The 60,948-nt window shown below is 50.8% G+C and overlaps 4 protein-coding genes across 8 annotated transcripts; all 4 read left to right on the plus strand.

The window, feature by feature from the left end:
• The first annotated feature begins 5,852 nt into the window (after positions 1–5,852).
• Positions 5,853–12,101, plus strand: LAG3 (lymphocyte activating 3). The gene is made up of 8 exons (XM_009102624.4): positions 5,853–6,150; positions 6,381–6,552; positions 6,764–6,990; positions 7,262–7,519; positions 7,695–7,988; positions 8,310–8,600; positions 8,873–8,988; positions 11,483–12,101. The coding sequence occupies exons 1-8, from the start codon at positions 6,096–6,098 to the stop codon at positions 11,588–11,590; spliced, it is 1,521 nt and encodes a 506-aa protein (XP_009100872.2). The 5' UTR covers positions 5,853–6,095; the 3' UTR covers positions 11,591–12,101.
• An 8,552-nt stretch (positions 12,102–20,653) lies between these two features.
• CD4 (CD4 molecule) lies at positions 20,654–32,533 on the plus strand. Of its 3 annotated transcripts, none has more exons than XM_018908202.3 (10): positions 20,654–20,878; positions 26,653–26,800; positions 28,317–28,496; positions 28,581–28,724; positions 28,957–29,229; positions 29,675–30,037; positions 30,163–30,405; positions 30,496–30,614; positions 30,853–30,920; positions 32,137–32,533. In XM_018908202.3, exons 2-10 carry the CDS (start codon positions 26,740–26,742, stop codon positions 32,150–32,152), a joined length of 1,467 nt encoding a protein of 488 aa, XP_018763747.3. In that variant the 5' UTR covers positions 20,654–20,878; positions 26,653–26,739; the 3' UTR covers positions 32,153–32,533. The 3 variants fall into 3 exon arrangements, with proteins under 3 accessions (XP_018763747.3, XP_018763746.3, XP_050835872.1); XM_018908201.3 differs by having other exon boundaries at positions 26,671–26,800; XM_050979915.1 differs by having other exon boundaries at positions 26,671–26,800; positions 30,853–30,907.
• Positions 32,534–40,372: 7,839 nt separating this feature from the next.
• On the plus strand, positions 40,373–46,750 carry GPR162 (G protein-coupled receptor 162). 3 transcript variants are annotated; one of them, XM_050977519.1, is made up of 6 exons: positions 40,373–40,520; positions 41,519–41,621; positions 42,236–44,005; positions 44,801–44,990; positions 45,550–45,701; positions 45,865–46,750. In XM_050977519.1, the coding sequence occupies exons 3-6, from the start codon at positions 43,166–43,168 to the stop codon at positions 46,390–46,392; spliced, it is 1,710 nt and encodes a 569-aa protein (XP_050833476.1). In that variant the 5' UTR covers positions 40,373–40,520; positions 41,519–41,621; positions 42,236–43,165; the 3' UTR covers positions 46,393–46,750. The 3 variants fall into 3 exon arrangements, with proteins under 3 accessions (XP_050833476.1, XP_050833483.1, XP_009100871.1); XM_050977526.1 differs by lacking the exon at positions 41,519–41,621 and having other exon boundaries at positions 40,429–40,520; XM_009102623.4 differs by lacking the exon at positions 40,373–40,520 and having other exon boundaries at positions 40,855–41,621.
• A 1,001-nt stretch (positions 46,751–47,751) lies between these two features.
• Positions 47,752–58,877, plus strand: P3H3 (prolyl 3-hydroxylase 3). Its single transcript, XM_050977930.1, has 15 exons — positions 47,752–48,185; positions 48,793–48,945; positions 49,640–49,826; positions 49,952–50,083; positions 50,908–51,041; positions 51,322–51,411; positions 51,732–51,784; positions 51,965–52,023; positions 53,184–53,308; positions 53,433–53,528; positions 54,513–54,663; positions 54,832–54,949; positions 57,292–57,367; positions 57,781–57,921; positions 58,184–58,877. Exons 1-15 carry the CDS (start codon positions 47,775–47,777, stop codon positions 58,394–58,396), a joined length of 2,139 nt encoding a protein of 712 aa, XP_050833887.1. The 5' UTR covers positions 47,752–47,774; the 3' UTR covers positions 58,397–58,877.
• The last annotated feature ends 2,071 nt before the right edge of the window (positions 58,878–60,948 follow it).

Genomic DNA, 60,948 nt, shown 5'->3' on the forward strand with positions numbered 1-60,948 from the left:
ATCCAGCTGAAAACTAAACTATAAAGGAATAAATCCATTTTGATTTACAATGAACCCTTTGAGTTTAAAAATGCACCATCTCCTTCCCCAGCAGTTTTTTGTTCGGAGCCAAATGGCTGGGGATCTCCAAATCAGAGACTTTGTTCTCTTCAGGACTATTCTGGAGCCCTGCTGTGCTCTTCCTTGCTGTGCCATCACCCACAGCAACCTTCCCTGTGGCTCTACTCTTCTGCAAATGATTTCTCATAGCATCACATGCTCCTTTAGTTACCCTACATTTTCCATATCTAGCTTTCCCACTAAGAAAGAAACAACACATTCACTATTTACAAAGTGTTTGCCTGCAGCTTCCAGAGATGCAGTGCACCATGAGACATGGGCTCCTGTTCTCCTGCCACCATGCACCAGGAAAACACAGCACATGGATCACATCTACTTTTCACAGCTCCTCTGGACACGTGCAGCTAAGCCTAGAGCCAGACCCCTCTGTGCCCTGACATGACCAAGGTGCCTCTCCCGTGCTGGGGAGACCCATGGTATTGCCCAGAAAGGATTTGGGCCCCAGGAGCTGAAGGCACATCCTTTTGTGGTGATTTTTCTCTGAGGGAAGTCTGTACTCTCAGTTGAGAGAAACAGCAGCAGTGGGGATATGAGCCTGGAATATGTGGATCAAACCTTCTCTCTTGGCATCAGGAGAAATAACATTGATCCCCCAGGTCTGCTGCTGGGTCTTAAGACCAGCAGACACAACCCACATCTGTCCTGGAGGTCGCACAGGCCAAAATATCTCCAGGAAAAGCAGTCGTACAGTCTGCCTGGAAAACTGTGAAGAGACTGAAAACAAAGAAGCCACACCTAAGAAGGGACTCCTTTGCAGTCTCTTGGGGGAATCTGGGTGCCCTGGTTTCACTGCAAGTCCAGCATCAGCCTCAGAGCCTGTCCTGACACCACCTTGCCACCACATGTTGAGCTCCTGGGTGCCTCTTTGCCCTTGAGAAAAGCCCCTGCAGCCCTGGGATGTTTGGGAGGCTATTGCATATTTTCCCATTGCATTAAAAGCATGAATGCTGCAATGAGAGATGAGTCAAAATGTGACCCAGCCTGCTGCATGGATTTTTGTAGTTAATCCACCTCACCCTCTGTGTTGCAAAACACAGGGGCTGTGGCATCAAAGGCATCACTTAACCAGATACTGGCCAAGGTACTGATGAGCCATCACCATCTCCACAGGTAATTTTGGACCACCGAAGGGGATCCTGCAGCATCCCATCTTTCCTGCAGGAAGGGTCTTTTGGAAGAGAGTAGTTTCACACTTCTCCACAGCGAATGCTGCCCAGATACAAGTTGCCAGCTGCCAAACATGCCCATGAATGCTGCAGATTCTCTTTAGTTATTAAATCACCAGGGTTTTTTTTTCAGCAGAAATGCAGCCCATGGCTTCAGCCAGCACCTCCCAGGGCTGTTCCTGACTTTCTAATTCAGATTTCTCTGGGATATTCTGCTGAGGATTGTCATACAAAGGGTGTTTGCCTTATAGCTCTGTAGAAAGAGGTTGCAGATTTGTCCAAAACCCCCATAAAGATATGCTTTCCTAAAGGTGTTCCTGTGGGATTCTGGGAAGCAGGCCACTGCTTGACTCTCTTCAGCACCATATCAGAGACCTGTGTTGACTCAGGCACTGCCCATCCAGCAAACCCTCTAAAAACCTGGAAAAAAAACCCTTTTCAGAAAAGCCTCCCAGTCAGGCATCCAGTCACTCTTCCTACTCCAAGAATTTTTGCAGGGGCACATTTTGGTTTCACCCAGATCTGCTGAGTGACGTGAACTTTCTCCTTTCCAATCCTTTTCTCCTCCCTCCTTTTTGGGACCCTCACCTCAGGCGAATGGGTCCCTCTGACATGTGGCATATCCCTCCCCTAGGGGGGATAACTTGCTGCTTCCAGGCATCACGAGGGACAGAAAGAGGACAGGAGCAGCCACTTCCTCCCTCAAAAAAGGAAGTCTGTGCCCACCCTCAACCTAATTTCATACACAGAATGCATCTTGGGTTGGTGCCTTGGTAGAAACCACCGTGGCTCTCTGTGTGGATAGAGTGGCTTGCATCCCTCTACTCCGGGGTGCTATTTCGATGCCTCTCTACCCCAGGGGTGCTATTTTGATGCCCCCCTACCCCAGGGGTGCCGTTTTGAGGTTCTTCCCCACTCTGCATTTCACACAAAGACGTGGGCACTGCAAAGACTCTTTCTCCTCTTTCTGTTCCCGTGTTCTGCTGCCTGGCCCCCTGCAGCAGCGCGGCGGTGACTTGGGGACCACTGCATCTGTCCCAAGTGCCCAGAGAGGGGCAGCTCCCCTCCTTCCCCTCTGCAGCTGACCTCAGATGTCTTTTAGCTCCCTAAGCTTCCCAGTCGGTGCCAGAAGCCTCGCAGTTAATCCCAGCCTGATCCCTGGAACCCTGCTGCCCGTGCAGGCGCCTGTTGAGTACCAACCTGCCCAGCAGCTCTTGCTCACACCACATCCCTGCCAGACTTTCCCTTCTGTTTCCCCAGGTGTGGCTGCTTTTTGTTTACAGTCCCTTGCCATGGAGTTATTAGTTATCTCTTATTAGTAAGTAACTTGTTTTTGCTTGCTGTGTTTGCTTTTGTGCTGGGCAAACAGCAGTCAGGATGTTTTACACCAGGTCCTTCTGTGGAGTTCCCTATCTCAGGAACACCCAGACCAGCTGATAAGCCGGGCTACGAGCCACAGCGTGGCTCCTTAGAGCAGCTATAATCTGCAAATAAACTCTGCAGCACCTCAGAATGTCAGCATAAAGCAGAAGATTGTGACCAGCTTCCCACTTGATGCTGCAAGGACCAAAACGAGAAAGTGGAATGTCCTAGAGGAGAACATGGTATCACAGCAATCTGGAAACACAACCAAAAATTCCTTCAGCAACACTACCTCGATGATACTGCAGAACAGTGTTTTCTACTCCTATTTTTCTTGGTCAGGGTGGTCTGCATCTGTAAGACATGCCAAGACAGACAAGAAATCCATGTACTAAGGTCGTGCACAAGGTGTCTGCTTGTCGGAATTCCAGAGATCCCTCTGGCTGTCCTGGATTGCCAGGACCCCTGCCAGGGGGCTCAGAGACCCTGGCACAGAGGCCAAGATGCCTTTGTAACTTTGATTATGACCCATGGAGCAAATTACCAACCTTATATAAACATCCACAAGCCACAGAAGTCTAAGTAGAATAATAATTACTTTGTCATGGGGTAAAAAATCGATTTTTTGGGGTTTTTAGAATGGCGGTTCAGGGGGCAAGATGGAGGAATCTGGGCATGTCCAGCCTTTCTCCTTCTTCTTCTTGGCCTCCATCTTCTGCTGTGATGTTGGCACTTTTAGATTGGTTCAGAGTAGAAGCTCACTGTCTAACATAGGTGATAGGCATTGGAAAGTAATTGTAAATATTGTACACGTAGTTTTTAGTATGAAAAGATAACTCCGCCCCGGGGCAGCCAAAGTGCCTCTTGACTGTCTTGCTGAGAGGAACTTGGCTGGACAGGAGAAAGAATTTTATAAATAAGAAACAATAAACAACCTTGAGACCGAGAAATGAAGAGTTCTGACTCCTTCTTTGACCGCTGGGCTGGGAAAAGAGAGATTTTCTACCTCATCTCGGGGACACTCTGGCTAGCTAAAGCTCCAAGATCTGCTGTGCCTGCGCCTGGAACCTGGCTGGAGCTCCTAACGCCTGGCACAGGCAAAGGAGCATTTGCTTAGCTGGGCTCCTGACCCCTTCCCCTGCCACTCCAGTGTGGCCTGCCTGTCATATCCCATGGAGTGCCAGGGGTGCCTGGCAGCCTCTCCGCCCAGGGGACCCACTTGGGCGCTTCTGGGAAGAGGTTCCCATGCTGATCTTGCTCCGGTCACTGTTATCTCTGCGCCGGGGTCCTGTTCTGGGAGATGACGAAAATGCCACTCGAGGAGTCAGCATTTAAAGCGGGTCGTTGGGCAGAAACGTCACCACGGTGCCTTTGCTAAAGATAGCCTGTGCTGAGTAAAACGGCGCCTCCAAAACCTTCATTTCACAACGTGCTCGCTCAGCACAATAAGCCCCGGGCCCCAGATGTCCCCCCAGTGCCAGGCAGTGCCTGTCATTTCCCAGGGCTGCCCATCAGTCCCTCGGGACCCCTCTCGGGGAAGCGGCGGCGGTATGGAAGCACATCCTCTCCTTCGCTGCTCCTTACAAGAGACAAGCTTTTCCCAGATTCCACTAAGGATGGTCTGGGGGGCGAGAGGGGGACACTGCCAGCGTGCCAAGGCTAGGAGTGAAGGGAGGGTCAGAAATGAATGGGGAGAGCAGTGAGCTTGGTGTGTCCCCAAAAAAAAGGAGAAAGGGAGCAGAGGGCGCTGGACTGTGGAGCCCTACGTGTCTCCCCACCACAGTTCCAGCTCCCTCCCCTCTCTCTGTCTCTCTGTCTCTCTCTCAATTTCTCTCTCTCTCTCATCTGCACCCACACACTCACACCATTCTTGCACTGCTGATTCAAGGGAAAGAGAGCTTGATGTTTTCTGCTGGAACTGGTCACCACAAACTGTTTTTCTTGAACAGGAGGAAAAAACACCTCCTGGCAACTGTCACAAGTTCTCCCCCATCTTCACTTGTCTCCTCTTCTCTCATGCAGTCCCCTGGGTTGTGTCCCACAAGAGGGCACGAAGGGCCACTGCAGAGCAGCCCCTCAGGGGCATGGAGGCACACAAGGTTACACCTGAACACCAGTCCCACTACTCAGGAGGCTGAGGAGCCACGTGGGATGAAAGACCTGAGAGCTGTCCCTACAACAGAGCCCTGCTGAGGAGGAGCATAGGACTGGCTCTCTTTAATCCTCCACCTCCACCACACAGCTGAGGAAAACTATAGAGCAAACAAGAATTCCTTCTACAGTCAAGAAGCAACCACTATGAGTCACCTCCCTTCCCTCAGCCTCAGAAAAAGCCCAAGCCCTTGGTGGATGAGCCACCGAGGGGCTTGGGTATCTGACACTCATCACGAAGGGCTGATAATCTGAAAGAGTCAGAGCCAGTGGGTAGCTGGAAACTGTGAACCACAACAGTGGGGGTTCTCTGAGACAAAAAGGGGGCCCAGGATGAGGCACGTGGATGGAAATGCATTGCCCTGTGCAAAGGTCAGCAGCTGCATGGGGGCTAGGATGAGCCCCCTCAGCACATGAGCTCGAGTGGGTTTCCCCCAGAGCTGCTGGAGCAGGAGGTTTCCTTCCTCACACTCCTCAGAGTCCCACAGCACACAGCTCATCTTTTCAGTGCTTATTTTTTCCCTCTGGATGCTACCTTCTGTCTCCTTGCACCACCTCAGGTATGTCCCATACTATTCCTGTACTCTAGATTGATGAGCCACATGTGTCCTGGTTGGAGCTTAGCATGGAGCATCAGTCTTTCCTCATGCTGCCTGTGAGCTGACCAATGAGAAAAAGCCAAGAAGTCAGCACATTTGAAAGATTAAAGAAAGGGGAAAACAATTATAGTAATAAGAAAACCAACAAAAGAAAGAACAGCAGAAAAAAAGACCAACATGTTCTCAAAAGCCCTGAAAGAATTAGAGAGAATCTGTAAGAGACGGGAAGATCAAACCAAAAAAGGCAAGAGATGAAAGAAAAACATGAAGGGTACTTGCTGGGAAGTGTCTTCTGCACTTTTTCCACTGGCTAGATAGAAGCGAAACGTGTAAGAAAAACAACAGCGACCCAAAGAATTTCCACTAAAAGATGCTTAGAGCAGTGTCTCTGGTCCCTCCCTCCTCTGCCCTCACGTGCCTCGGGCTCCTGCTGCTTTCTTGGTCGTGACGCATCCTCTTAGTGAAATGAGGAAACTCGCTGCCCACCTGCACTATAAAGGCACTGAGGGAAATGCTTTGATCCGAGGGGGAGAGAGAGACAGCGTGAGAGCAAGCACATCCCACTGACCCCTCTGGGCTCACCCACCCATTCTGACGACCTTCTTCGCCCATGCCTCGTTTTTGCTGATCTCTTCAAGCTTTGGAGCTCCTTAAGCACAGAGCTGAGTGAGAAGCAGCCCCTCTCCTGGATGCCACCATGAGGCCAGTGTCCCTGGTGCTGTTCCTCATCTTCACTCTGCTGCCTTTCACTGGTAAGAGGGGCTGAACATATTGGGGAGGGCAGAGCAGCTCAGGAATCTGAGTCTGGGTGTCCCTTGGTCCCTGGAAAGGCTGGAAGGGAGAATTTCTGCCCTTCCAACTCCACAGAAGGTGCCCAGATATCATGTTGTATCCTAACCCAGCCTGGCAAAGGTGGCATCCCCACCCCAGAGTGGGGTAACACTGAATCCCACTCTCTGCTCAACTCTCCATCTTGTTACAGCTGGCCACATCCTATCAGGATTATTGGAGAGGAGAAGCAGGGAGCAGAAAGTGTGGGTCAGAGAGGGGAGTTCAGCTGTGCTGCCCTGCCACTTGAGCCCCAGAAAGACACGGGAGAGCTCAAAGCAGCTGCCTGACAAGATATCTGTGTTGTGGAAGAGGCATGGGGGAAGGTATGCCAGGGCCACGAGAGATACGAGTCCTTCTGGGGGAATGGGAGGGTTGGAGGCCCTTTGAGCCCCTTCTCTCCTTCCCCATGTTCCCTCCTTCCCCATATTCCCTCCTTCCCCATATTACTTCCTTCCCTATATTCCCTCCTTCCTGCCCCCTCCCTTGATCTCACGTTGGCCTCTGGCATGAGCTGCTCACTTGTTCGGCTTCCAGTGTGCACCAGGAGCCACAGGTGGTGCTGGAAGTTGGGTACTCGGGCCTGCAGAAGACAGCACAGCTCATGAAGCCCCGGGTGTCACTCCAGGACTCCTCCTTACGCAATGGCAACTTCTCCCTGCGGATCATCCCGGTCCGGAGCGAGGATGTTGGGCTGTACGAGGCACAGGTGAAATACAAGACAGAGGTGCACAGCTGCCACGTGGAGCTGGGGGTGATCACAGGTAGGAGAGGATGGAAAACCTGGGGAATGTTAATTTTAGGACTGGGGAGGTTGTAAAGGTGGCATAGGGTGGGGATGCCGTTTTGGCGGGGCAGGTGAGAGCACACTCTCACCTGCACCCTCTGGAAAGTGCAGTTTCCTGCTGTCTGCCCTCAGCTCTGTAGGGAGAGCTGCCTGGGGGATGAAGTTAGGGCAGTGCAGACACAAAGGGCTGCTTTGGTAGCTCCCCTATGACCTTAGCTCTCCCCCAACCCAAACCCTTCTTTTTGCAGTGACCCTCAGTCCACCCAACCCTGTGATAGAAAGTGAGCTGCTCTCGATGAGCTGCAACTCCAGCCACCGGGCCAGCCTTGTGGAGACATGCTGGTTCCACAACGAGCACCTGGGCCCCACCTCCAGGACCTTCTGCTTCTCATCTGGGACTCTCTCCATCTTCCATCCAGCCATGAGCGACGCGGGCTCCTGGCGCTGCCAGCTTCGGTTCTCTGATAAGGAGATCATTTCTGCCACGTTCAACCTGCAAATTCTAGGTGAGCTCAGCCTCACCTGGTGTTGATACCCCAGCATCTCCAGGCTGATCCCTTTGATGTGACTGACAAACCCCCTGGCCCCAGCTCCCACCTTGTCCTCACTTCCCAGGTCAGTCACCTCCCTGCAGAGCTCTTTCCAGGCACCACCCCACATTGCCTTCTTTCCCTGGCTCAGGTTTTGATGGCCCAACCAGCCCTGTGGTCTATGCAGCAGCTGGCTCTGCAGCCGATCTACCGTGCAGTCTGAGCTACCTTCCCAGAGCCTTTGGCAAGAGGGTGGTGACAGCCCACTGGAGCCACCTTGCAGGAGGACATTTGGAAGAGAGGGGCATCTCCCAGAACCTGAGCAGCAGAAGCTTCCCCCTGCATCTCCCCGTGGTGGGGCCGGGTGATGCAGGGCAGTACCGCTGCGCTGTCTCGGTGGGACACAGGACAATCAGCAGGAACGTGACCTTGGCTGTGGTTACAGGTGAGAGGAGAGACTGGGGTCCCTCACTGCAGATAAACATCCCCCGTGTCTGTGCAATGAGCATGGGCAGCTCCTGGTCATTGGCTCCCACCCTGGGGCAGGAAGCAAGATCTCTGTTCAGGGCATTGCACTGCATTGGACTCTGCTGGATTCAGGGGCTTTCCTGGGTGGCTTGATTATTCCTCTTAAGAATGAGAAAGGCAAAGAAAATAATGTAGAGGAAGTAATAAAGAAAAGATGTAATAGCAGAAGGATGGACAAGGAAGAGATGTGGACATGCCTGGAGGCTTTCCTGAGGTTGCTTTTTTCCCTTTGCCACAGTGACTCCGAGCATCCAAGGACCAGTTTCTGAGGGGAATCGTTTGCTGCTCATCTGCAGACTCTCTCACTCCCAGGGACACGAGCGTTTCCAGTGGACGCGCCTTGACTCAGCCCCCACTAAGAGCAAGCTGGCTGTGGCTGCTCGCCGCAGCTTGGAGGGCCACAGCTCCCGAATGGGACCCACCTTGGAATTACCCCAGGTGTCACAAAAGGACACGGGCACCTGGGAATGCAGCGTGTATGGCCCAGAAGGGAGACTGGGAGCAGTGGAGTATGACCTGCAGATCACAGGTACTGTCCCCCATGGCTCTGCAAACAATCTCTTCTTCTCCTCACCCTGCTTAGCTCTCTGGTGCCCTTCCCTCTCTCAACCTCATCCTGTCCTTCTCTCCTTGGACCACATGGATCCCATCAGCTTAGCTTTCACCAGTTCCTCATGCTGCTCCTTCCAGTTCCCCGCCTACCTCTTTCCTATGTTGCCTGTTGCTGTGCAGTTCCACCCTTTCCTCGGTGCAGAATCCACCATCCCTCCCTTCCTTCCTAACTGTGGTTCCTCCTCACAGGTGCCCAGGTCTCCAGCGCTCCCTCTATCTTAAGTGGGCAGGTTACGTTTGGGCTCACACTCACCCTCTTCTTCCTGCTTGCCGTTTGTGTTGTGGCTCTGGCCCTACAAAAAAGGGTAAGTGTCCATCACCCCACTTCTGTTATCTCTCCTCTACACCCACCCTCACTTGACCTTGCCCAGATTACTCCAGAGACAGCAGTGAAAGGTCCTGGGACACAGTGGCCAGAGAGGTATGGGGCTGGAGCAGCCTGCTGACGGTGTCATGGACACACAGGGAAAGCTGTGGCATTGGCACCTTGTACCTGGCATTGGCAGGACTGGCTAACCACAGCATTCCTCAGGGGCAGGTCAGACACCTCAGAGAAGGAAGAAAACCTCCTAAGGCACAACCACAGCCTTGAAAAGCTTCGTGTTTATTCCCCCAGAGATCAAGCCATGCTGTAGAAGAGGAGGGCTGGTTGCCAGGCTTTTGTAGATGTCCCCGCTCTCATTCCTTAGCTGGATGTTCTCTTGTAACCATCTCCTGTTCTGTACCAATGCCTGCTGGTGCCCAGACACCGATATTGATGCTGGGCTGCTGTTTCTGGCTCAGCCCTCACACCTCAGCTCTCAGCTTCCTGCAACTTAATGCCCTTCATTTGCTCAGCTTCTTCCAGTATCTTGTCCTCCGAAAACTCTGCCTCGTAAAACCTTGCCTTTATGATCTCCCAAGACCAGAGCAGGACTCATGCTTCCCCAGCACGTCAATGGAAAAAACTGTGCAAACAAGTCAGACTGTTCCTCTGAAGTTTTCATATTATTACTCTGCAAATTAATAATGTGGCAAAATCATCCTTCAGGGTTTCCTTTTGCAGACAAGGGCCACTTTTGGGGGTAGCTGTGATGCAGCTGCCTCCTACTTAGCCTCATGGAAAGGGCCCATGATGACAATTCTAGTGGGGAAGGGGCTGGGCGATCAGAGCGAGATGAGTTTGGAAGAGCTTACCCTGGTGAAAGAGCTGGGAGCCTTGAAACTGCCTCGAGTTGAAGATGAGGGATGTGACAAAATTGATGAAAAGTCTTAGCAAGTCCCAGTGGCTGGAGACTGAAGGCAGACAGCATCACAAAAGAAGCAAGGTGGAAATTTTAAAGAAACCACTGTGGGTAGTGCAAGAGCAGCTCGTGACAGGTTCTTCGTCATCCGTCTTTAATCAGCACTGATGGTAAAGGATAATATGAGGCAGAAATTCACACTTTCTGTGAGACTCTCTAAAGTGTGCAAGGCCAGGGCAAGGTGATCAGAACCAGCCTTTCTGGCCCAAATCCTTGGACTGGAACCCCTTGACAGTGTACCTGTAAAGCCTCAGCTAGCAGGAAATGGGTGTCCAGCTGTCTGCTTAAACAGCTCTCATCCCACCAGGATATTCAGCAGCCCAAAGCGTTTGCATATGCCCCCAAGGCCCTGCTGTGCTGAGCAAACCAGGCTCCCGTGTGGCAGCACGCTCCTCTATCCACGGGTATTCCTTGACCAGCTCTGGATGGCCCTGATCTAGCAAGACTGGATCATCTCCAAAGGCCCTTCCAACCCCAGCCACCCTCTGGTTCTGTGATTCACACCCTTCTAGGCTCCCTGCTGGGCTCACCCTCCCTCAGAGTGCAGATGAGGTGGTGCCTGGAGCAGAGATATCAGCTCCTCTCTGGTTCTCTCTCTCTCTCTGCTGGCATCCTCTGAGACTGCATTTGCTGTTCCTGCGCTGGCTGGAAACTGGATGCTCCCCGTGGTGTATCGTGCACACCCAATGGGCTGTTGCCCACACATTAGGAATTCCCAGTCCAATCCCCTGATCCTATCAATGTCTGATTGGTACTGCTGCATTTCATTGATCCTGTCTAACTCAGGTTAGTGCTGCCTTCCCCTAAAATATCTGTGTCTTGCATGATATTTTTATCCTTTCTTCCAAATGAGGCTCCTCAACTTTATCAGCTGCCTAACTCATTAGCACTTTCACACTCTCTGTGCCAATAATGACTGGTCTTTGAAGACTTGTGCTTTTCATTTCCCTTCAGCCTGGCAAAAACCTGTCAGCAAACCCCAGTCCCTTCCTCTTAGCTGAGATCACACCCACCCTGCCATTCTCTAACTAATCTCATCCTTCTTGCTGTACTGTCTGTGTGTAACCCTACACTGCTATCAGGTGCCCTGAGATCTACCTCTTTTTCACTGTCTAGAAAGTCACTTGTGATAGTGGCTCTGTCTTTAATTTGTTCTTATCTCATTTTGCACAAGCTTTCATGCCTTTATTACCTCTCCAAAAAGGTGCTGTACAGTCTGACATACATCAAACCTGACAGTGGCCTGACCATTGCCCAGATCAGTGACTGCTCTCCCTTAGCCAGGTCCTGTCTTTGTAATTCCTTATGCTCATCACACCACAGAGGATTGTGCTGAGCCAGCCTTCCCCAGAAGAAATTGCATGTCTCAGAGAGTGTCTTCTTCCCTGGCTCTGGCAGGGAATGGGAGCCTTCTGGTTGCAAGCAGCAGGACTGTCTTCCACGGCAGGGAGAATCCCAAACTCGTGCCATTCAGCCTCTCTCCCGTGTCTGATGTAGCCTCCTGCTTCCCTTTCAGGCACGGGCTCCTGCCTTCCCAGCACTGGAGGGGATGTTTGCAGCCAATGTGCCATGGAAGTCCATGGAGGAGAAGCAGAAAGGGAAGATCCAGCAAACGGAGTGCTGATGGAAGCGGGGGCGTCGGGGCTGGTCTGCATGGCAGGATGAAACTCTGTGTGCCACAGAGAGAGAGCTGGGCACCGTGCAGACCTCTCTCTGCAGGAGGGGCACGGCATGGCATGAGCAGTGCTGGGGCCTTGGGAGCTCTGTGCCTGCAGAGGGGCTGGAAGCTGCAGCCAGGGCGAGGCAGACTCAGCACTGCAGTCAGGTGGCCAGCAGCAGAGATGCTTTGGGAGTATTTGAGCCAGTAGCTGCTGCCTGCTTCGGTGCCACATCTCTGTCCCACTCTTTGCCCCTCCTTCACGGCCTCTCTCTCAGGCTTTCTCTGGTGGAACACTTGGACGCAGGACATGGCTGGAATTCATCTCCCCTGCAGTCTGACAAGGTTTTTCCCCCCGTGCTCACTCTCTTCTCCTCTCCCTCTCCCTGCGCTGCCCTGCTCACTGCCCTGTTGCACATTTCGAGCATTTTAACTTATTAGAAACTAATTTTAGAACTTAAAATAAATTCATGTGACGAAAAAGCCCATTGACCCCTGTGTGTGCTTGTGGAGAAGCGTGCCTGTTTGACAGAGCTGGGTGTACCTCTGCCTGTGTGAAGCCATTTCTAAGGCTTTTGCTGCCCCCTCTTTCTCTTTCAGTTCTGTTTTACTGAAATTGCCTGTTCATTTCTGACATTTTCACAGCGAGGAAGGGGAAATTAAATGCCACTAGAGAAGGAAGAATCACAGGTTCAGTCTTTCCTTTTTGCTGCATTTCAGAGCCTTCTTTTCTTTTTTTTCCCTCCCATCTGACTGCCCTTGTTCATTCATTCATTTATTCCTTCAGTCCTCACATTTTCCTGAATGATCCACAAGATGCATTGTGGCTCTTTCAAGGATGTACTTAGCAATGTAAGCATGAGTCTGCCAGGCCCCACCTCTCAAGACCTTCAGTGTGTTTGGGTTTCATGCAGTCAGGGAATGCTCTTCATGTCCCCTCTGAGCAGCCATGGAGGACTGTGGTGCTGCTCTTGAGCAGCCACTGAATGCAGAGGAAACACTTGATAATGAGAGCCACACTTGGGATTTCTCCCATTTGGGTCCCCATGCTGAGGCTGCTCCGTTCAGGGTGGAAGATTCTCTTGACTTGAGAGAAGGTCACCACAGCCAGAACAGCTTTTTATTATTTCAGCAGGCACAAGAACAGACCTTCTTACTGTGTGGCTCCCACCTTCCCTCCCCAAAAGGTTCAGGCACCCAAGTAGTGAATGCACTCGGGTATCCTTACACTGTAGGTAGCACAGCAACACCCAAAAGTCACAACTAGCCCACTCCAGGGAGCACCTCTGGGCTCCACAGCTCTTTAGCCACTCAGCTATCCATGTATTTTACTGAAAATGACACCTCTTTCTCCACTGAATCCTAGAGAAATGCAGCAGAGCTGTGAGGTAGACTTGTCTGCTTCAACCACCCCATGCAATTTCAGGCAGACCCTGGAGCAGAACTAAGGCAAGGCAGTCCAGTGTGGTACCAGCATCTTCCTAGGCAAATGATAATGCTGCCTTTTTTTTCAGGTGGGAGGGATCTGTCTAGCTCCATCACCTCCCTCTGCCAGATGCTTTGGAGGTGGAGAAAAGGCTGGTTAACCCCCGTGGGGCTGAGGGGACAATCCAATATCCACCAGGATCACACAATATTCTCTCAGTGCCTGACAGTGGTTTGCTCTCTCTCCTCACACACAATGGGAGGCTCTCTCCTCCTGTGGGTAACACTTGCAGCACTGCCTGTTACCAGCCTGGATGTTCTCATTGCTCAGATGTGTGCCTGGTCTGTCTCTAAACCTCCCTGTTTCCTTGTACTCTCTGACTTCCTCTGGCAATCCGTCCTCGGATCTGCTTATTCACTGGGTGAAAATGGTTCCTCTCTCAGTTTTGAACTAAAAGCTTTCCACTTTCACAATTTTCTTTTCTCCCATCACAAAGACTGGGAAAAGAGGGACTCCCAAATCTATTATACCTTGCATGGCCATTATTTTACCACATTTTATCACATCCCCTTTTTTGTTATTTCCCCATCCCCTCCTGACTCACTGCCTTTCAGGTACAAGTCCCAGATTTTGGGACATTCTCTCTGACAGTTTGGACAGGCCCATCTCTGTGCATGGTCAGCTCTGCCCAGGCCCTTTGCTCTGGAAGAGGAGGCAGCAGCCCAGCAGGGGAGCAGTGCTGGTTTACATGGAGACACAGAGCCCTTCTCTGCATCACTTCCATCCTGCCTTTCCGTGTTTTGTCTGCCTCTCTGAAAGAAGTTCAACAACACTGAGCTTGTACCCAGCTGTTCACTGTGCCTCTCATGACAGGCAGATGCCTGACATGGTGCAGTTACAGTGAGCAAAAGCCTGGAAGTGTTTATGCAGTTTAGATTTTCCTTCCTAGAAACTATTTCTGTATGTAGGAAAATATTTCCAAATCAAGATGGCACAAGGCAAGTCGGTGGAGTTGAGGTGGAAGGACCAAGAGTCTGCACAATAAAGCAAACAAATCTGGAAACCTGTTTCAAGTGCAGTCAATAAACAGAAACAGGAAATAAAGCAAATGACATATGAAGGAAAGAGACCTGATGCTTTTCCATAAGGATACAGCTACAGGTGCAAAACTCAAATAAATATTTTCAACATACCAGAATGTGGTGGTTTGACCCTGGCTGGGTCCATCACTCCTTTCTCTAACTGGATGGGAGACAGAAAGTATAACAAGAGGCTCATTGGTCCAGATAAGGGCAGGGAGAGATCTATCACTGATTATCATCACATCAAAACAGACTTGCCATGGGGAAATTATCTGAATTTATTACCAATCAAATAAAATCAAAGCAGGATATTGAGAAAATAAATCTTAAAATACCTCCATCCCACCACTCCATTCTTCCAAGGGTTAGCTTCACTCCCAATTTTCTGTACCTTCTTCCCCACAGAAGTGCTGATGGGGACAGAGAATGGGGGTTGCTGTGAGTTCATCCTGTGTTATCTCTGCCACTCCTTCTTCCTCAGAGGAAGGATTTCTCACACTCTTCCCTGCTCCAGTGTGGGGTTCCTCCCACAGGAGAGAACCCTCCATTAATTTCTCAAATTTGAGTCCATCCTATAGGCTGCAGTTTTTCACAAACTGCTCCAGCACGGGTTCCCTCTGGGGTCACCAGTCCCACCAGCAAACCTGCTCCAGTGTGGGCTCCTCTCTCCAAGGGGCCACAAGTCCTCCAGGACTCTGCTCCGGCATGGGCTTCCCATGGGGTCACAGATTCCATCAGGCATCCACCTGCTCAGTGTGAGGTTCTCCATGGGCTGCAGAGGCATCTCTGCTACACCACGGACCTCCATGGGCTGCAGGAGAGTGTCCTGCCTCACCCTGGTCTGCAGCACGGGGCTGCAGGGCAATCTGTGCTCTGGCACCTGGAGCACCTCCTGCCCCTTCCTTCTGCACTGACCTTGGTGTCTGCAGGGCTGTTCCTACCACATATCCTCACTCCTCTCTCTGGCTGCACTTGTCCATATTCTTTTCATCCCACTTACCCGTGTGGTCCCAGAGGCTCTACCACCATCACTGGTGGCTCAGCCTTGGCCATCAGTGTCTTGGAGCCAGCTGGCTCTGGCTGTATCCGACATGGGGGAAGCTTCTGGCAGCTTCTCTCAGAAGCCAACTCTGTAGCTGCCCATCCATCTAAGCCTTGCCATGAAAACTCATTGCACAGTGGATGGAAACTTTAAAAAAACCAAGGAAATCCAGTGGATTCCCTTTCAGCAGAGAGGAGGGCTTAAGGAATGCAAAGAAAGTGTTTCTCATGCAAATTCCTTTGCGTAGGACTCCTCCAAAGGGAATAGGAAGACAACCTTTAATCCCAAACTAATCTTTTTCAGTAAGAAAGATCAACATCATTAGAAAAAATCATAACTAGGTCCAGATGTTCTGCAACTCAGACTTCTGAGGGATTTACAGTGAGAGGCTAAATTCTAGCAAATAGCTTAATCTGACAAAAGAACGACAAGAAAAATAGATCTATTGTGGTCTTTGTGCATTCTGCACAGCCTTTTAAAAACAATAAAATGTTAAAAACCAGATATCAAATTATGGAGGCTACTAGGGCACACTGAGTTTTATATTTGCTTGGCAAATTTATGGGAACAATATCAGCACCAATCCTGAAAAAAAAATCCCATTACTTAGTACTCTGCTTCTGTTGTTTGAACACTTTGGTGAATAAACCCAAAATATGTAGGGTTTTACTTTTGCCTTCTGAAGGCAAAACTGTCAAACCAAGCTCCTTCTGGGAATGCTGTTGTTGTGGGTAGTGCACCTAGTGCTTCCCACTAAGTTCCAAAGCATCTGGGACAGTCTTTTCATGGTTCTGGATTCCACCATACCCAAGAGTTTCTCTCCTAGGTTTCCATCCCTCTGGCCTGCCGGTTCAGTGCCACTCCCTCCAAGAGCTGTCACATGAAGTGCTCGCAGAAGGGTGTCGCTCCCACCTGAACGGAGGGGTCTCAGAGGGTCCCCTGGCAGGAGGACACTCCTGGAGCCCAGAAACGCAGGAAGTCACACACAAGGGCAGATTCTGCAAGGATTTGGTAATTCTCATTCTTACTGAGGTTCCTCTTCTTTTACAAGCACTGTGTGTCTTCTTTCTTGTCACCAGCTCAGCATTCCCCCTTTTGTATGTAAAATGACACAGGTTTTGGACCAAGGAGGACACACCAGAAAACTCCCTAAAAAGCTTTGGGGGCTGTCAGGAGCTCAGTTAGGACCCTCTGCTCAGGCACTTCCCAGCTCTTTAAAATCCTAAATTAGCTATTAGGAAGAAATTCTGTCTTGTGAGGGTGGTGAGGCACTGGCACAGGTTTCCCAGAGAAGCTGTGGATGTCCCATCCCTGGCAGTGTCCAAGGCCGGGTTGGATCCTGGTCTGTTGGAAGGTGTCGCTGCCCACGGCAGGATGCCGGAGTGGATGATCTGTCAGGTTCCTTCCAACACGACCCCCCTGTGATGCCGCGGGCTCGCACAGCCCGCAGAGCTCTGCGGGGACACGGCGGCTGCTCCTTGTCCCTCCCAGCTCCTTGTCCCGAGCCAATGCCGCCACCTAGCGCACTGTGCGGCGGCATTCTGCGCTGCTGGAACACCTCCGGCCGCGCATCAAAACAATCTCGTGAAGCAATATGCATCCTATATAGGTTCCTAAAAACTCTCCTAGCCACCTCTCTCCTGCCTGTTGCATTTCTCACATGTCCTTAACGTGGGCTTGGCTTTGGTCAGGCTTGCTTTACCTCCTGTCACTTTTGGTGACACACTCCTGCAGGTAGTGGTCCTTGATTCCTCTGTCCGGTGCCCTCCAAGCAGTCCCTGATTTCCCAGCACACCCGGCTTGTTGTGCTCCATCAGGCTCCACCCATCCTGGCTAAATACAGGGAACCCCTTGCTCAGGAAGGACCTCTCTGGAGGGTTCCTGTTTTTCCACTGTGATCAGCAAATGAGCCTTTGTGATATCTGCTTAGAGAGCCCTTTCTTCCCGGTTCAGGCTTCCAAGTTCCTGCAGAGAGGTCTCTCTCCCCAGTTTTCCCCATTTCTGAGGGACACAGCTGTGCTGGGGTGAATCACCGGGCCCCCTCAGCAGCCAGCTGCTTGTTTCTAGCTCCCACATCAGGCAGCAGAAATGCCCCGAGAGGCTCACCAGGTGTCAGCTATTCTGTTGCAGAGAGAACGCTCCTGGCCTTTGAAGCTGCTGACAGTCAGGTGCCTGAAGAGCTGGTTTTTGTGCTGCATCAAACACTTGTCCTTCCTTCTCTCCAAAGCCACTTGGCAATCACCAATTTTCCAACACATCTGGGTATTTTTCATCTTTCAGTCTGCAGAGGCACACTGAGAGCCCCCACTGATGTGCAGGGAGCTTGGTTTTAAGGAGATGATCTCTGGAGGCATCTTGGCTTTCCAGTGAAGCCAGTTAAAAGGTCTTTCTCAACATCTGATTTCTTTTCTCCCTTTATCTCTCACTTCCTTGGAGACACTCAGTGTCTCTGCAGACTGTGACCATCACCCAGCACAGCCTGGAAGCTTCTTCTCTCCTCTGAGAGGATTCTGTTTCTCTCCAGCACGCAAAAATATTGCTGGTGATGGGATTAGAGCAAAGAGAGACAGCGCAGAGTGTCTCTGCAGGGGATAAAGCAGGGAAACATGACAGCCACTGATTTCTGGGGGCAGAGCTGCGTGCAGTGCCCAGGCTGTTCTCGCTGTGCCGTGGGGTCACTGTGTGATGCTGGATGAGCCCCCTTTCCCCAGGGGTGCAGTACAGCAACTGCCCCAGCGAGGTGAGAACCAGACTTGCCAAGAACCTAAAAACCAGTTAAATATTTATGAGGAATATTACATTCAGAAGAGAGACTGACTGGCTAATATTATTCATCCCTTCTGGATTCTGATGTTTAATTAATGCTTGCAAAGTGCTTTGAGATGCTTGGATGAAAGAGATACAAACACGTCACTGCACGCTGTGACCCTTGGTCCTGGAGGCACCTGTTCCCTGCACAACTGCAGCAGCTCCAAGAGATGGATCCCCACCCTAGGGTGACAGTGGATCCAGAACAGGCATTCTCACAACGTGACAAGCCTGAGGCTTTGGCACCTCAGACCACAGCCCTGCTTCTCCTTGCAACTCTGCAGCAAGTTCAAGTGCATTTTGCAAGCTTTACCCCTTCAGGGAATGCTATTTCTGGTAGATATTTGCAGTGACATAAACCAACTGTTTAAAAACAAGCCAGTGTTTCTGCACTACAGCGTGCTGGGGAGACAAAAGGCGAGCTAGAATCTGTACAAACTGAAGCATCAGCTCAGTGCCACAGATCCCCAAGCACTGAGGCGCCAAAGCCTTACAATCCCAACCCGAGTTTTCTTAACGTTGTTTTTTTTTTTCCCAGGACATCCCCTCTCTGGCAGCTGGGGACCTAAAAGGACATTTCTATTTGACACATGTGAGAGAGTTTTGAAGATGCTGATGGGATATGTCAGGTTCTTGCCAGAGAGCTGTGTCTCAGAGAAGGGCTTTCCCAAGTTCTGGACACTGGCAGAGTGCCCATGCCATCCCATCCCATCCCATCCCATCCCATCCCATCCCATCCCATCCCATCCCATCCCATCCCATCCCATCCCATCCCATCCCATCCCATCCCATCCCATCCCATCCCATCCCATCCCAGTTTGTATCCCACACTGGGAAGTTCCTGTCTCGTGCAGGTGGCTTCCTCTCTGGAGCAGGACATCATCTTTCTCCAAGGTCCCAATCAAGGGAGAAGCCCTTGTGCTGGCGGCCTGATCACGGCTGCTCCTGTCCCAGCTGGTGGCACATTGTGAGCCTTGCTGCTGTGGCTGTCTGTCCCTGCTGCCCCCAAAGCCTGGTTGCACCTCACAGCCCCATCCTCACTGCCAAAAGGAGGAGAGTGGGTGGCGCAGAGATGAAATCTCAGCCTTGTCTGGGGCTCAGTGGGTTTCCGCCACCTTGGCTGAGGCTGGGATTCAGAGAGAGAGAGACCAAATGTGGGTGGGAAACCACAAAAGCCCCCTCCTCCACCCTACAGAGAAGGGAAACAGCTGAGATTCACTAGTGGTGCAGGTTGGTACAGGTTACTGAAGAGAAACCTTAGACTGGCTTTGCAGGGCAAGGTTTTGGTGCTGGAGGGGCTGCATCAGCGGCTGCTGTGAGACGTGAGAAGGAGCTGGCCCCATGCCAGTCAGAGCCACCTCCAGACAGCCCCAGAGCAGACCCACTGCAGACCAAGGCTGAGCTCAAGGCTGGTGGCACCTTTGTGACAGTGTGTTTGACAAAGGGTAAAAAGCTGTGCACAGCAGCTGTGGGAGACAGGAAGGACAATCCGTGGGAGAAACAGCCCTGCAGACACCAAGATCATGGGAGAAGGAGGGTAAGAGGTGCTCCAGGTGCCAAGCCGAGATTCCCCTGCAGCCCATGGAGAGTCTGCTCTGGAGTAGGTTTTCTGGCAGGAGCTGTGGCCTATGGAGGACCCACACTGGGTTCCTGGATGAGATTATCTAGACCCTGCCCAATTACACCTTGAAAGCCTCCAGCAATCGCAACTCTGTCACATCCCTGGGGAGGTTGTTCTGGTGACTGATTGTTTTCACTGTAAAAAAGGTCTTTCTAATGTCAAGGTCAACATGAAGAGCTGCAGTCCATGGGAGGAATCCACATCAGAGCATTTCTTGAAGGACCCGGCGGTGCAGCAGAGGAACAGCACAAGCAGGAAAAAGCAGCAGAGATGAAGTGCTATGAACCAACCACGACTCCTATGACCTGTCCCCTGTGACACTTTGGGGGAGGAAGGGGGTTTGAAGAGTCAGGTGTGAAGTTCAGCCTGAGGAGAAAAGAGAGGTGGGAGAAGCTGTTTAAAGTTGTTGGGGTTTTTTTTAATTTATCACTATGTTATCTATTTGTTTGTTTTTAATTTGCCATAAAATAAATTAACCTTTCCCCAAGTTAAGTCAGTTTTGCCCATGACGGTAGCTGGGGGGAGATCTCCTTGTCCTTATCCTGACCTGAGAGGGTTTTCCACATCTTCTCCCTCTGCCTTGCTGAGGAGGGGGAATGAGCTGGGTGGGTGCTGGCTGACAGCCAAGGAAAAGCCACCACCGCTATAAAGAAAATATTCTCTCATCTCACCTAAATCTCAGACAAACTGCACAGACAGGTGGGGCTGGGGTCAGCCCTCAGAGGTGCCTCCTCTTAGTGGTGGTGCAGGAGACAGGCTGGGAAATGGAGCTCAGATTGCCCTCACAGAGTGCGGGAGGCAAGGGCTGGGTGTGGGTCTGCTCAGCTATCCTGTTGTTGGTCAGCTTTCCTCCTCAGCGGAGCAGAACCAGCTCCCAGCCATCATCCACGTGGAAGTTTCAGCCCCGCCAGGGCCTCCATCAGGGGCCCTGTGGCCAGCAGGCTCTCTCTGTTCCGCACACTCATTCTCCCCAGCGCTGCCATAGCTCGCCTTCCGCTCAGGTCCATTTCTGCCCACACCCAGAGTGGAAATCACGTGCCTTTGGAAAACCACCGCCTGCCCAGAGGAGTCGGCGGGTGTCGGCAGAGCCTGGACGGGCAGCAAGACCTTGCTGCTGTGGCTCTGGCTGGAGAGGAGGAGACATCAAGGCCAGCCCTACATCTGCTTGCTGAACATCAACTTCGCTCCTCTTTTGTTTCAGCTGTAGTTGGGTGAGATCAGCTACGGCAGGTGACAAACACAGGGAGACAGAAACGCAGAGGCTGAGAGAAAAGAGGTAAGGAAACTCTTTCTTCTGCTAAGAGGCCAGCCTGTTTTCGGGTTTTTTAATGCTATGAACTTTCTTACTCTGCTCAAGTTGCTGTTTCGGCACGGATGGACTGGTTTTGCCCCTCTTAAAGGTCTGTTGTAAAACCATCTTAAACCTTTGACTCGGTAATACTTCGGGCTGCGCAATTCTCCAAGGCCTTTTAATTTTAACTTAAAACTGTTTGACTCCCTGGAATTTTCGCTGAAAGGGGCATAAAAAAAGGGAGTTAGGAAAAGCTCAGAGCCTGGGGATCTCATGGATCTTTTAAACCCATATATAGGGAAATATGTCCTATATGAGGGCCTGTCACTGGTGACTGCATATCCCCAAGGGCTGCAAATGCATTGGGAAGCAGCCCTCTACCAGCTGCCACTTGCTATCACCTTCTCCACGTACCCTGCAGGAAGGGGAACTTTATTCTAAAAAAAGCCTGCAAAAATAAGAAGATGCCAGTCTCTAGCTAAGTAAGGATGTCTACTTACATCTGTACGTGCTGAGACTGGAGGGGTCTGTTCTGCTAATCCAGGCTGACTGGCTCACTGCCTGTCACTAGCTGCCAATGCAGCCTGATCCATTAGCTCAGGGCTGAGTGAGCAGGATTTCTTGGAAAAAGAGGAATCTTTGCAATTTCGGGACAACAGAAAAGGGATTTGCTTTCCCCTTACACGGGCTGCTGTGCTGTTGAAAGCAGGAGTTTCATTTCTGGTTGAATTTTTCAACTTTCAGGTGGCATATCCTGCTTAGCCTCCATCAGCCACCTCAGATATTCCTCCTCATGAGGGTTTAGCTCAGGTTACTGCTCAGTGAACTCAACACTCCCTGGTGCAGGTTGGAATCACAGGATGGCTTGGGTTGGAAGGGGCCTTTAGAAAACATCACATTCCAACACCCCTCCACAGGCCTTCCATTAGACCAGGTCACTCTAAGCCCCTTCCAGCCTGGCCTTGAATGCTTCCAGGGATGGAGCAGCCACAGCTTCTCTGGGCAACCTGTGCCAGTGCCTCATCAGTCTCTGAATAATAGATTTCTTCCTAACAGATTTGATCATTTGATCTAAACCAACCCTCTTTCGGTTTAAAACCGTTCCTCCTTCTCTTATCTGACCATCTAAAACGTCTCTCTTCATCTTTTTTATAAGATCCCTTTAAGTACTGGAAGGCTGTGATGAGGTCTCCCTGGCTTTTCCTTTGTCCTCCCCAGTGTCTCACAAACATGTCTGCCTGCAGCACAGCAGGGCTTGGCTCATCCAAAGTGAGCATCCATCCACCTCATCCCCACTAGAGGTTCTTGAGCACCCAGGGACGGTGCCCACCTGATCTGCCACAGCCTCTCGTGGGGACCCTTTATTCACCAGAGCAAAATTAAGGGGGGATGATACCCAAATGTCATCCCAAGCACATACAGGGCTTGGAAGGCTGATGAAGGAGCTGATTTCAGAGTGTATCACAGTGCCTTGATTAGTCAAGGCCTCCGGTGGCTTTAGAAAGGCAGGTCTTGGCTTCTCCTGCGGCCAGAAGGGAGCAGCCTGGGCTGCAGAGCCACTTCTTGCAGCCTCCACATGTTTCCAGGCATGTCACTGGGCATGGGGTACTTCGTGGCTGAGGGGAGCTCAGCTGGTGCTGACACAGTGACACCCTCCTTGTCCTGATGGTGGGACCTCTCCCGAGGAGGATCAGCTGCTTTCACCCGTGTGACCCATGGATCCTGCTCCAGCACCTCCCCCTCCCAGGGGCGCCAATGGGAGGGTGGCATCTGATCTTGGATGAGCAGAGATACTCAGGAGGAAATGGAGGGAGGGTCAAACAGTCCAGGGGGACAGTAGGGACCATGAAATGACCTTCACTGCTGTCATAACTTTGCTCTCTGCTGGCTATTTTCATCCCACTTTGTCTCTTTCCCTGCCTGCTGCTCGCCTGACATTTGCTTTAATATTAAGGAGTAAATTCAAAGAAACCACTACTTGGTAAAAGAGCCAAGTCAGCTTAGTTTCATATTTTCAAACTGAGAAGAAGAGAGGTGAAGCCCTTTAGCCCAGAGCCCCACAGCTGAGCCCAGCTCTGGAGCAGGGCAAGGCGCAGCTGCATCCCCGAGCCGTGGCCCGGCAGCAGCGCAGAGGGAAATGCCGCGACGGAAGCTGAGGTGTGGAGCCCTGGTGGGGAGGGAGGGCTGGGGGCCCCCCACCCTGACAGAACGAGCTGCTGCCAGATCAAAAGCACAGCCACAAACAAGAGCGAGGGGAGAAACCAAAACCACACTGCGAGAGAGAGGCGCAGGAAAACACTGAGAAAAGGAGATGGCCTGCTCTGCATCAGGAGAGTTTTTATTTGTTGGGGTTTTTTAAATTCAAGTTTCCTCCTGTGTCATGCCAGTGTCAGCCTGTGGAGAGGTCTCTGTAGCCATCACCCACTGGGGGTCGGTATTGGAGGGACCGAGGGGCTGCCGGCCCTGCTCTCATGCAAATGTTCTCCAGGCATGACTTGGTCCTGCAGGCATCATTCTCTGAAGCAAGCCCACTCACTACCTCAGCTCTCCTTTTCCTATCCCTCAGAGAGCCAAGGATCATTAAAATAAGTCAAGAAGGAAATTAAACCAGTTTAATAAGAGGGGGAAGTTAAAATGAAAAGGAAATCAATGTTCACTTGGGAGGGAGCCCTGCTCCTCCGTTGCTAGATGTGCTAATAAATCAAGTATGCCTGGACTGTTTCTGGCACAGAGGCCAGCTGGCATGAGATGGTCTGGGCTATTAAACTCACTTAACCTCCAAAATGAACTGGCCACATGCCAGCCACCTAATGGGAGAGGTCCCTGGCCCATGCTAACACCTAAATGCATCCCAAGAGTTGCTCGGGAGAGGGAGAGCTGTCCCCGGCCAAAAATGTGTCAGGAAATGTACTAGCAATTTAACAGGACTGATGAGTATGTTCCAGTGCCTGGGGACATTCTGTGACACCGCTTAATTTATGAGTACCACGGTAAGATGCAGCTGGGTTGCCTGTAAGGAGGCTGTGGGTCTGCTACAAGCATCCGCTAATGAGAGCAGCTTGCTCCGTTAGCACAGCGGAGCCTTGCTCTCTGAGATCTGTGAACTCCCGAGCAGCCTTGCCTGGGATCTGGCCTGGAGGGATGCAGAAGGAGATAGAAAGGCAGGGGGGAATAGGAAGTGGCATGCATGAGAAGTAGAAGTAAGCAGGGAGAGAGGGAAAGTGTGTAAAAGAAATCCTAGCTGAAGGCAACCCATTTTCCCCACTGATTTGTAGCATGTAGGTGGTAACATCACACTGTGGAGATCTGCCACAGAAATACAAAGATTAGTGTGAACAAAGTGGGAATGAAGAAGAGGTGAAACCAAGAGAAGAAACAGAAGAACAAAGATGCATCAATCTGCATCTACCAAGATGCACAAGGTCAGCAGTTCACCGGTCCCACACTGCTCTGGTTGTGTGGTTTTGCTCAATAACGAGGAAGCAAGAAGACAAAGAATAAACTGAAGCCATATGACAGGAGAATAGAGATTCCCAGTCAAAACAAAATTATGAGGTGTGACTCAGCGATTTCATTAATTTTTACTTGTTCCATTACCTTCAGGTTTTATATAAAGTTTAATGACTTAAAAAATTTGAAAGCCATCACTGAACTGTTAATTCACAGATATTACTTTAGAGTGGGGGCTGACTTTTTCATCCCACAGGAACACATGATGAGAGATTTCACAGCAGGGATGAGGTTTCTCCTGTCACCTCAGGAATGGATCTTACTCAGGGCCCCGTGCCAGTTCTCAGTTATCGATGTTCCTTCGGAGTGAGATGCATACAGATGCCTTGTTAGTGCCCCTTTCTTTATTCTGTAGCTTAACCCAGCAAACTGCTTCATCACTGCCTCTGCATCTTGTTAGGAGTGATCTCCAATCATCCGCACTTGCTCCTTTGTTTCACAATTTTCGCAGAAAACAGCTCATGCAAATGTTTCCTGGCCTGGGGTGAGTTTTTTGTTTTGCACGAGGCAAGCCACAAGTCTCCTCTGACTGTGTCTTTGCCACCTGTTTCTCTTCTGATGGTGCATATGGCTGCTGTCTTGTTCTTGCACGCATATTTTTCATCTGTGCATGTCTGTACATCGGTCTGGATGTCAGATGTTGTGCTGACCTGATCTCCATTTAGATGTAGTGCTAATGTTTTCATCTACTCTTTGCTAGCTTCACATGCTCTGATCATTAAATTAATTTCAGTATTAAATTATCCTCTAATAGAATATATTACACTTAATATTGCACATCGTACATATAAATACTGTAGCGAATTATTCATGCGTTTCTTTTGAGTTTAATCCCATTAAGACTCCAGCCTTCAGTCCGTCACACGCCTGACATGGGGACTGCCTGCTTTCAGAGAAGTGAGGTCACCTCACTGGCTGGCTCACTCCCCAGAGCATTTGAGCTTCTTGGCTTCCCTTCTGTGCCTTGGTTTAGGGGTGGAGGGCTCAGTAGTGTCCTTGCACCAGCAGCCATGGTCCCCTTCACCTTGTTCCCCCACCCAGCTGCAGCTGTTACCAGCACTTGGTCTTTGCTACAGTCAGAAACTGCATCTAATTTGCTAAATCACCTTAGCAGGACCATTAGCTTCCAGTTCCCACTTAAGGTTTTGCTACCATTAATGCAACTACTTCTTTTGGACCTCTTTCCTCCCTTCTCCCCATACTTTTCATTGAATAGTCCTAAGAATTCAAGCAGGTCTTTCCAACATCAGACTTGCAGGTTATTGAGATTTTTAAGGTAAGAAGTTAAAAAAAAACAAAACCCAAACCTGAAGAAAAATATTAATAACACATGGCTGTAATCGTAGAATCACAAAATTACATGGAAATATTTAAATGGCAAGGGACGTTGGGAGGTCTCCAGTTAGTTCTCCTACTCAGAGCTGAGCTGACTCTAAAACTACAACATGTTGCTCAGGGCTTGACAAGGCAACTTCTGAGCGTCTCCAATGGTGGAGATTGCCTGGCATCTCTTGGCGTCTGTTCCGTTGCTGAACCACCTTCAGTGGGAAGAAAGTTTTCCCTCTATCTAGTCAACATTTCCCTGCTCAACATATGGCTGCTGCCTCCTGTTCCTCCCCTGTGCACATCTGAGAAGAATGTGGCTTATTCTTCTAGGTAATATCCATTAGATAATGGGAAACTGAACTTAGATCCCACTTTGGCTCCCTTCTCCCTGTCAAGCCCAGTTTTCTGCCTCTCCCTGTATATCAGGTGCTCCAAACTCCTCACCATGTCACTAGCCCTCCACTGAACTCCGTACGGTTTGTTGGCACCCTTCTTGTACTGGGGGCCCAAAACTGTACCCTGTATCCTAGATGAGACCTCAGGTGTGCCAAATAGAGAGAAATAATTACTTCACTCTACTTCCAGCAGAGCTGGCTGCGCTCTTGCTAATGCAGCCCTGTATGTGTTTAGCTTTAATCTCTGCAAGAGTGATGATAACCCACCATAGAGAAGTAAAAAAGCACAGAACTCTTGGCAGTATAAACAGCTGCTGCCTGATGAATGCCAGAAACCTAGGGATGAGTAAAATGAAATGTTTATTACCAAACTCCAGGGGCACGCTGCAGATGGATTCTTTGCTGAAACAAAGGGCTCTGGTGACTTTCCCAATAAGCTTCCATTTTCCTGTGCTGAAGGATGGTGGGAGCTGACTGGGAACACAAGTCCCATCCATCGAGGTCTGAATAATCAAACATTATTCACAGAGCATTTGGGTCTTCCAGGATAAGATCCCTTGGCAGTAGCAGCATTTCCAGCCCCGCTCTCCGGGGAGGGGAGAAGCATTCCCAGCGATGGAGTCGAGTGGTACAGCCCTGAGCTGCATGCCTGCCGCCTTCCTGCTTCTGCATCTGGGTGAGTCCTGGCCCCAGCAAACCCTCATGGTTCTCGCAGCCTTTCCACAAGCCTCACAGCCTTCGATGTATTTCTAGGCTCTTTCTGATGTGTTGTACAAGTTTCCTCACACGGTTTAGCTTTGGGACTCAGGTTGTTCCCAGCCCGCCTGCTGTGCCTGCCAGCCAAAACCAGGGTTTGGGGAGCTGCCCCACAGAGGTGCAGGAGTGGGGGTCCTGTGAGAACCAGGATACACACCAAGCAGAGTGGAAAATATGCCCTCCACATTGCCTCCAGCTGTCTGGGCAAAAACATATCTGTGATGCATAACCATATCTGTGATGTGATCTTCAGAATCTCACCACAGATTTGCCCTTGCAAATGGAATGCTACTGGCTTGCTTAGCTTGACTGCTAATGTTATAAGCTTTGGTGAATTTTTAAGTGCTCATTTTCCAAGAAAGGAAAGACAGTGAATAAGGCCAAGCCTGCATTTCTCAGATACTCAGCTTTGATTCCTCTGGTCACAGAGAAAAGATTGGAAATCTTTTGTGCATCCTAGAACCAAATGAAAAGCAAAAGATAGCAACTCTTATTAATAACATTTCTAATTTCACAATTAAAGACAAAATCATAAACTTCTGTAGTCCAACGTGCAATAATCGAAAACCTGTATGGGTACTGCTGCAGGTGACCTCTTGGAGGGATGTAATTTCTGGCAAACCCTACATTAAACTCATGTAAACTTTAATTTTTACACTTCTATAGCTCTTCAGTACTCAGGTCACCTTGGGGATTTGCAGGTTAAGCATCTCTAAGAGCTTACCAGCAGCGAGGCAGAAGATCGCAATCCTGTTATTCCCAATCTTACCTCTGGCAACTCCATCTCCTTCTTAAGTTCTCCTGCGGAAACCTTCTTTACAGTGAAGGAAAGGAAATAACTCTCCCAAGAAACAACTCCTAATGTTTCTTCAACCTTATACAACCTATTTCTTTTACTGTCACATAGTCCTCCTCCAAAGAACAGGAACCTGACATTAGATCAGCCTTCTTTCTTTTTTTTTTACTTTATTTCTTCATTTTTTTGTATTTTCAGTTTTCATCCGTGCACAAACTGGAAGAAGGTGTGAGCAAATTTGTCAGTGCTGCATCAAGTGTGTGAAGGAGGGCTGACATAGGCTGTCCTTCATTTGCTACCAGTAGAATAACTAAGTCTTATCTAGTGGAAAAGGGTTGTTTCAGTAAAATTGTCAACATTTCAAAATGATGAATGATGGTCAGTCCACCATAACTACTGGTATTTTCCTTTTTTTCTGAATGTATGTGAAAGAGAATAACCACATAATAAAAGATCTCAAATGATTGATTGCTCGACTGATGATATAAAGGAGTGGCAAATTCAGAAATTAGGGATAATTTCAGTGTCTTGGAAAGGAAGCAGAAATATCAACATATTTTTGGAGGGCTGGGAAGTGTTTGCTGAGCCACCCTTCAGAAAGTGAACTTACGCCTCCCTTTGGGTGGGTATTGACTTTCAGGCCTCATCTCCAGTATGGTTCACCAAAATGAATTCCAGACTGGGCTTGTAGGAGGGGACGTGACCCTGAACTGCACAGGCATACTTCCTGACTCACAATTACCTCGGGACTCAGTTGTGAGCTGGAAGTACTCTGATACTCTTCTATGGCGGATGGAAAAGGATCGTAGAGTTTGGAGAAGTAAGGCTTCCAATTCATTACCCCTACTCCCTTCACACAACTGAGAAACCTCTTCCCTCCTAACCAAGGCTATTTTTTCAAAAGGACCAACTTTCATTACTGACCGGTCTGACATCAAGATGCAATACAAACAACTGAAACTGTGGAATTTGAACCTCTCCGACGCCGGCATCTACACCTGTGAATACGGCACTCACAAAGTCCGCACCTCACTGCACATCGTTAAATGTGAGTGGGTGGAGGGCTTTTCGTCATCAGGAGGGGAGGGGACCATAGATCCTGGGGAGACCTCTCTGCTGGGATTCTTTATCCAGCTGCATTTCTTCTGTCCTGGGCTATCACGGTTCATTTCTCCTCCATCTCCAGAGCACAGAGTCTCCATGTTCTCTTTGCTGGAACACGTGTCTCTCTCTTGCAGGAAGAGGAACTGACTTACTGGCTGTGCATTTTTTTTTTACAGTGACAATCTCTTCAGATGGCCATTTTCTGCAGAATGAAGCCCCTGAGCTGAATTTAACCCAAAATTCACCCAGTCCTCTACCCAATCTCAGCATCACATTGTTTGACAATAACAATAAGAGAGTAACACCAGAATTACAAAGCAAGAGCCGTCAAGAATACATAGTGAACTTAAAGAAGCTGGAGACTATGGACAGCGGGACCTGGGTGTGTCAGGTTCATTCAGACTCTCCATTGATTAATCAGGACATCTCCTTTGCTGTGAAGGTATTAGGTATGTGACAACAAAGATGGAACTCACACAAAGGCTTGGGAACCAGTGCTCCCTTCAGCTCATGAGTTTAACTTTTAATCTCCACATCCCAAGCACTGGTTCTTCAGGGTTGACTTCCCAAGGCTTCCAGCCATGCAGCTTGGTGATTATTCTGCTGCCTGAGATCTGTTCCACTCTTGCACTTATTTTTCTCTCCAGGCTTAGTGAGGAGAGGATTCTCCTTTTCTCAGGGTCTGTTCTTCTCAGCTTTGCTGTGCTTGGGAGCTTTGGATCTTTCTGCTGTCTTATTCTTTCTCTGTTTAACCTTCCTGGAGGATGTCGTGGCTTTTCTCCAAGTCCTTTTTAAACTGAGTGCAGCGTGCTTCACTCTGGATCAAGGGCAGACATGGGGAAGCGTAACCATGGCTTTTCCTGCCTCTGTATTCCTTGTCTCTTCTAAATTCAGGTTTTCAGAATCCAGTTTTGGAAAGAAAGTATGCAGCTGTTGATAGTACCGTCATCTTGTCATGGCGTCTGAATTCCCAGAAGATAAAATGGAATAAAGGTTTCACAGGACGGCTGAATTGGAAAAAACAGGAAAGTGCAAAATCTCATGAGCTGCTTGATTTCAACGTCACAGCACAAGGGCAGCTGCATGAGACTAAAAAAAGCAATGACTTGTTCTTTGAGATACCTGAAAGCAAACCTGAAAGTAGCATAGAAGTGAAGCTCCCCAAAGTCCATTTCAACCATTCTGGCCAGTACCAGTGCCAGCTGGAGTACAAAGGAAGACACGCACAGAGCAAGATAGAGCTGGTGGTGATGAAAGGTGAGAGGAAGGAGGAGAAGTGGGTCATGAAAAGGATGAGCTACAGAAACCTGCAAGTCCCAAAATCATGGGATGGACCCATCCTCCCATCCCCTCACTCACACGTCCTTGTCTTGCCTTTACAGTCTCAGCCAACCCTGCTGGGCCACTCTCCAGAGGGGCCAATGTGACCCTGACCTGCCAGGTCTCCGGACCGCTCGCACCCGGTGCCTTCTTGCGCTGGGAACGTGTGAACGGCACCAAGATGGACACTAAGAACTCAAAGCAGCGTGAAGTAAAGTTGGAGGTGAACATCAGCGCTGCAGGGCTGTGGAGCTGTCACCTCATAGAAGACAGTGACAAAAAGATCAGCTTTCACTACCGTGTGGGTATGGAAATTAGCATCACGTCCCTGCCCCAACCCTAAAGCCATAAAATTCTGTTTGTTTCTGTGTCTAAATATTTGTATCCTCCCACAGAGGAAGCTTCTGTTTGGATTAACAATGTGATAATTGGAGCGAGCATTGGAGGCAGTTTATTGGCGTTTGCCCTTGGTTGCCTGTGCATCACCAGTGGTGTAAGCTGGCAGCGGAGAAGGGTGAGTGCCACCATCCCTGTGAAAGGTGCAGAGATTACTGGCTCTCCAGACCACAGGAGGAGTCAGATTTCCTGTCTGGGTGCAGGGCAGGACAGACAAAGGGTCAATCCTTAGACTCAAGGCAAGTTTTTGAGATGAGCAGTCTGCAGATGTCAGACAGCACTTTACTACCGCTTCAGAGGAAAGCACTTGAAGCATAAAAATATCTGATTGTTCTTTGTCCCTTCTCTCCTGGCAGCAACGGGCAAAAAGGATGGCACAAGCAAGACAACACTTGCTGGAAAACAAGACATGTCAGTGTCAACAGTAAGTGGCAATGAGGGCACCCAGAATGGGCAAAGACTGTGTTCAAGAGAGAGGAACTGGATGATTGAGCAGGGAGAAATTGAACTTCGGCCTTTTTGGTGAAACAGTACAGCTGCATTTCAGCATTTTCAGCTCTTGCTCATGTTAAATCCTGCTTAAGAGTTATGAGCTATGCTAAATCCCACACCCATGGCAGCACTGTGCTGGGAAACTTTTGAGCAGAGTTGTTTCACTCAAATTACCTTAGTTTTGAGAGATGTTAGCTGAACCTAAGCAGGAGTTCCAAAGTCCTTTGGTAGGGTCCATAGTGAATCTGACATCGGGATACCAAGGTTGTGGAGGTGGAAGGCACACAACCAAGCACAAGGATGAAACATAAATTTTAAAAATCCATGATGTCCGTAATTTAATTCAAGCTCTACTAGAGCATTGCTGGACTGCATTTGGTGAAAACTGCCAATAACCTCCCAGGAGTAACAAAAGAGGAAAAAAAAATAATCACAGAACAGTCTGATTTGTACCCTTTCCTAAAGGCCTTGGGTGATGTGAAATACACTATTGTGCCATGACCCTTTTCATGGGAGCAAGGATTTCTCAGCAGAGAAACTGCCCTTTTCCATGTTTTTAAGCTTATATGGTATCAGGCATCAGAAGCAGCTGTTGGAAACACTGACAGCCATTCTGTCACTGGAAGTGGAGCATGAAAGGAAGTATAAATGGCTGCATGAACAAGTTCAATGAATGTTTGGGTACAGAACCAGACTTCTGCTTCATTTTCACCAGTGACATTGGCAAATTGTGATAGCTTCACCAAATTTTTTTTCACTGTCACCAAGAATTCAGTGAGAATGTTTATTGGTAAATACTGCATCACAGCTGGGATGCATATGTGGTGAAGAGCATAACATGTGTCAAAGAGTTCACCTTGTTTTCACCTACATTTTATCAAGGTTAAAAAATAATCCCCATAAAGAGAGGACAAAGTCTGTACAGATACATCAAAATCTAGATAAATCTGTGCAGTACAAGTGCTGATACAGTTGTTCTCTAACTCTCTTTGCCAAGTAAGCAGCTCAGTGTAACTGAAACCTAAACTGCAGCCATGTGGGTGCTCAAGTAACTGTTTGCATCCTCAGCCACAGAGGCAGGCAGTCATTCTCTATGCAAAAAAACCCAGGTGGGGGGGTGGTACTCATGTAGTACTTTTCTCTTGCAGCCGGCTGAAAAAGTAATACTGCAGCACTGACATCACAAGGAGTGATGAAGTCTCTGCCTGTACCTAACCACCTGTGCTCTGTGAATCCATCTCCCATTCTCCTGTTCTAATGAAATTCTTTATTCCTTCATCATTCCCCCAGTCTACTGCCATGGAGGGAGGTTGGCTGGCTAGGAGCCAATGGACCAGACAAGAAACCCTGAGGGGTTATGATTGATCCTCAGTCCTATAATGAGAGATGCTGAACAGAAGATATGTGTACATACACACACACACACACACATATAATATGCTTGTATTTTGTTCATGTACTTAATTTGACCTTCTTGTGGAACCAATTTTATGCGCTTCTTTTATCTGCCTGAGCCACAATAAATTACTTTGGGGTTGGGAGTTATTTTTTGCAAGCTGGACTACATTTTTCTCGTAGGCATTCTTGTCTGGTTCAAATTCACATTTCTCTCTTTCCTGCTAGGATGTGAAATGCTGATTTTCACTATCCCTAACCTCCCTGGCTGCCACAAGCCTTCCTTAATGCATCAGCTCTTTGCTGATGTCTGTGAAAACTCTCTGTCCATGCCCATGTGCCTTTCTTGGGCACTCTGTGCCCTACATATCTACCCCTAGACCTACATATCTGATCCCCCATATCTATCTGTCAGCCTGTAGCTTTCACCTCTCCCATAACAAGCTAACAAACAAGTAAAAACAGCACAATCAGTGGGATAATTCAGGACTAATTTTATCAGGAGGGTAGCCCAGGATACCAATAGATTCTGGAAGTCAGAGCCCGAAGGAGTTCTGAATGTTGATCTAGAAGGTAAGTTTGGGAATGTTGTGACAAAGTAATTGCCTAGGAGAACAAATCAGCCTTGAACTGCCTAGTCCCACAGAGTGCAGAAAGCAGATGCTTCTGAGAAAGCCATTGGAACTGTTTCTCACTGAATGACCCCTTTTTTTTGGCTCAAGGAGATGAGAAGAGGGAGTGAAAAGCCCAGGAAATTTCAGATGGAACTAAAAGCATGCTGCAGAGATGACAGATTGTCCTGAAAGAAAAATGCTGTTAAAATATGTACACAGAAGTCTTGTGTTTATAGAAGTTACTCCGCTGTCTGTCTGCTAGTGGCAGGTCAAAAAGGCCTTGAGGTCCTACAGCTGTCACTGGCTGCAGTCCTGGTTTGTTTGTCTGTGCTGGCCTTGCTGGGGACAGGCACAGAGGGGCACTGGGTTCTGGGAAGGGCTCCCTGTGGGGAAGACCCTCAGAGGGATGCCTGCTGCTGCTGGAGGAGGGGTTGTCTGTCTGTCAGTCACACCGGCACCCCGCTGTTACTGACAGACAACGGACAGGTCCACGCAGCACCTGTGAGCCCGGGAATCCTGCAGCCCACAAGCCCTGGAGTGGGGACGCAGCCCCAGGCAGCTGTGGCAGCAGGTGTGGGTCCCACTGCTGTCAGACCTGCTCCTGCACCATCATCCTCACTCAAACAGGAGTGGCAAAGGCCACACTAACATCACTTTCCTTCCCAGAGCTCGTGCTTGCGTGCACACGACTACATTAATTTGGAAAAGCCTGCATATCCTGGTGCATGCAGCTGCTCCTCCTGCTCCTGTCCTGTCCCTGAACTGCCAGCATACCTTGGGAGCTTGTTGTGGCCCATCAATCTGCTAAACAAGGCACCATCATGGCTTAAGGACCTGTCCCTTTTAGGAGCTGTTATGAGGGAAAATGAGCACAAAGTCAGTGGTGGTCTGTGTAATGGTCATGCCAAACTGCTTGGCACAATCCCCTCAACAAAACACTACCCCTGTTTCTTCAGTCCAGACTCTTCACTTTAAATAACTGCTTGAGTACCCAAACTCACATGGGTATCTGGAGCAGAGGGATTGTCCTGTACCACCTGATACCTGGATGGGACAAAAAAATCAGGCTGGGTGAACATCTGTTGGGAGGTCCTTTAGCATTGCAGAGATCTCGAGCAGTTCAGATGCTCACCTGAGGTTCTGACAGCTGAACCAACAACCTCTTCACCTAAAAACACCAGCCTTGACTTTTTCAGCAAGAGAATCAGTCTGACAATAAAAGACTAAGCTAATAGGGCTTATTAAAAACCTTGTGTCCCAGTTTCAGCCAGCGTAGAGTTAACTTCTTCTCAGCACAGGGTCCATCAAACCTGGCCTGTCCAGGATAAAGTGCATGGGTAGCAGACAATGCCAGCAGCGGATCTCGGAGAACACGGAGGTGCCTGAGCTGCCTGACAGCTGTCAAAGCCAGGATGCAGCTCTCCTCTCTTGCACAGGCTGGCAGAGGCACACTGAGTGCTCACAAGTGACCAAAGGTTCTGTCCCCAGGCACAGCTGGGACCCACCTGCAGAGAGCTCTCAGGCTCACAGCCCTGCCATCGATGCAGAAGGTCCCTCTGCCTGCTCCCAGGGGGCCTGGCTGGCGTGGCAGCATATGTGGTGGTGCCACTGGGGTGTCTCTAAGTGCACAGCTGCATCCACAGATGCACAGCTTCCAGTTCTCCCATCTGCACAAGTGTAACAAAAATGACAGGCCTTCCTCAGCACTGCTCAGTTCCTCAGTGTCTCTCCTGATCTCAGAAGTTGTGACCCTGCCCTACTCTACTTGAAGCTCACCTGTAAGCACAAACCACTGTAGGCTCTAATCTTATAAATCTCTCTTTTCTGGCAGCTCTCCCGTCTGTGTCTTTTCATTTTCCTCGTTTGTTCCCTAGATGCACGGACTGCCCTGATTGAGAGAAAAGTCATCCACAGAGTGAGTCCTAGTTGGGCTTTACTTTCCATCTGAGTGCAATACTGAAAGCTTCAGCGTGGGCTTCAAGGCAGCACAGAGGTAGAGATTCAAACCAGAGAAGAACAAGCTTGCACAAAACATGTCAAAGCAGATGAGTCCCCAGCTGGAATGGAGTTGGAATGGAGTGCAGCTACATCTTGCCCAAGCCAGGACTTCACAGGCTGTCTTCCACATATCCTGGTTCTCCTTCTCAGGAAGTGTTGGGGGCTTCTTCCTTTGCTAGGTGTGACAAGGGTGTATCTACACTATGCAATGGGATTAATGCCTCTGCACAACACAAACCACAGCAATGAACAACTCTGCAAAGCAGCAAACACAATGACAGACTTATTTTATCAGGTGGTGACAGCTCATCAGAGTAGCCCTGAGACGACAGCATACATGGCAATACTTAAAAAATGACAATGTCAGCAAGAGCTCTGTGTAGTGATGTGGAAATACCACAGAAAGCATGATTTTGGAAAAATATGTGAAGTGCTGACTTTTCCTATTACATCAGTGTTTCTGGTACTACAGTTCCCCATGTTTCTGGGCTGCAGAAAGGAGAAGCACAGGCTTCAGTCCTTTGGACCCAGCTCCAATGTGTGGTCCTCAGTCAGGATCCACAGACCTCCCTGCTCCAGTGGAGGGAGGAGGTTGGACACAGCTGAGGATACACTGCCCTGTCCAGTTCTGCTGAGCTAGGAACACTCGGGCTGAAATAACCCCGTCCCACAGCGCTACCTCCCCAAGCCCCTCCTGCTTCCCAGTTTATTTCTGCCCTCTGAGAGCAGCGTGAGGCAGTGATTTGGTGAATGCTGTCAGACCGGATCTGCCGAGCCGATCCATGTGACTCATGCTCCCCGCAGGCTCTGCAGCAGAGCACTCGCATCCCTCAGCCTTCAGAGCCAAATGACCCTGTGTGCTTCTTTCCATGTTCCCAAGGTCTAGAAGGGGAAAAGCTGTGCACTTCAGCCTCTTCTAATTTCTTTTTATCTTGGGGATGGGAAGGGGGGAGGGGGGTGGGAGAGGGAGGGCAGTATTCAGTGTCCATTTGAATGGCTCATTAGCCTAACGAAGCTGCAGAGAAAGAGTAGCTTCCATCCACCCTCCTCAAAGGTGAGGGCGGAGCTGGAGTACCAGACTCTTCCAAGATGTTCAGTCTCGGACTGGTTCCTTTCTGAGAGTATTCCCAAGTGTGTGTTTCCTAGGAGGAAGCCCGGGGTCTGTAAGTGCGCTCACCTCTGAGCCACACATCCAAACCACAGCCTTTGCCTCATGCATGTCAGCATCCTTCCTTGGCATCCCCGCTGAAGAAGCCTTTGGCTCTCCTTCAGTTCATTTTCCAGCCAGCTTGGCCAAGTCTTAGAGGTACTTCCAGATTTGGAGAATGAAAGAACAGCAGAATAAGAGGTAGTGGCAGAAATTGCCTCACTGGCAAGGCATCAAAAAGGAAGAAAGGAGAAATCCCAGCTCCTCAATGCTTCAGCACCAGCTGGCTCGTGTCAAGGTGCCTGTTTCGGGCTCCAGTGCTGGGAAGTCCCTCCTCTGAGCTTGTGCTGTGGGGAGATGAGGCTCTGGGCATGGACAGCAGGAACAGTGACGCTGGCTGCATGAGGACCGTGGCTCCTGAGAAGCCAGCGCTCCACCTGAAACAACGAGGGGAGCCAGAGAGCTTCCCTGGCGGGGCCAGCTGCATCCAGCATGTCAGCTGTGCTCCTGAAAGCCCAGGCTATGTTTGAATTAAATGATTGTTCTGGCCTTGGGAAACCTCAAACATACCTAGAGAAGCTAAAGGTAAAATGAAAATTGCAATTCAGTGCTATAAATTTAAAGCAAAGAAGTAATTTTAGCTCCTTCCAGATATTGTGGGTTCCCAGACTAATGATTCAAGAGCTCCTAATTATCTTTTCTGTGTATGAGAACAAACAAGTAAGTGTTCGGTAATTTTGGAAAGCAGCATAATTAAATTCTGAAATGACAGTTTTACATCTTTTACAGACTGGAATTCACTGAGCTGGGATACCAGTGATGCCACAAGAGCAAGAGGGATGAAAAAGGGGTCCCTAACACTCAGAAGAGAAGAACACACAAAGCATTACACTGGATGGGAAGGGGGATTGGTGGGGGGAGAAAGAGGACATACACTCCTCCGCAAAACAGCATGCAGCATCACAGCATCATATATTTGACAAGGCTACACTGGCAATTCCTTTTCTCATGGTAAATATCACATACAAATATTTATGTACATGACAGAAAAAAAAATATTTTGAGGGTGCCTGACTGTGTAAAAACATTCAGTGGTAAATAAGCATCCCCAAGTCCAAATCCTAGTTTATACATTGTGAACCCTAAGTATTTCTGTGAAGCTCATAACCAGCACTAGTCCCCTGTCCCCTGATGAGAGCTATTATCAACTGCCCATTTTGCAGATGAAATATCTGAGAAATCTCACTAAATCTTGCTGTACAGTGCTAGAAATAGAACCCAAGGTTTGGATATGACAAATCTACATTGCAGTCGCTGTCACTGGAGGGAGATGCTTGGCTGGATTCTTGTTAGCCATTAACCACACCCTGCTCAGAGAGCCAGGAAGGATGCCAGGAAACCTGCTTGCGAGCACACCAATGTAGCCTCACAGGAGGCTGTATAGGTCGTGTTGGGGCTCTGAGGGTGGATTTAATTGCATCCATGATCTGTGAGAAACATATGAAACCTCCCATGGTCCCTATCAAAGTCCTGAGTAAGAGCTGCAAACCATCAAAACCCTGTGAAGCACATTTGGCTGTCGTGTAAATGTTTCTGCTTTTAGGATTCTGCTGTTTGTTCCTTGGTTAATGAGCTCTGTTCCTTTAAGGATCCAAGGTACCTCTGGGAAGTGCATTTCCCTGGACCTGCAGAGCTGCTGTCCAGAAATAACTGATCTTTATGCAGTGAACTTTTCCAGAAACCATTTCATACCCCAACATTGTAACAACACTGTTTCTTCAGGCCTGGAAGCTTCAGACTATTTAATGAGCTGAGACTTTAGACAGCAGGTTGCTGGTCAGAGTACAGCCTGACTCTGTAGGAATTAAAATTTGCTCCCAGCTGTGTCAGTCCTCTTAAGAGATGAGCCTTGGAGGGGGGGGGGGGTCACATTTCTAGCCTGGACTTCTTAGATACACAGGGAACCCTGCATTGTGAGGCTTCAGGATTTCCAGGTCTGAATATTGGTGCTCCTTTGCATGTGCATTGTCAATATGCAGCATATACATATTTACAATGCACCTCTCACAGAAACCAGTGAAACCAGATGTCTGGAAATCTTTAAAATACACTTAGATGAGATGGATGGACAAGCATCTGCTTGGGAGTGTGACAGCCCTAGGGTAAGAGCTCTTCTTCCAACACAGTTTGTTCTGCTTCACAGTAATCTTAAAATTTTTGCTTTCATTCAAAGTAATAACCCAGACTAATTTGCAAACACAAGAAGCTTCCTTGAGACTGGAGGGCTGCTCCCATCCAGCTCTGCTCACCAATTTCTGTCAGGTGTAGCCTAAGCCAGGAAGAGATGCTGGGCTGCAGCTTGCCCCTTCCTGTGTGAGAGGAGGCAGGCAGACAGTACAGAAAGCGCTGGAAGCTTGGTTTGCTGTTTCCTGAAAGAACACGAGGGTTTATTCACCCACACAAGCAGGTGAATAACAACTCATGCTAAGGAGACTCAACTCCTGAATCAGAGGAGGACAGTGATGTGGAAGTTATCACATTGAGCAATTCATCCAAATGACACAATTGAAGCTGCACAAATGTTTACATTTGTGGATACAGACCTTCTCACTTCAAGGCATAAACCTCCTGCAAATGCTACAGGTTGAAAAGTGACACGGGGGGACACTACTGTCCCTTCTCACTTCTTTGGCTCCTGCTGTTGCTGGACTGGCGACTGAGCTGAAGCACCTCAAGACTGCTCCTCTGTGGGAGTTCCTCATGCCAAAAAAAAAAAAAAAGCCAGATCATGGCAGCATTGTCACCACCTATCTTCCTCAAAAATATCTCTTACCACCTACCTGATACCAAGCTGGATCTATTCTAGTGGTTCCTCATTCTACCCACTGTCTCCAAAAGAGATCCTACTCACAACAGCTACTGCAATACAAATCCTTTTTTCACCTCTGGAACTGCCTTTGCTGCTGCCCCTGGGCCCGAGAACCAGCAGTACCTCCAGCTTTCTTCCTCTGGAGCCTCTCCTTCTGCTGATCCTACCAATCCTAGACAAAATTCCTTGCTATCTAAGACACTTGGGGTCACCTCAGCCAATACTGAGAATGATAAATGAAATCTGCCCTGTCAGCAGGGTGATAAAACAGAGCAGATCCTGGATCTGTCGGTCCACTTTAGCAAACAGGGTGGTGAAGCAGGAGCAGATCTGCACAGGGAAACAGCTGATGATGAAGACTTTTTGGTCACACACTGTAAATGTCTGGGGATTTACTTCAGACTAGCCCTAGCCCAAAGCTAAGCTGAATACTCACAGTGGTCAGAGCACATTTGCTGCACATCTTGCAGGTCCTTTCACCTAAATTTTTCATGTTGTCCTGCTCCAAACTGAGGCGCTAATGCACCCTAACTGTCCACCAACACGGATTCCTATCCCAGTTCTGATGGAGGAAAGGAGGACAGAGATATTGGCAGACAACAGGCCCTAAAACGAATGAAGACAAGGAAGGTATTGGTGCCTTCACTCCAGCAGTAAGATGGGTGACAGGAAAATGAGATGTCTTTTGTCTAGTGAAGACTTTCTAGCCAGGATTGCCCGGGCTGAAGTGACACAGCTGGAAGGGGAGTTTTACCCCTCTGACATGACCAAAACATTGCTCTGAGCAGTACTCCATCTGCTGTCCTCTCTTCCCTCTTTCCCCTGTCTGTAGGACCACGCTGTTGGTTGGTGATGGAAGAGGCCACCACAGCAGCTGTGCAAACCGAGGCACCTGTGAATCCGATGCTCTGGGCACCTTGCCTTCCAAGCACCCTTTGCAGCAGCAGCTCTTTGCCTTTCCTCTCACTTCGCAACATCCCCCCCCCCACTTCTCGCACGGCCGGGGTGCCTCCTCATATCCCTCTTCGGGAAAGGGAGCGGGTGCCTTCTGGTCCTGCGAGCGGCCCTGTGGGGCCGGCCGCCCCGGCCCGTGGGGCAGGAGGGCTGCACACGACGGGGAGCCGCCGTGCCTGGGCCATGTCCAAGGCGGGCTCCGGGAGCACGGCCGGCCGCAGCCCGCCCCGTCTCCGCGGCCCGTCGGGAGCAGCGGAGGGGCCGGTGCCGGGGCGGGGGCCGATGCCGGGGCGGCGGCTCCCGCGCCCGTCCGCCCGTCCCGCCCCCTGGCTGCTCGGCCCGGCGGTGCTCCCGCCGCCGTCCCCCGCCGGCGCTCCCCGCCCCTCGCCCCTCGCCGAGCCCCGCCCGGCGGTGGCCGGAGCGCGGGGCCGGGGCGGCTGCCTGCGGCGGCCGGAGCTGCGGCGGCGGCCGGGCCGGGGGCCGGCACAGCCGGGCAGAGGCGCGCACAGCCGCGCGGGGCGCCCGTCGCCATGGCAGCGCTTGCTCCGGCGAGAGGTAAGATGGGTCCCCCCGGCCCCCGCCGCCGCCGCCGCCGCGATCGGCCCCCGCTCCGCCGCCGGCGGCCCCCGCTCCGCCGGGCGCAGGGCGGCGCCGCCGCCGCCGGGCACGGCCGCTCCCCGGGGCGCCCCGCGGGCTCCGCGGCCCCCGCCCAGCCCAGCCCAGCCCAGCCCTGGCCGGGCCGCTGCTCTCCGCCGCCGCCGGGCGAGGCTCGGGGCGGCTGGAGCCCCGCCGTGGCCGGGAGCCGAGCGGGGGGAGAGGGGAGGGGGCGGCGGGGCAGCGGAGTGCCTCGGCCCGGCCGGCCGCGTCTCCCGGCACCCCGGTTTTCTCCGCGCTTCTTTGCAATCATTCTGGGTCACCTTCCTCTGCGAGCCCCCTCCCTCGCCTCCCCCTGCATCAGCGGCCCCGCGAGCGTCTCCCGTGCTCTCCCCCGCTGGTGGGATGGACCCAGGGCGGTGGGGTGCACCCAGGGAGCATGGCCAGGTGAGGACGGGTTTCCCCGACCTGGGCATCCTGCGTTAGCTCGGGGGCACTCCGGTCTCTGCGAGCGGGAGGACCACAGCTTGAAGCAGAATTGGGCCCCAGAGCCAGCAGAAGCAGGAGGATTCCAGCCTCATCGAGGGACCGGTGTGGGCCAGCAGAACAAACTGGGGTGGGAAGGGCAGCAGAAGGAGAAGCTGCGAGGAAATTCATCCCCCTGGGATTATCAGAGACGGGTAGTTCTGTAACTGTCTCCAGAGGCCACAGGCCTAACTGCAAGAGTGGTGATACTGGGGGGGAAAAGATGAAACAGAGTAGAATGGGGGCATCGCCAGTCCAGTCATGGCAAACTGCTCCAAGCAGGGAAGAAAAGAGGTGAAGCCTCAGTTGGTCACAGAGAGGGTGAGAAAATATGGAGAAGCAGAAGGAAAGGGTGGTGGGAACTGAGCCATTAGCTCAGGCTTGGGTACTGAGCCATCAACATAGAGATTAAGTTTACATTTGCTCTGGTCAAGACACAGATCAGGCCAGTACCTTCCTGGAATATACTGCTTGGGTGTCCCCTGTGGATGAAGACACAGAAGGGGGTCTGAGCTGGTAGGACCAAGGAAGGCAAAGGTAAGCAGTCTCAGGAATAGGTTAGTAGTCCTATTCCCTGGGCTTGTGACTGTGGGGGTCTCTGGAGAGAAGAATTGCTCCAGCAGAAACATGTGGCTGAAAGACTTGTGTGTTAAGAATGTGGAATGGCAGGGTACTATTGGAATGGTGGAATGCACCTATGGATGGGAGCAGCAGGTTAAAAACCAGATCACTGGCCAAGAGAAGCTGAGGTCCAATGGCTGTTGCAGCTGTGGGAGCTGTACAGCTGAAACGAGGGGTGTAGCAGCACATGCATGGGAATGGCAGGGCTGGAATTGCAAGGGATGGTGCAGATCAGACCTTCCATGCAACATTTTGGGTAGGGAGCCTAGGACTGGAAGGGCAGGGAGCATGGTGTGTCTCAGCAGCACTGGATTGAGTTGGTGGAGACCAGAGTCCAGCCTGAGCTGTGCAGGGAGTGGTGCAAATTTGGCTCTTCTGTTCCATGAAAGACACAGGGAATGCTCCACTCTGTCTAAATCATGACAAGGTGTTAGTGTGGGCAAGGAGAGAGAGAGAGAGAGAGAGAGAGGGAGAGATCTGGGAAGATAGAATGATCTTAAATTACTTTTTCTCTTTTCTTTCTTCTACAGTGAAACTCATGCCCTGAATCTCCAAGGGAACCTTTGAAAAGGATCTTCCCCTCCCTGCCATCTCCTTATTGTTTGCCAGCTGTGCCCTGCGCAGGAGAGCTTTAAAGACCAGCAAAAAGAGAACAGCGAAAAGGACAATGTTGTGAGAGTGCAGTGAGGTCCTGGGTAGGGAGCCCTTTGAATCTTGTTTCTCATGCTTCCCTCTTCATTGATAGCTCTCTGACAGCCTTGGCAGGAACCTCTACCTGGCCACAAGCACAGTGGCATTTGGTGAGAGGGGAATTACACTCACTGCACCACCCTCACTTTTTCATCAGGTCCTCTGCTCTTTTTCCTGTCATCTCTGAATCTCTTGCTTAGATCCTCATTCCCTAGGACACTGGGAAGCAGGCACTTGCTTCTGCCAAACTGTTTGGAGTCCCTAGAAGTTCCTGTTTGTGTGTGGCCTTCAGCAGTCCCAGCAGAAGGTGGCCTCTGAGTCAGAAGGTGTCTGGAGGGCACATGAAGTAAGGAGAGCTTTTTATCTGGGAGAAGAGTGGAGGAGAGTGATGTAATAGATGGGGAGGAAAAAAAAAAAGTGAGCCCAAGCGAGTGAGGGAAGAAGCACTGGCAAGTGTTCATGAGAGAGAAAAAAGGTGGAAGAAAGAAAAAGAAAGAGAACAAGGGGAAAAAAACGGATGAAAAAGTTAGAACAAGGGGAAGAAATATAATCATATAGGAGGGAAAGGGAAGACTGGAAGCGAGACAGAGTTGACGGCTGTTCTGCCTGGCACCTGGTGGCAATGCCTTGAGAAACCCTTCCAACGTGCAAACAACTCACACTGCAGCAGCAGATGAGGAGAGACGTGGCTCCCCCAGTGCCGAGTCCCACTCACCCTCTTACAATATCCCAGCAGCAGAGGCAGGGTGCAGTCTAGCAGGGTTGGCAGCATGGGGGACTCTGAATCAGAGTCCACCTTGCACAACAACTCACTGTGGTGGCTGGCATGTGGGATGTTAGCTCTGTTGGCCAACTCTTGGATTATCCTCAGCATCACGGCCAAACAACAGAAACACAAGCCTCTGGAGCTGCTGCTGTGCTTCCTTGCTGGCACACACATCCTTATGGCAGCAGTACCCCTCACCACCTATGCCGTGGTGCAGCTGCGGCGCGAGTCCTCCGACTACGACTGGAACGAAAGCATCTGCAAGGTCTTTGTCTCCACCTACTACACCCTGGCGCTGGCCACCTGCTTCACAGTGGCCTCCCTCTCCTACCACCGGATGTGGATGGTGAGGTGGCCAGTCAACTACCGCCTGAGCAATGCCAAGAAGCAGGCTCTGCACGCAGTCATGGGGATCTGGATGGTGTCCTTCATCCTCTCCACCCTGCCCTCCATCGGCTGGCACAACAACGGCGAGCGCTACTATGCCCGTGGCTGCCAGTTCATTGTCAGCAAAATAGGGCTGGGCTTCGGTGTCTGCTTTAGCCTCCTGCTGCTCGGAGGAATCGTCATGGGCTTGGTGTGCGTGGGTATCACCTTCTACCAAACCCTGTGGGCACACAGAAGACGCCGGCGGTGCCACCATCAGAGGGCAGAAGAAGCGTCATCGTGCTCTTCATCAGCACACGCCACTTTCAATGTGCCAGCCATTGTGGTGGAGGATGTACGAGGCAAAAGGAGGTCTTCACTGGACGGCTCCGAGTCAGCCAAGACCTCCTTGCAGATGACCAACCTCATAAGCGCCATTGTCTTCCTGTATGACACGCTCACTGGGGTGCCTATCTTGGTAAGCATCCAGTTCTCCCTTTGCCTTCAGAGTCTGCAGTTAAAGCAGATTTGCTTTTCTCTCAAGTTTTAGAGAAGGATCTCTCCTGTCCCACCAGCCGCAGAACTGCCGCATCTGAATCTGTGTTATTCTGAGCGGTGGTTTTAAAAAGATTGCAGTAATTCTCTCATCCTTCCGCAGCAGCATTTTCTTAAATCTAAGCTTGGGGAATACACACCACACAGCTAAAACCACTGTGCGAGTTTTAAGTGGCTAAGAGGAGAGGAAATTATTCTGCAAACTTACTTGTAAAAACAATGAGATTTCTGTTTCTCCAGTTTGCTTCTGGAGAACTGATACACCAGCTTTAACAGCTGATGGCTGATGCATCCAATTGTTTTTCCTTCTGCTTGTGTGGCTGTAGGCAGCATTCAGGTTTTGGCTAGCCGGTCGATTCTGTGCAAAATTGGAGAGCTGGAGAAGTTCTCAAAAAGAACCCTTAAAAGGTGAGAGGCTGAGTCACAGATTATTTTTTTCCCCAGCGGCTGTGTCCTTTGTTAGCACCTATTTAGCTCCAGCTGGTAATGAGCACAGGAAGAAGGGATGCTAGCACCAGGTCTCATGTTAGAATATGGAATATGGTCCAGCAAACGTGGGCAAGACCCCAGGAGCAGGTTTTCAAGGGGACACAGGATAATTACTTGATGAATCTTTTAGAGACAGATTATGTTCTACTACAGAATTGATTTGTGTTACCCTTCTGCCTTGATTCCTACTTCTGCCTCCTTGGCCTTGTTGCTTTTTCTTACCTTAAAGGTCGTGAGCTTTTTCAGCCTGCGCTATGATACGGCCCCCACCTGGATGGTTCTGGCTGTGCTCTGGTGTTCCATGGTGCAGACCTTGCTGCTCCCCTCTTTCATCTGGTCCTGCGAGCGCTACCGAGCAGATGTCCGCACCGTGTGGGAGCAGTGTGTGGCTATCATGTCTGAGGAAGACACAGAGGATGGTAAGCTCCTCACCAACCCACAGTCACCTCTCTTCACTAACCAACCTCCCCAAAAGACTACAGAGGAAAGAGGAGGGGTCTTTGGGAAAAGGATCTTGTGGTGTTGTGGGTGGCTCAGTGACATTGATGTCACAGCTTGAAGTCAGCAACCACAAGAAAATTTATTCCGTGGAGAGCTCTGCCCGCTCGCAGCCTTAGGACTAGCATCCAGGAAGCATTAGTGCAACATCCTCCTCACTAGTTGCAAGCATAGATACATTGTGTGTGGCTGCCAAACCACAACCAAAGTGACATGCTGGGCCTCAGCCCAACTTGCTCATTCAAGGGTCCAAGACCTGGCAGTGAGCATTCAAAGGCAAGACAGAAGAAATAGGGCACTGAGTGGGTGCTTTAGTGCTGCCGCAAGCAGAAAGACAAGGTCCTTGTTCAGAGGTGAGCCCTGAGGGCTGCAAGTAGGGCAGCATGTGTCAGATAAGCATTAGGATGGTGTCCAGGTGCCCTGATAATGCTCCTCTTCTGACTGAAAAGTGTTGACTGCCGTTCTTGTCTCTGCCAACAGATGGTGTGTGTGATGATTATGGAGATGGCAGGATCTGCAAAGTGAGATTCGATGCGAACGGCGCCGCAGCTGCGAAGCGAGACTCTCGGGACATCAAGCTGCTGCCCATGCACCACATGTTGTTGCCCCAGGACAAGGTGCATTACCTGCAGGTGAGCCAAGAGCTAGCGGGGCAGCCCCACAACCCACTTCCTTCTCTGTCAGGTTCCCACGCCTTTGTGTCCTCTTGACTCTCTTCTCTGAGAACCTCAGCTACTCCCTTCCTGTTCTGACTCTTCGAGTCTTCCATCACCTGCCCCCTTCTCTGTTTTCCAGGTCCCTATCTCACGGAGAATGTCACATGATGAAACTAACATCTTCTCCGCCCACCGCTCTGCTCCATCCTTCCTACACAAGTGGTCTTCATCTGACGACATCCGCATCTCCACCCCCCGCAAGCCTGGGGGCCCTGGTTTCTTGCCTCCCCAGCTGCATGACTACCAGCACCGCCGGCGGCCCCCAGAAGATGAGCTGACGACCCTACGGCAGTTTTTGGAGGGGGGGCTGTTGCCCCGGGGCTCCAGCTCCAGCGCCTGCTTCTTCCGAGATGAGATCACCACATTCATCGACGAGACACCGCAGCCCACCCCAGCCTGCAGCCCACGGCACTCCCGTCTCCTGCTCGCATCACGCCGCGACCGTCGCCTCTCCCTTGGCAGCAGGGAGGAGGAGAATTCCGACCGGCCACGGCGCTGCTCCGTGCTTGGCAATGAAGTCTGGCATCTGCAGGACGGAGAGCAGGCACCATGTGAAAGGACCCCAGAGGCCTGCGAGCCACAGACCTTCCAGGACCCCAAACTATGAGAGACAGCATCAAAAACATTCAGTGCCATCACAGTTTTTAAATAAAACTTCAAGCGTTCCCTTTGTCCCGGGACCCAATCACTAATTTGCATTCTCATCTTTCTCGCCAGCAGGCAGAAAACACGGCACCCCGTGCTGGTGGGGACAAGAGAAGTGGGACAGATCCGCAGACAGGAGCACAACGGACGGACAGACAGCCTGTGCCTGCTCTCAGGTTACAAACACATCCACCGCTGCCACCGCCACTTGGCACCCTTGCCAGTCCCGTCCCTTTGTGAACTCCACCCTCGCATCCGCTCTGCCCTAAGAGACAAGGCAGGCGCAGAATGGTATTAAAATTCTATATTTGGAGTGTCAATCGTGTGTCTGTTTTTAAAATACTATATTAGTAATAATTTTGTTTCCATAGAAACAAAATGATTGGCCCGGTGTTTAATGAAGCTTCACAGGCTTCTGGAAGGGAAATGCAGAATGTGCGAGGCTCCTTTCCTCCCTCTTCATCCTTTCTTGTCAGTTTCTCTGAAAGGCAGCAGATGCTTAGCAGCCCAGGAAAGTGAATGATGCCCTTAGAGGAGTTGTCATGGGAGACTGGGTGAAAGGTCTTCTGTCCATTTCAGATGTGGTGCTAAACTGGAGAGGCCTCGGATTTCTAACATTGCTCAGCAAAAGGTTATGCTTTGAGACAACTCCAGGCTTGGAAAGAATTAAATTCTCTCCAAGAAGTTCCTGACCCTTAACATCTTATTTCACCAGTGCAAACTGTTGATTCCAGTGCAAACTTTGTGTGAAACTTCAGATGGCCCGAACTTCACAGCCTAACAGGAAAGCTGACAGAGGCTTCTTGGGGAAGTCCCCCTCAACGGCCCACACCAGCAAAGCTGGAAGTGGTGAGGTCTGGAGCAGGCTCCTGCCCCAGACACAATTCTTGGCAGGGAGATGCAAGAGTAATGTGTGGGAGATGGACCTTCTGGCTGGTGCTGGCTGTAGTTCCAGCCAAGGGCAAAGGTTTGGCATTGTCCCAGGGGAGGCAGTGTCAGAGGGAGATAGGTAGCCCGTCATGCCCAAGGCAGTTCTCCTTGTGATGGGAGTAAGAAATGTCCACGCGTGACTCCAAGGAGAAGCGTCCTTGGAGGCGTTTGGGTGACCCACCCCAAAGGGAGGGTTCGCGCTGGGGCGGCCGCCCGGACGAGGAGCACGTCAGACACAGCGGCAGCAGCACCGGGAGCCCCCGAGGCAGCGGCGGCTCTCGGCCGGCGCAGCGGGACCTGGGCCGAGCCTTCCCGCCCACCGCGGCCCCGGACCGGCGCCGCCCCCGGGGTGGGCCGAGCCCGGGGCCCGCCAGGACCCCTTCTCCTCTTCCTCCGCCTTCTCCTAGCGGAGCCATGGCCTCGCTGCTGTGCCTCAGCCTCCTCGCCGCCGCCGCGGCCGCCACGTCGCCGGGCCGGCTGGCGCCGTTCGACCTGCTCTACGCGGACGGCGTGCGGGCGTACCTGGCGCGGGACTGGGCGCGGGCGGCCGAGCTGCTGCAGCGCGCCCTGCACAGCTACGCGGGGCTGCGGGCCGCCCGCCGCGCCTGCCGCGCCGCCTGCGCCCGCCAGGAGCCCTTCGGCGGCGGGCCCGGGCGCTGGGAGGCCGCGCTGCTCGGGCCGGTGCTGCAGCGCGCCGGGTGCCTGCAGCGCTGCCTCGGGCGGCGGCTGCGCCCCGCGCCCTCCGCGCACCGCGCCAGCCGCGCCGTGCGCCGCGACTTCGAGCGCAGGGAGCCCTACAACTACCTGCAGGTGGCCTTCTTCCAGGTGGGCACCGGCCCCGGGCGCGGGCTCGCCCCGGCGGGTGGGAGTTGCCACCTCCCGGGGTGCTGTCGTGCACGGCAGGGGACGGGCGTGGCACGGCTCACCGGGAGGGTCGCCGGGCAGCCGTGGGGGTGAACGCCTTTCCCTCAGCCTCGAGAAGAGACAACCGAGAGGGAGCCTGGTTGATGCGCAGAAATATCTGCAAGGGGGTTGCCCAGGGAATGGAGCCAGGTTCTTCTCACTGGTGCCAGCCACTACAAGAGGCAACAGGCAGAAACTGATGCACAAGTTCCTCCTTTAGATGGAATATTAAGAAGAACTTTACTGTGCCGGTGACCATGAACTGGAACAGATTGCTCAGAGCAATTGTGGAATCTCCCTCACCAGAGACATTCCAAAACCATCTGGATGCAATCTGGTGCCATGTGCTGTAGGACGACCCTGCTTGTGCAGGGAGGTTGGAGCAGATGACCCACTGTGGCCTCTTCCAATCTGACCCGTTCTGTGATTTTGTGATTCTGTGAACCCGGAAAGCAGCTGGGGTGAGGGGTGGGTGTGAACAGCAGAGACCTGCAGGACCATGACAGGCACTGCTGCCTTTTCTCCGCAGCTGAAGAAGCTGGATCAGGCCGTGTCTGCTGCTCACACCTTCTTCGTGGCTAATCCCCAGCACCTCCAAATGCGGGAGGACATCGAGAAGTACCGGCGTATGTCAGGGGTGAAGTCAGACAGCTTCCAGGACCTGGAGGCCACGCCACACTGGGTGAGGGCTCAGTGCAGAGCCACGTACGAGCAGCTCTTACTCCACCCTGGGGACTAGTCTGGGACCCTGATCTGTTCCCACACAAATGCCATGGCTTGAGACAGGCCCCCATACACAGAATCATAGAGAGATTTTAGCCTGGAAGGAACCTTTAATGATCACCTAATCCCAGTCCCCTGCCATAGGCAGGGACACCTTCCACTAGATCAGGTTGCTCAAAGCCCCATCCAACCTGGCCTTGGAGCACTTTGAGGATGGGACATCTGCAGCTTCCCTGGGCAGCCTGCTTCTGTGTCTCCTAAGAGTCATCATCAAAGTATCTTATCTCCAGTCCAACAAATATTTTATCTTCCATCAACACAGTGTTTCAGTTTAATACCGTTGCCCCTTGTTCTGTCACTACAGGCCTTGGTCTAAAGTCTTGCTCAGACCCCTTTGTGTCTGAAAGGCTGCGGGAAGATCTCCCTGCAGCCTTCTCTTCCAGGTGAGGACAAACTACTGCAAGTGTGACAGGGAGACTTTTTGATGACAGTTATTTGGCTTTAGTCTGGGATTTGCTGTCACTGTGTGGTTGACTGTGCATGAGCAGGCAGGCCCCTTTATGTCAGCACCATCCTATGAGCGACTCAGAAGTCTCGGGGCATCCTTTGCTGTCACCCACACCCATGAGGGGACCTGGATCTGTCCTTCACAGGAAGCATATGAGACTGGTGTGCAGCACTATGATGCAGATGAGTACCTGCAGGCCGTGGCCAGGCTGGAGGAGTCACTCTCAGAGGCCCTGTCAGCACTGGAAGAGTGTCGTGCCCTGTGTGAAGGGCCTCAGGAGGATGAGGATGAGGAGGAGAAAATGCAGCCTGGCCTGTATGAAGCCATTGCAGGTAGTGTTAGAGGCATGGAGGGTTGGGTTGAAAGGCTGTGCTCCCCACCCAGGGCACATCCCATCACCCAGAACTCCTCTGGAAGAAGTGTGGGCTACTGCCTTTCTTGCTCCTCTCTCTTGCAGCCCATTATATTCAGGTTTTGAAGTGCAGGCAGCAGTGCGTCCTGGAAATTGCCACAAAGCCGGGGAGAATTTCTGCCACAGAAGATTTTATACCCTCTCATCTTGATTTGCTGCAGTTTGCCTACAGCCAGGGTGAGCAGAGCCACAAACCAACAGGTTATGCTGTGGCACCCCTACACTTGTCCTTTGCCTTTGATCCTGGAGGGCAGCTTGTCATGGGGAAGAATGGCACACTGACCTGAGCTCTACTCCTATTTGCCCCCTAACTCTTCCCAGAACCTCTGGTCAGGACTGAGGACACCTCGGGAGACATCCCTTGTAGTCTCCTTCAGTCTCATTGCCCAGGTTCTGTGGTGTGAGGCTGTTCCCACGTCTTTCCTCCAGCACACTTTTCCAGGACCTTGTTCCAACGTTTTGCTGAGTGTTTTATACTCTCCTTTTCAGTACATGGCTCCAGAGCAGGCTCCCACTTCCCTCTAGGCAGGAAGCCTCTAGGCAGGAAGCCAACACACGCACCTCACCTCAGCAGTGGTGTTCCTTCTGAGGCAGCCCTACCTGCTGAACTGATGGCCTGGCCTGGCTCTTCCCCACACTGACCCAACTGTTTCTTATTTCCTCTGTCAGACCACTGCTAAAACTTGTATCTCAAAGGTGCTGCTAGACCCCTCATCTTGTCTGTTGCATGAGGGAGTGGGACCATCTCTCTTTCAAAATACACTTCCTTTTAATCTGTTTCTTCTAAGCCAGCTCCCAATAAGTACTAAAGGCATGGCTGTTCTGTACCAGGTTCATTCCCATAACTGGGTGGAGGCCCTGCTAGGCAGGGGTTGGTGTGTATTGCTGTAAGGCCAGCTTCCAGGTCCTGACAGGGACACTGGGTGCTGCTGGCCTGTACACATCCACTGCTCAAGTCTTTCAGAGACATCTGTGTTTGTTCTCTGCTGTCTCTGCACAAGTTGGGAACCAGACACTGGCTGCTGAATGTGCTGCTTCCTACTTGCTCTTCTATCCCACGGATGAGCCCATGCTGGAGAAAATGAAGCAGTATCGCACAGAGCTGGGAGAGGACGTGGCCATCACAGCCAGACAGGTAGTTACAACTCCAGGCCTGTCCTTGTTGGTCCTCCCCTGTCCCACAGGACGGGATCACAGTCCAAGAGACAAATAGGGGAAGGTGTTCCTCTGCAGACATGTGCCAAGCCCAGCAGTGAAGAAACTGGAGTTTAGTCAAATGTCACAGTCATTGTCCCTTCAGGACAAAAACAGGCTTTAATTGTGCACAGCAGTGGGATGGGGCAGGCTTCTGCCCTGGACAAGGGTGGGATTTTCTTTTGTGAGGTGGTTGTTTGACAGTCTCTTTGCTTCCTTAGAGTATTGAGCATTATGTGCAGAGATCTTTGATGGAGAAGAAGTTGATTTATTATGCAGTGGAGCATCTGGGAGAAACTTTTAATGACCCTGTGAGTAACAATATCCTTTTAACCTTCCTGCCATGGTTTCACCAGTTCACAATCACAGTTGTCAGAATTCACTTTAGTAGGCCATGATCCAGAAAGGATCAGGTGCTGATAGGAGGACCCCCAAGTCCTTACGAGGTGTATCTTTAAGGCCTTTCTTCTGCTCCAGGGCTGAAGTTAATTTGAAATGGCTGCTATAACTATATGCATTGGCTCAATTTGTCTGTCCTGAGAAGTGGGCCACAGTGGTTGGTCTCATACTCACTGGAGAAGCAGTGCAAGGTTTGCTGTGTACTGAACCACCTGTGGTTTTTTTCTTACAGGATCTTTGGACTCCAGATGAGCTGATTCCTGAAAACCTAAGGGAGAAGCACAGGTAAGATTGGGCAGGTCAGCTAGGACTGCAATATAAGTAGGGGTGATACAAGGACCAGTAATATGTAGAGAAATGGGCACAAAAGGAACGGGAAGGATGTGAAATGCTGCTGCAGAGGAGGGCTGGGCGTAGCTCTGTGTACTGACAGCCCTGGTCTCTGTTTTTCCCCTTGCTCCCGAGAGAGGATCAGGAGAAGCAAAAGCAGGAAACTCTGTATGTGGAAGAGAGGGAGAAGAGGGGTGAGTAAAAGAGCTTGAAGGAGGTCTTGGATGCAGTCAGCCAGACATACTCAGGCTAAGTGCTGTCTTCCACCCTCAGACATTTGAATGGTAGCATAGATGCAGACTGACTTGAATGGCTCAGCAAGTCATCTCACTGTTCTTTTCTTCCTCTTTGATGCATGTGTAATCTTGCAAAATCTCACTGCGTACATCTCTGGCATGCCAACTCAAAGGGCACTGTGGCTGGAGAAGCTGAGGACAGCCTAAATGTGGGACAAGCCTGTGGACATGCAGATCCCTGTTCAGTGTGCCAGCAGTGTCTACACCAAACCTGGTTCAGCTCCACCAGCCCAACTTCAATCAACACTTTTCTGAAAGGGACATGAAGGAAGGGGCTGGGAAATGGAAACTGGAAGCAGACAATGTAGCTTGGGCAAGTCTTTCCCTGAAAAGCAGAAGTCCAAGGGGTTTGTGGCTGAATGATGCAGGCTGCAGTGCAGAATCTTGTGTTCTTGCTGCTCCACTGTTCTCATGTGTGGATACAGAGCCTCTTGAAGGGCTTGGTCATGGAGTCTTTGCTTAAAATGACCCCGAGTGGTTCTCTGCTGTGGCACATGTGAGAGCAGAGCCTTCTAAGGGCCCGAGTGCCTCGGCATTCCTCATTGTCCAGAGGTCAGAGGGGTGGGAAAAAAGGCCAAAGATCAAAAAGCTGAATCATCAGCTAATATCCAGTGCTTCTCTTTTGGGTGAAGAAAGCAGAAAGATTCACCAGAGATAATTCTTGGATAAGATGTTGATGAAAGATGATTGAAAGGAGGGTTGATGGAGGTGTTTACCTGCTTCTTTTCTCCAGAGCCTCACTCCAGTAGGCTGGACCTGCTCTGCTGCTGCAATCCACAGTGCACTCAACTTTCCCCAGCTCCCTGCTGCTCTCCCAGCAAGTCCCAAGTCTCTGCTGGCTCCTGAAGCACGTGCTGTAGGCCAGCTTCCCCAGCTGGTGCTCTGGTTCCCCTGAAGCATGTGAGGGGTCTGCGAGGAGCGGGCTCTTCTGGGGAACTGTCCTGTCTTCTCAGAGAATGTAGAGTGTCTCTCCACTTCCTTATCCAAGCTGGGGGTTGGTGTCTGAGGGATTCTTGTCCAAAGCCTGCTCATGCCTCTCTGTGCTTGCTTCTCAGCAGGTGCTTTGCCTTTTGAGGGTATTGCTGTTACAATGGATTCCCAGCAGATGAATGGAAGCCAGAGGGTTGTGTTCGACAGAGTGCTGACGGAGTCTGAGTGTAAGGACCTTCTCCGACTGACAAAGGTGAGGCCAGGATCCTGTAAGAACTCCTGTGTGTGGACTTTCCTCCTCAGCAGGCAGGGCAGGAGGGTTTGCATGAAGGAGAGCTGGCAGCCTAATGCATGTCATCTGAATCCTTCTCTTCCAGGCAGCAGGGGAAGCAGGAGATGGATACCGGGCAAGGCGGTCTCCTCACACCCCACATGAGAGATTTGAAGGGTTAACTGTTTTGAAGGCCGTGCAGGTAAAATGAATCTGTGAGTCTGCTGCCCTCTCAATTGTCCAGAAAGAGAGTTTGCCACCTGAGTGTTTTGTTCTGTGGATTGCACTCTGGGTGGGGTCATGGGTGTGCTGTCTCCCTCACAGCACTTGTGGTCTCCTCTGACCTGCTTCCCCCTCAGTCACATTCAGGGATGTTGTACGTGGAAGGCTTGACAAGTGCTTTCTCTTCTGTGAGGCAGGCTTTGGGGACTGCTTGTCCCTGTGAGGTAGCCTTACAGACATGCTTAGTTTAGAGTTGGAGAATAAATTAAGGTAGAAGGAGCCTCTTGAGATCTCTGATCTGACCTCCAGCTTGCAGCGTGTCTAATTCCAAAGCTAGATGAAATCCCTCGATTCTTTGCCGAGGCAAGTTCTGAACATTTCCAAGGGTGGAGATTCTCCAGCCTCTCTGGGCACCTTTTTTGGTGCTGTACCAGTCTTGTGAGGGTGAAATTTTTCTTCATATCTAGCCAAAATTTCCCTTGCTGCAGCTTTTGTCTGCTGCCTCTTTTCAGTGAGTCTCTCTGAGGAGACACTGTCTCCATCTCCTCTGTAACCCTCTTTTAGGTGACAGGAAGCTGTACTTAGATGTTCCTTTGGCCTTTTCTTCTCTAGACTGGAAAAAGCTGATTCTTTCAGCCTGTTTTTCTAAGTCATGTGTTCCAAAATTCCTGCCATCTTAGGACTCTTCATTCAAGACTGACTTCAGTCTCCTAGTATCTCTTGTGTAGTGGGAGACCCAAAATGATGCAGCTTTCCAGATATGGCTTCGTGGGCCAAGGAGAAGAAAATATTTGCCTTGCTGTACAGGTGTACTCCTGAGTTATAACTGAATGAGAAAATGTGTTCCTTTCTTGCCTGAGTGACCACAGGACCTCACAAAGGTCTTTTCTCCTGCGCTGTGTACGTGTATCATTTCTTAGAGTGTCTTTGTAAGTATTGTAGCAGACTTGTTTTTCACTTGTAGCTGGCCCAAAATGGGGACGTGGAGTGGAGAGATGCCAAATTGCTTCTGCAGGCTAGTGAGAAATCTCGGAAAATCATAGAGTCCTATTTCACTCCTGGAAAGAAACTCCATTTTTCATTCACACACCTTGTGTGCCGCAGAGCTGTAGACGGTAAAGAACCTTTCATCCTGTTAGTCCCTGTCTCCCAGAAAGTCTCCTCACTCCCAGCCATGTGCTCTCAGGAGACTCTCCTCCCTTTATTCTCACTGTACCCCTTTCTCCCTGCATTATTCTTTCTTGAAGCTGAAAATGCCCATATTCCTTTTTGTATATTTCCAGGGGAACAGGAAGGTCGCATGGATCTCAGTCATCCTGTCCATGCTGACAACTGTCTCTTGGATCCTGAGGGGCAGGAGTGCTGGAAAGAACCTCCTGCCTATGTGTACAGGGACTACAGGTAAGAGCACCTGCATTAGATCATGTGAAGAAATTCCTGGCCCCATCAGAGGATGTGCTTAGCTTATAGAAACCAGGTGATGGTTGGCTCAAAGCCATGCAGGCCTGTAGCATCAGGCAGAAGGCTGCATCAGCAGCTTCAGAACGAGGTGTGAAACACTTCCCTGGGCTGGGAAGTCCTGCCCTTTTTTCCTCCTTGCTTGGCAGAGCCAGCTTTAACAGCAGAATGAGGCTGGGAGGCTGCACAGATTAGAACCATGATATCAAACTGCTATCTTGTGGGTCTACCACAGTACTACAGTCAGCTGCCAGCCCTTTTCACAGGCTGTTTCTTGTAGTCGAGTTCTGTCTTTTACAGAATTCTGTAAATTACAGGAAAGGGATAGTCAAGCTCCTTGGATTCCTCTTGTTTGAGCAGTCAGTGCCTATTCTCTCAAGATTCACTGCAAATACTTTGTGCTGGGTTTTTCCATTCCACGTGAGAGTTTATGTTTTTTGCAGCCTGTGGCAGGTTTTGTTACTCCTCTGTGAAAGAACTTGAAATATAGTTTAATGGTGATGCCAGTTGTTGCACACTGCAGCCAGATGAGGTCAGTTCACTACAGCTGATTCCTCCTACTTGCCATCTCATTCCTGAGCATCCAGAAATTTTACTTGTCTTTTCTTTGAATGGTAGCTGTATCCAGAGCAGAAATCTTTAAGCAGCTGTGATGAAGATATGAGACTTAGAGGAAATTCCATTGTCATTGAGTTGTTTCCCTCTGCATACCAGTGTTTACTTGGTATAACCAGATTGTAAAGTTACCAGACTTGTTGTGTAACCAGTTAGATCTCTGTCCCTCTTGTGAGAAAGCTGTCCTGTCCCTTCACTGCTCCCTGGGTTCTCTGACTTCTACTTGAATGGATGGTAAAATACTTTCTGGGGATCTATTCCACTGGGCTATTTTTGGGAGTATCCCTGTCCTCTTGCAGCTCGAGCTGTGACTGCCCAACCAGTCAGCTTAAGGGCTGAGCTCTTGCAGTATCCTTTCAAAGGAAGTGCCTGTGTTCCAAACTTTCTGGATCTTTCCTGTGAATCTGTGCTATGGGCATTAATGATAATATTGAACAGGATTGTACCCAGGGGCCCACGAGTTCCAGTGATGCTGCTCTGGGTGCACAGTGCTCCTTTGGGTGCCAGCGGTGCACTGGTCTCTGTGTGCTGTTCATGCTCATCTTCACCTTCTCTTTTCATTAGAAATTTCTCCCATGGCACCATTCTGAGTCCTTTTACCACAGTCCAAACTGCTGAGATTGAGCATGCAGTGTTTTCTTGGAAAATGCACTATTTTTTCAAGCATTATGTGGGTAGCCCGATCTGCCCAATGTTACATTTTAAGACCATTTTCCATTTGCTTCTTGTCCTCCAATTACCCTTCTCAGAAATGGAGTCTAAAGCCCTGCAGACTATTGAGGTCAGGATAACACTGTTTATTCTTCAGCCATTATCCCTACCTTCCTGTCCCTTTGGACGTGTGAGAGCTGTCCTTGCTTTTCTCCACTCATCTCACCCCTCTGGCTTCACAGCCTTATTAAAACCCTGTGGCAGAAGAGCTACAACTTCCTGGGTTCCAGGGCTGGTAATCCTCTCCCTGCCCTTATGTGTTTAACATTGCTGCAGCAACCACAGTGGTCATTTGTATTTCTTCCTCTCAGTCCCATTAACTATGAGCCTCTGCTGTTCCTCTGATGTTTTCTGTCAGCTTAATTGAAGGCCAAGAAGAACCCGGGCAGTTTGTGGTCCATTCTTTCACCTACTTGGCTGTGGGCTCACCTGTGCTGCACAGTGGCCTCACTACTTCTCTTTTTCTATAACTTTAGTAAAGTTTCTTGGTTTAATTTTCTTTCCTACATGCACCAGGCCCCTTTTGGATCATTCCAATTCTAATGTTACCTTGAAATTCCTTGGCAGTTAAGACATGGTTTTCTTTGCTGATCGGTCTGCTCTTCCAGGAGTTGGATTATTCCCAACCTTGAAGCATAAACAACAGGTTTGAAACACGGTCTGTCAAGTTCAGGGCATTGTCACAGCAGTGCCACAGATGCATGCTGCTGGGGATTAAGAACAAACCAAAATAAAACGGGACAAGTGTGTAGAGCTAATTCCCTGGCATACTCTCCCAGCCTCCTGTGGCTTGCAGCTCAGGGACTCCCCTGAGCCAGGCACTGCTGTATTTAACACCCTCAGATGGATTCTCCTGCTAACTGGTCTACTTGATTTTCAACCTGTGACAAGGAATGCTGGGAAGCGCCTGGGAGGAACAAGCTTCACCGTACATATGTTCTCTTCCTTTTTGTCCACAGTGCCATTCTCTACCTCAATGATGACTTCCAAGGTGGAGGCCTTTTCTTCACTGAAATGGACACTGTGACTGTCACAGTAAGTCTGGGACTGGCCAAAAGAGGGAGAGAGGATTGAGGGCGAGACTTACTCTGGGCAGGAGGAAACTGGTTGGTTATTGGATCCCACTGCTCCAAAAACAATCCTGTGCTGGTGCAGTGGCAGATTCAAATAGGGACAGCTAAAGGGAAATTGAGGCAAATCTCAGACAGGGGAGAATTTGACACTTTCCTAGCTGAGATTTTCCAGGCCCTTCCAGTCTGTGGGTGTCTGTGACCTTTGTTGTCCCACTGATTTTCTCTGTCCCCCTCCAAGGCCTGCCTCGCTCACAGACTGGCTGTGGCAGCTCTCTGCACTTCCACATTCCCAGAGCAGTGTCACCCCTGTAGAAGGACTGCGTTCTCCACAGCAGGGTCCGCTGGCTTCACAGTCTCTTGTCTCTCTCCTGGCAGGCCGAGGTGCACCCCAAGTGTGGGAGGCTGGTGGCCTTCAGCTCTGGCAAGGAGAACCCCCACGGCGTGTGGGCCGTGAGGCGCGGCCGGCGCTGCGCCATTGCCCTCTGGTACACGCACTCCGCGGAGCACGCTGAGCAGGTGAAGGGCCCTGCCGAAGGGACAAATACAAGCACCTCCAAGGGAGATCAAATCCCACCGAGGAGCAGCTTTTGGGCTTTCCCTTGGGGCAGGGCACAGCGCTGCAGCTGGGGGTTGCCCTCGGACGGGGTGTGTGGTGGAGGGGCCAGCCTGGGATGGGTCCGCAAAGGGGGATTGGGCTCTGCAGAGGTCGGGCGGATGTGTTTCGTCCAGACCCGTCGTGCAGGTATGATTCACGTAATTTCTGTCTCCATGGCTGCAGGAATGGGTGAAGGCAGAGGAGCTGATGGAGCAGAGGGCCGTGGAGCAGGACCAGCCTGAGGGAGATAAACATCAAGGAACTGATGGCAGCAGCAGATCCTCCTCAGAGCCTGGTGCTCCCCGCCGTGCAGCCAAGCCTGCAGATCAGAGACAGAAGCCTGGCTTGGACAGGAAGCAGCACCCCAAGGTGCTACGGGCCAGAGATGAGTTCTGAGCGCGTGGGGCTCTCTGGACTGTCACACAGCCTGGCCTGGCAGGTCACGGGAGCACCGGGACCACGGAGGCCTGGGGCAGTGTAGTAGTGTGGTAGAGCCGTAGTGATGGGGAGGGGTGCAGCTTTCTTCTCTGTGGTGTCCCAGCAGCTGAAAAATGGGAAAAGGACACATTGTGGAAGTCAGTGACTCCAGGAACTTTCTTTGCTGCCTCGCCGTGTTTGTCTCACTGAGAAGTAAGAAGATAGGGTCTTCTCACCCCACTCCTCTCAGTGCCGACTTCTTGGCTATCCAGGGCTAAATCTGACTGGGGGAGGAGGAGCCTGGAGTCTTTCAGTGAGGGCTGTCTCATTCAGGAACTCAAAACTAAAGCCTTTGGATTTCCTGAGCACCTGCAAACTCCAGAACCTTGCTAAGTTACCTGAGGCAGGAAAGGTGAGGGACTGTGAATGTACAGAATAAAAGCCAAATGCTGGACACAGATGTTGATGGGAGCTTGAGTCTGTATTACCAGGGAGACGTGCACACTTGTTTCTGATTGAAATTTAATTAACAAATGATGGGAGGGGATTGAGCCCTCGGTGAAAGATAACAGAGTATTTACCCAGATGTCAGCTACTCTCAGTAAGGGAGAGCAAGAGAGAAAGTCAGCTGTGACGTGGCTAATGTGGAAAGGGTGAGGAGTGCCTTTAAGAAAAAGCACTGTACACTCACGTTTCCCTGTAGCCAGACCTCTCTTTTTTTTGTTTTCATTTTTTTCCCCTCTCCATGCACTAAATTGTCCCTGAAAGCAGAAGAGAGATTTTGTTTATCATTTTCCACCCTGATAGAAAGACAATCTGCTGTCACTGCCCAGGGGATTAGTGTCCCGAGATGGGATTATATTGTAGCCAAATAGGAATTGAATGGGGTGGATGTGGAGTATCTAAAAGAGCAGTGACCCTTTTCCTGGGAAGCATTAGAGCAAGAGATCAATCTGTGGTCATGACATACTCAAGCCTTGATGAGTTGTGCATGGAGAACCCAAGTGCAGTTCAAGTGGAAGAAATCTTTAGAGCAGGGCCAGTGGTGTAAGAGGTGGTGAGTGATCCCCTTGTCACTGTTGGCACAGGGCCCCTGCTCCATGGGAAGGGAAGTCCTTCCTTAATCTGAATCCTGACGCTTCTTAACATGCAGGCTTGGGAAACCTGTGCTGGCAACCCTTTTTGCTTCCCATCCCCTCCCCAGGGTCGCAGGAAAATGTTTGATGGTGTGCATCTCAAATTCCCTCTCCCTGGCCAGGGGCCTGTCACATCCCAGTGTCCTCATGTCCATCCCGATGATTCGTGGCGGGTGCTGGGTGGTTGCTGGTTGATGAGGACACGTTGGGGGGTGAGGGACCAGTGTCCACATCTCTGGTGGCCTGGGTGATTAGACTGATGGCCTCCTGACGTCAGATGAGATCCGTTAAAAGGTATTTATCTCAGGCTTGGGCCAAAGCCGCGGGAGAGATTAAAAGAGATTGAGGCCAAGATAATCCCCTCGCAGCATCCCCCTAAAGTGGCTGCCAAAAGGCATGCCACCAAATCTTTTGCCACCCCTGGCCCCTGTGCCCAGTTCTGTTTTCCCCATCCAGAGCCCCGTTTGCAGCCGAGAGAGGGTGTGGTGGCCCTGCCATTGGTTTTCCCTTTGCAGGCCCTCTCTGGAGGCATCATCCCTCTTTCTGCCCTGCCCAGGACATGAGTGGCGTGCTGTCCCTGGGAAAACAGGAATTCCTGTGACTGTGAGGTACAGCAAGCCCTGCCCTGGTGGCTGATAATCCTAGGCTGTTCTGGCTAATCTTCACTTTATTAGTTTGTTGCTGGTATAAACAGAGGGAGTCAAATCCGCCTGGGATTGTTTCTTTCCCTTCAGGAGCAGTGTGCTACTCTCTCTTTTCACCCCTCCCCATCCACCTGCTTTGCATTACGTCCCAATCCGATTTCCCCAAGTCTCTGGTGTCTGATTTAATTTGCCTGACGCTGCTCCTGGAATCAGCCCTCCCCCAACCCCTCCCGTCCACAGCCTTCCAGCTCCCCATGGGGAGATCAGTCCTGGGAGAGGCTGAGGAGCAGAGAGGGAGCGAGGGACTCGCTGGGTGGACAAACGGGACTGCCTGGAGACTGCGGAGGTACGAGGGACTTTTGGGCAGTGAGGAGCCATTCTCTGCAAGGGAGGCAGGCTGTGAGGGTCCCATCCAGAGGGCACTGCAACCCACCTTGCTCTACAGATCCCGGTAAGTTTGCCGCCTTGCAGTGCCTGAGGTCACCTTGGTGAACCTGGCATTGGGACCCTGAGTTTTTTGGAGTGATTGTGTGGGGAGCCTTTGAACAAGGGCTCATCCCACCAGAGGATGAGGGAGGGTAAGATCATGGAAAGGAGTTGGGGTTAGCACTGAGGCGTCTTTACAGTGGTGAGGGGGCTTTGCTTTGGGATGGGGTTGTTTGTTCCCCTCTTGGCAGGTAAATCTCACCTGTTTCCAGGCTGGAGCGGGAGAGTAACACCTCCCCTGAGCGACCTGACACTCACTGCCTGT

Source organism: Serinus canaria, chromosome 1, assembly GCF_022539315.1.
Source record: "Serinus canaria isolate serCan28SL12 chromosome 1, serCan2020, whole genome shotgun sequence".
Lineage (NCBI taxonomy): Eukaryota > Metazoa > Chordata > Aves > Passeriformes > Fringillidae > Serinus > Serinus canaria.

Excerpts from the sequence above, each read along its gene's own strand:
- P3H3 (XM_050977930.1), top strand. The coding sequence starts at position 47,775 with ATGGCCTCGCTGCTGTGCCTCAGCCTCCTCGCCGCCGCCGCGGCCGCC. Across the intron at positions 52,024-53,183 it reads GGAAGAGAGGGAGAAGAGGG|GTGCTTTGCCTTTTGAGGGT; the intron begins GTGAGTAAAAGA and ends GCTTCTCAGCAG. Across the intron at positions 53,529-54,512 it reads CTGTTTTGAAGGCCGTGCAG|CTGGCCCAAAATGGGGACGT; the intron begins GTAAAATGAATC and ends TTTCACTTGTAG.
- CD4 (XM_018908202.3), top strand. The coding sequence starts at position 26,740 with ATGGAGTCGAGTGGTACAGCCCTGAGCTGCATGCCTGCCGCCTTCCTG. Across the intron at positions 26,801-28,316 it reads CTTCCTGCTTCTGCATCTGG|GCCTCATCTCCAGTATGGTT; the intron begins GTGAGTCCTGGC and ends ATTGACTTTCAG. Across the intron at positions 30,615-30,852 it reads TAAGCTGGCAGCGGAGAAGG|CAACGGGCAAAAAGGATGGC; the intron begins GTGAGTGCCACC and ends CTCTCCTGGCAG.
- LAG3 (XM_009102624.4), top strand. The coding sequence starts at position 6,096 with ATGAGGCCAGTGTCCCTGGTGCTGTTCCTCATCTTCACTCTGCTGCCT. Across the intron at positions 6,151-6,380 it reads CACTCTGCTGCCTTTCACTG|CTGGCCACATCCTATCAGGA; the intron begins GTAAGAGGGGCT and ends ATCTTGTTACAG. Across the intron at positions 7,520-7,694 it reads GTTCAACCTGCAAATTCTAG|GTTTTGATGGCCCAACCAGC; the intron begins GTGAGCTCAGCC and ends TCCCTGGCTCAG.
- GPR162 (XM_050977519.1), top strand. The coding sequence starts at position 43,166 with ATGGGGGACTCTGAATCAGAGTCCACCTTGCACAACAACTCACTGTGG. Across the intron at positions 44,991-45,549 it reads TGAGGAAGACACAGAGGATG|ATGGTGTGTGTGATGATTAT; the intron begins GTAAGCTCCTCA and ends CTCTGCCAACAG. Across the intron at positions 45,702-45,864 it reads ACAAGGTGCATTACCTGCAG|GTCCCTATCTCACGGAGAAT; the intron begins GTGAGCCAAGAG and ends TCTGTTTTCCAG.